General features: G+C 36.1%; 4 protein-coding genes and 4 pseudogenes across 10 annotated transcripts; 4 read left to right on the top strand and 4 right to left on the bottom strand.

Annotated features, from left to right (window-relative positions):
- Window positions 1–218: 218 nt before the first annotated feature.
- LOC104773611 (beta carbonic anhydrase 1, chloroplastic) lies at window positions 219–4,005 on the top strand. The gene is made up of 10 exons (XM_010498261.3): window positions 219–763; window positions 1,748–1,809; window positions 1,977–2,126; window positions 2,235–2,283; window positions 2,372–2,488; window positions 2,624–2,677; window positions 2,987–3,072; window positions 3,169–3,274; window positions 3,379–3,537; window positions 3,842–4,005. The coding sequence occupies exons 1-10, from the start codon at window positions 551–553 to the stop codon at window positions 3,878–3,880; spliced, it is 1,035 nt and encodes a 344-aa protein (XP_010496563.1). The 5' UTR covers window positions 219–550; the 3' UTR covers window positions 3,881–4,005.
- Window positions 4,006–4,629: 624 nt separating this feature from the next.
- LOC104773610 (transcription factor WER-like) lies at window positions 4,630–5,901 on the bottom strand. 2 transcript variants are annotated; one of them, XM_010498260.3, is made up of 3 exons: window positions 5,625–5,901; window positions 5,208–5,337; window positions 4,630–5,090 (listed from the first exon to the last, which is right to left on the bottom strand). In XM_010498260.3, the coding sequence occupies exons 1-3, from the start codon at window positions 5,761–5,763 to the stop codon at window positions 4,748–4,750; spliced, it is 612 nt and encodes a 203-aa protein (XP_010496562.1). In that variant the 5' UTR covers window positions 5,764–5,901; the 3' UTR covers window positions 4,630–4,747. The 2 variants fall into 2 exon arrangements, with proteins under 2 accessions (XP_010496562.1, XP_087359104.1); XM_087502978.1 differs by having other exon boundaries at window positions 5,208–5,329; window positions 5,625–5,880.
- A 4,076-nt stretch (window positions 5,902–9,977) lies between these two features.
- On the top strand, window positions 9,978–12,777 carry LOC104773607 (serine/threonine-protein kinase 54). Its single transcript, XM_087502525.1, has 5 exons — window positions 9,978–10,839; window positions 11,400–11,521; window positions 11,787–11,983; window positions 12,069–12,378; window positions 12,466–12,777. The coding sequence occupies exons 1-5, from the start codon at window positions 10,449–10,451 to the stop codon at window positions 12,670–12,672; spliced, it is 1,227 nt and encodes a 408-aa protein (XP_087358651.1). The 5' UTR covers window positions 9,978–10,448; the 3' UTR covers window positions 12,673–12,777.
- A 146-nt stretch (window positions 12,778–12,923) lies between these two features.
- Window positions 12,924–15,517, bottom strand: LOC104773606 (peptidyl-prolyl cis-trans isomerase CYP38, chloroplastic). Of its 2 annotated transcripts, none has more exons than XM_010498257.2 (7): window positions 15,088–15,517; window positions 14,547–14,843; window positions 14,219–14,418; window positions 13,826–14,061; window positions 13,598–13,740; window positions 13,432–13,503; window positions 12,924–13,359 (listed from the first exon to the last, which is right to left on the bottom strand). In XM_010498257.2, the coding sequence occupies exons 1-7, from the start codon at window positions 15,226–15,228 to the stop codon at window positions 13,132–13,134; spliced, it is 1,317 nt and encodes a 438-aa protein (XP_010496559.1). In that variant the 5' UTR covers window positions 15,229–15,517; the 3' UTR covers window positions 12,924–13,131. The 2 variants fall into 2 exon arrangements, with proteins under 2 accessions (XP_010496559.1, XP_087358650.1); XM_087502524.1 differs by having other exon boundaries at window positions 13,826–14,089; window positions 15,088–15,504.
- Window positions 15,518–15,769: 252 nt separating this feature from the next.
- Window positions 15,770–17,881, top strand: LOC104773605 (protein PLASTID MOVEMENT IMPAIRED 2-like; annotated as a pseudogene). Its single transcript, XR_015590442.1, has 3 exons — window positions 15,770–16,177; window positions 16,463–16,551; window positions 16,632–17,881. The product of XR_015590442.1 is annotated as a protein PLASTID MOVEMENT IMPAIRED 2-like (transcript).
- A 12,944-nt stretch (window positions 17,882–30,825) lies between these two features.
- Window positions 30,826–37,629, top strand: LOC104773604 (homeobox-leucine zipper protein HAT5-like; annotated as a pseudogene). Its single transcript, XR_015591312.1, has 4 exons — window positions 30,826–31,385; window positions 31,624–31,766; window positions 31,886–32,125; window positions 37,122–37,629. The product of XR_015591312.1 is annotated as a homeobox-leucine zipper protein HAT5-like (transcript).
- A 71-nt stretch (window positions 37,630–37,700) lies between these two features.
- On the bottom strand, window positions 37,701–47,040 carry LOC104773602 (methyl-CpG-binding domain-containing protein 9-like; annotated as a pseudogene). The gene is made up of 16 exons (XR_015590813.1): window positions 46,392–47,040; window positions 45,472–46,100; window positions 44,710–45,369; window positions 44,188–44,417; window positions 43,963–44,071; window positions 43,382–43,489; window positions 43,206–43,317; window positions 43,041–43,103; window positions 42,815–42,944; window positions 42,580–42,716; window positions 42,281–42,366; window positions 42,112–42,180; window positions 41,584–41,682; window positions 40,795–41,229; window positions 38,544–40,592; window positions 37,701–38,442 (listed from the first exon to the last, which is right to left on the bottom strand). The product of XR_015590813.1 is annotated as a methyl-CpG-binding domain-containing protein 9-like (transcript).
- Window positions 46,906–48,073, bottom strand: LOC104773612 (photosynthetic NDH subunit of lumenal location 3, chloroplastic pseudogene; annotated as a pseudogene). The gene is made up of 3 exons (XR_015590812.1): window positions 47,750–48,073; window positions 47,307–47,553; window positions 46,906–46,960 (listed from the first exon to the last, which is right to left on the bottom strand). The product of XR_015590812.1 is annotated as a photosynthetic NDH subunit of lumenal location 3, chloroplastic pseudogene (transcript).
- Window positions 48,074–50,951: the final 2,878 nt, after the last annotated feature.

Below are 50,951 nucleotides of genomic sequence, written 5' to 3'. Positions count from 1 at the left end.
CCCTAACTACATCGTTTGCATCTTCTGGATGATGCAAAATATTAGCAATGTCTGATCTCCGCAGGGCTTAGAGAAGTATGGCTCTTTCATATGCACCACAAACAATGGCCTAACATCTAAAGTGGGTGGTAGTTATTTAAGATGAAAGCCGCAGAGGGTAAGTGAAAGAGGCTGATCCTTGTTTTGATGATAAGGGACCTTATCCTCTAAACCTTTTTGAGACCTTTTATTTTCTAAAAATAAATATATAACTAAAAGCTGAAAGAACAAAGAGCACGTAGATTTTTCAAATCTTGTGCTAATATTCCTCATCCACAAGAAAAGATGAAACATTCATATTCACCGCACCTATCGCTTTCGTTATCCTCGTTTTCACAAAACCTTACCATAAGTCCATGAGAGACACCAGTCTTTTAAACGATCAACTCTTTAAATCAATGCTATAATACATTCACTTAAGCAGTAGCTTCCATAAAAGAGTCTAATATATAACTATAAATAAAATCTCACTATCAGTACTCTCCAGTCTCCGCTTCTCTTCACCAGCAAAATGTCGACCGCTCCTCTCTCCGGCTTCTTCCTCACTTCTCTCACTCCTTCTCAATCTTCTCTCCAAAAACTCTCTCTTCGTACTTCTTCCACCGTCGCTTGCCTCCCCTCCTCTTCTTCATCCCCCTCCTCCTCTTCTTCCCGTTCCGTTCCAACCCTTATCCGTAACGAGCCAGTTTTTGCCGCTCCTGCTCCTATCATCGCCCCATATTGGGTATACACATTTAACATTCATCTCTTTTTTCTTAACCTACGTTATTTCTTACATAAATGATAGATATATAGTTACTCTGTTGGTTACTTAGTTTAGTGATAATAGGGTTTATCTATATCTACATATACAGGAAACTAAATTTACCCTTCCTTTCGACGTAATTTTTTACTTTATAGTAAGTTCTTTTCGCATTATATAATTAGTAAGCTGGTAATTTACGGACGGTTCTTTTGTTATTATTTAAAAAGCTAAATGGTTCTTTGTTATTCGGTATTTCAAATCCTTACTATTACGAAAAACTTCCAAAAATCCTGGAAAAATGTCACGTGTATTTCACATCCTTTTTTTATTATCCTTACTATTAGTATCCGTGTTTTACTTTTGGTCGTTAGCGTGAGTGCGTGACACTGAAACAATTACCCAAATTAACAAATCTCAGATTAGCTTAGTGTTTCAGCTTCCAAATGCTTTTAACGATTCCGATCCAACTTCACATTTATTCCTCAAACTACTTGCTTCGACATTTAATGATGTCAAAAAAACAAAAAATGACATTGAAATATCAAAAAGTGTTATTGCCTCTCTACTCAAAAATCCGACATTTTTAAATTTGGGAGCTGGAACGTACGTAGGATCCACGTGACAAAAAGAAAATAATTTGCTAGTATCTTCGCCAAAACGATTTGTGAAAACTGAGACGTGTGTGTTATGCATAAACCATATAAGAGAGCGTGTGGAGCATAGTCATGATGAAGTCGCCATCTATATTTATTCATTCAACCTACCGATTTGGCTCCTAACCACATTACCGATCTTCCACCCCAAAAAAAATTAAAATCGTATAAAAGACGATAAAGATTGTACTTTCATCGTATAATAAAGTGTTGAACTGGTCTGGTTGATTGTATTTTCAACATTTAAAACACGAAAATATCATATACTACTGGATTGTCTTCTAATTTTATTTGGTCAACCAACATGCAGAGCGAAGAGATGGGAAGCGAATCATACGACGAGGCTATCGAAGCTCTCAAGAAGCTTCTCATGTAAGTAAATACACCTCTTTATTCACATATACTATTAGCATATAATCAGATTTAGTAGATTGAAAAAGACTAAACTCATTTTAATAAACTAATAACGGGGTGTTTCAGTACACCAGTTAACAATATATTTGTGATTAACAATGGTATATATATATATATATGGGCAGCGAGAAGGGAGAGCTAAAGACGGTTGCGGCGGCAAAGGTGGAGCAGGTCACGGCTGAGCTTCAGACAGGCACTTCGTCCGACAAGAAGGCTTCTGACCCCGTCGAAACCATTAAGCAGGGCTTCATCACTTTCAAGAAGGAGAAATACGAGTATATATATATATATATTTTCTGTTTTCTTTTACTTTCTTAATTATATCACCAATTTAATGACTGTAGATTTTAACTAGTTCATATTTTCAATGTTTTAATTTGCAGTGCCAACCCTGAATTGTGGGGTGAACTCTCCAAGGGTCAAAGTCCTAAGGTACGTAACTAAAAATCATGATTCATTTAGTTAACAAAGAAGTATATATACAGCATATTAAACAATTAAAATGTTCATGGTGGTGCAGTTCATGGTGTTTGCTTGTTCGGACTCACGTGTGTGTCCATCACACGTTCTCAACTTTCAGCCAGGAGAGGCCTTCGTGGTTCGTAACGTCGCCAACATGGTTCCTCCTTTTGACCAGGTTAATCCAACACTTACTTTTATCTTTACATAAACTATCTTCAAGACAGAATCCTTCTGTCTTAGACCATGCTACTTGACTTTTTGCCTGAGGAGTCCTAACGTTGACTTTTTCTATGGGGATTGAACTTTGCAGGTCAGACACACTGGAGTTGGATCAGCCGTTGAATACGCGGTCTTGCACCTGAAGGTGAAGGAACTCCTAATTCTTTTATAGTTAGTTCTTCATATGTAGTTTTAATGGGCCGGGCCATAAAGGCTGAAGATGGGCCCCATCGGGTTTTCCATCTTAGGGAAATATTGTAGTTATATATGATATATTATTGTATAACTAAAATAATATACATATGATACAAATAACACCTTAACAAACGACAAAAACCTGAATTTAATGAAAAAATGAGATATATACTGAATTTGAACATATAACATTGTTAATTTTTATGAATAATATTAATAAAGTTCATGTAATTGATTTTTCTTTTATTTGTGAATGTAGGTGGAGAACATTGTGGTAATAGGACACAGCGCATGTGGTGGAATCAAGGGGCTTATGTCTTTCCCCTTCGATGGAAACAACTCCACGTATAATATCTTCTTACCCATTTAACTAACTTTTGACATCAATTTTTTAAAGGAAAAAGTTATGAAATGAGATTATATATATGTTATTAACTGCAGTGACTTCATAGAGGACTGGGTCAAAATCGGTTTGCCAGCCAGGACTAAGGTTCTAGCAGAACATGGAGATGCAAGCTTTGAACACCAATGTGCCCAATGCGAAAGGGTACATACATATATGTTTTCATTCTATCGTCAATCCAGAATCCAATATATACATACGAGCTGAGAGATGAGATTTTAATATATATATTAATTAATCGAATGCAGGAATCTGTGAATGTTTCACTAGCAAACCTGTTGACATATCCGTTTGTGAGAGAAGGACTTGTGAATGGAACACTTGCTTTGAAGGGAGGCTACTTTGACTTCGTTAAGGGTGCTTTTGAGCTTTGGGGACTTGAATTTGGCATCTCCGAAACTAGCTCTGTATGAACCACCAATCCATCATCATCATCATCATCATCATGACCATCCATCATACATATATATATATATATATAACTACGCCATATGTAATTTGTAACGTGCCTCTTTGGTTGTGATGAGATATATATCTCTCTTCTCCTCTCTACCAACTTTCTTTATATCAATAAAAAAAAAAAAGGAAATCGAGATGATGATATATAGATCTTTCGCGGTTTAAGTTTATGAAAATTATTATGTTCTTTATTTATACCAAAACGGTTGTATTATTTATGGTTTGATTTTATTTTCTTATGTTGTTTGGTAGGTTAAAGATGTGGCTACCATTCTACATTGGAAGCTGTAGGAACTCTTTGAAGCCTTTTTCCTGTTTTCACATTTTCAATTCAGTCATACCAACTTGTTGTTTCTATGTAGATCATTTAAAACAAAAAAAAAACATTCGCGTTATATTTAATAATTAAAACAAAATGGTCTTTTGGTTTTGTTTAAGTAAGAGAGATCGAATTGAAATTTTAGGTGACAAGAATTCTCTTCTTTCTTTCCCAAATTTGAAGCCTATTATTGCATGCAGTTTGAAAATAAATCAATCACCGGGACGTACTAAACACTATCTGTAACAAATATGAAGAAATTGATTGACTCGTAAATAAGGAAGGTCATCCTTAAATTAAACGTCTCTTGGTGGACAAGACTTCTGATAGTTTTCCTAGTTCTAACGCTTATAGTTAGTTACCATCGTTTGCTGATTTACCTTTTTTGAGCTCTGTCTTTGAAGCCCTCACATGTCCTAGTAGTACTGGCTACTGCTTTTTATTTTTATTTTTGTGTATTTCATTAATATAAAAACATTTAGGAAAAGACCTCGAAAACCTTTTTTGTTTTGATACGTGAACCGTATCATGGAGTAAAAAATAAATAAATAAAAATTAATTAATTAAATTAAACTAAGGGGACAGTGTGAATGGTAATTAATTGTCACACGTTTTAATTATTACTTACAGAAAATATTATTATTATATTTGTACTGCGTTTATGACTCTGGCTTATTATTATTGCTTTGTCTCAGTAACTTCCGAGTGTACATGTCCTCTATTTTTGTTTTCTTCATTTCTTAATTATAACCACCACAAAAAATTACATAATGTAGAAAAGGGAAAATAATTTTGAAAAAGTAGATAAAATGCAGCCAATAAAACAAAAAAAAAAAACATTAATAACATTGTCCATCAATGAAATCCATCATGTAGGTGAGTGTGTTAGGCTCAAAAGCATCCTCATGATGACCCCAAAGCGACGAACTCGCTTGATGGACATGGCCAAGACCTTCGCTCATAAGCAATCTCTCATCCCCGAGAATGCTTTTATTATCAAATTTCACATTGAATAATCTTTCTTTGGATGCATCTGTCATATTCCCCAAATTGTTCATCTGATTGCTGATCGATTTGATTGTTTGATTTTCTATTCCAATTTTTTTACTTAGATGTGTATTCCAATAGTTCTTCACTTGATTGTCCGTTCGACCTGGAACTCTTTTAGCTATCAAAGACCACCTGTACATATATATATATACATCAAGTAGCTAGTAGAGTTATATACAACTAATCGAAAGTGTGCGATATCTTTTTTATTATTTTTATAACAGAACCTATAATTTATAGTATCTTTACCTATTACCAAGCAACTTGTGGAGTCTAATGATAAGATCTTCTTCTTGGTCTGTGAAATGGCCTCTCTTTACGTTTGGACTAAGATAGTTCATCCATCTCAATCGACAGCTCTTTCCACATCTCTTCAAACCTATTCCATTATTCAAATGCTTTTTTAAATAAACGTCTAGAGCCTATAAAAGTCTAAAGGCATCTCCATAAGTTATGATTTTTCCAACTATTCCCCCAATCACAAAGGAAGCTAATTAACAATATGAATCTATGTGATCATATATGTGACTTCTTAACTTAATTAAGCTCTTTTTGAAATGGGAAGACAAATGCTCAAAACTTCATTTTAGTTAAACCCCGTAGTTCCAATTTTACCATCAAGAAAAGTGGAGAGAGAGAGAGAGAGAGAGAGAGAGAGAGAGAGACCAGTCTTTTTGGCAATGCGGTTCCAATGACCTTTGCCCTGGGCTTTGACATAATCCATGAGGATCTTGTCCTCCTCAACTGTCCACACACCTTTCTTATTCTCATGGTTTCCTTCTTCACCACTTATCTTTTTTCTCATTCTACTCGTTTCTTTCGGTGAAGGGAGTGAGAGAGACAAAGAGGTTGCAACCAATTGGGGGGAGAAGAGAAATTATATGATAGACTATATATCGAGAATATATAGCTCTTATATATATTCAAGAGTAGACCTACGTACTCAGCTACATCTATGGAGTGCCGCCACGCCAAAGCTAGCTCTTATAATAACATTGTCATTGATATACTATATGTTTGCAAATTTAATTGAGCTGCTTTTTTTTAATAGTTTCACTAACAACAATTCAAAATTGAACTAATATTATAATTAAAGAAATCAGAGAGGGAGAAAGAACGGACGTCTTCTTCACATGCTTCACTTTTTTTTTTTAAGTTGGTTTTGATATTTCTTTTGACGTCTCTTTTTTCCTATAGATAAACATTTTTAAGGCAAAATATAACACAGATTCATATTTTCGTAAAAAAGAATCCTAAATTTTTATTTCTGGGAGTATTTAACATTTTTAGTTCTTTTAATGCAGCTGGAACGGATCTTCTTGGCAAAATAATATGGAACCGCATAAGATGGTCTAGAGGTACACAAATAGATCACGTGAGTATTAACAAGATTCGCCTTCGATTACTAATTTGGCATCGAAGTTTCATGTGTCAGACCAAATATTTATCATATCTCAACTGAAAAGGTAAGTGGCATGAAAATTAGTGACGTGATTACGATGAGATTAGATGTTTAACATACAGTATAGGGTTTGACTATCTTGGGATTATAAAGAAAATTATCGTTTGAAATTAAAATTATTTTTACAAAACTAAAGAATAGAACCTTCCCGGTCTTGTCATTATATCTATGAAATTTTGGGCCATTATTTAAAGAGATAAAGTAAGCATAGATATTTTGCACAATTAAATTTTTTGAAAATACACTAGATTGACCCAAATTTGGGTAAAAATAACTCAATTGACATACTATAGTATCTCATTACTAGATTGATACAAGATTTATGCAAAAAGACCAAAAACCCAAAAAAATAATAATTAAGTTTTTTTATTAGAAAAAAAGAAAATTTGAAATAAAAAAAGAATAAAACAAAAAAAGAAAAGAAAAATATAGTGTATAAAATAATAAGTTAAAATATGATTTTTAAATATTTTTATTTGAAAATATGTTTATAAAAATATTATGTATTAAAATATTATTTTTTGAAAAAAAAAATCGAAAACATGTTTTATAAAACTATAATGAAATAAAATATGATTAAAAATATTATTTAAAAAATATATCTGTGTTGATGTTTAAAATATAATTTTCTTCAAATCTCTAGAAAAAGAATATGATTAAAAATCTGATATATAAAATTATGATTTGTCAAAAAAAAACATGTATAAAATATGACTTAAAACATATATCTATGTTAATGTATAAGAATATGATATATAAATAGAAAATAGAGAAACAATTAATGATTTTAATGACGAATATGGCAACTAATCTAAACAAATTTGGTAACAAACATCAGATATTTGGAAGCTAAAAACAAAACTGTTATAACAAAAAACAAATTTGCCATAACATAAAATAAATATATTATGACTATAATTACATCTAATAAATCTGTTATCAAACAATATATTTTTTTAAGCCAAAAACAAAGCTGTCATAACATAAACAAATCTGCCATAACATATGGTTTTAATGTAGGTCTCTTTAGCAATTTTAAAAAACTTTAACAAAACTGTTATCAAACGACATATTTTTAGTTAAATTAAAAAATCTGTTGTAATATGAAATAAATCTGTTATATCTAGACGTCAAACTAGTAATTATTTTTCATAAAAACATCTGTCACAATACGACAGATTTTTAGCGAAAAAATAAATATGTAACAACTGTAAAAAAATAAATCTGCCATATATTATGAAAGTTTGTGGTGTTTTTCATCCAAAATAAATCTGTCGGACTTGCACAAAAAAATCTGTCGTGCAAAAACAAATATGTCGTAAATAAACAAATCTGTCACAACTAGTCCGACAGACTTTTGAAATTATTTTTATTTTTTTTTTAAATGCTGGAATTATTTTAAAGGGTAAATTTGATTTTTTATTTTTTCCTGACAAAGCAAAAAAGGGTATTTTAGGCATAAAAATAACTTAACTAACTCTCATATTTTATGAGTTAATTAAGTAATTAATCTCTTAATTTGGGTCAATCTAGTTTTTTCCCTTAAATTTTCGACAAGGAAAAGTTGTAATAATTCTCTGTCACCATTAAATACTTGTAATAACTCCATGTTTTTTTCCTACACAAAATCGGTATGTATGATCTTATTTATTTATTATGGACAAGTACTACGCGACTCCAAACCATATACTTATATATATATATACATATATATACTTTTTTATATAAATAATAAAATACAGTATAAGCGTATATTTTGGTGGTTAACGCTTAAGCATACGTATCCGTAAGGGCTTCTGTTGGTACATCTTTTGGAGTGTTCTCTGTGCTTTTCCTATACGATGATACATAAAATAAGTGGAGCGTAGTTAATTAGTTTCCACAAATTCACAACCACAATAAGGCCCAAACTCCTTACCCATGATATAATGGTTCCTTCGCGTGATTCCACAATATATAGACCCAATCAAAAGCCGAGATAACAAGAACAAAAAAGTAGTCCAAGCCAAGAGGTTCTGGAGCGCTCGTTGTTACGCTCATATATTTTCTGGTTAGTTTCTTGGGACTTAACCGCTGCGCATTTTTTTTCTTTTTTTTAACCGCTGAGCATCTTTGTTCGTACGACGAGCGAACGAGAGCAACAATCGGGATAAAGTTCGATAGTTGTATATGAACTTGCGTCGTGGAACAAGTCCCTACATTACTTAGAGCCATAATTGGGTTTCTGAAGTTAGAATAATTAGGTTTGCAAAAGGTTATAACTAATGACCCGTATGCTAAAAATGTGGGTACTGCTGACTGCACAGTGCATATACTATTTTTCTCGGTTTTGGCCTTTTGGGTCACATGAATTGAACTCGGTCAAAGATTTCACGTGCATGTCGATGCAGATCTGCAGCGACTTCTCCTTTTATCCGAAACAACAACTTTCAGGCTTAACTCAACTATGCCAATTTTTTTATTTTGTTTTTAATAAATACATGCCAATATTATTATACAAATATTTACTAAGATACGAACAAAACTTTTTCATTTTTTTTTAATTTTTTTTTTTAGCTTTTTAAAGTTTTGTTCGGTCGTTTTCTTATCCTGCCACTACTTTAATTACTTGTGACAGTCTAATCTTCTTGTTTTTTTTTTCTCCCTGACGAAAAAGAGAATTAACATCAATTTTCATATTCCTTTTTGATATTTTTTTATCCCATAATTTTATTAACAAAAAAATATTTATGTGTAATAAACTGAAAAGTTTTATATATACTTTTATTCAGTTGTTATATATGAACAACATATGTAAGACCAACTTTCTATTAAGCATACACTCTTTGACATAAAGAAACTTTTTTTGTTTGTTTGTTCAAACTATACGCCGACTGACAATGTTATTAACTAAATTTTCTTATTGTGACATTCATAATTGGCATGAAGATGATGTCAGTACACTTTGATTTCTGGTCCAATAATTACATTTTCCCACTCCAACGTATTGACCTTTGTTAACTAATAGTACTCCCGGATTAGAGTATATATACTCCGATCCAGAACTTCAAACACGATAGACAAACAAATATAATCTATGCCGAGATTGTAGATATGTAGTTACTTAGCTGATATATAAAAATGGTACCGATGTACTGAATTTGGGTCCAAAATAACCAATAATCGGATGAACATCTATACATATAAGCTAGGATAGCTACATAATTTAGTTTGAGGTTCTCACATATATGCATATATAGAAACTGACATTTAAAGAATATGTCCATATTTAATATTTAAATAACGAAGTAGTATATAATTAAGCCAAATAAACTAATTAGAATGAAGAAGAAAAAATATTGTTGAAAATGACATATTAAAACCCACAAAACGAAAAAGCTTAACGAAAAGGTAGCAAAATGACCAGGAATCCCATGATTTCTTGAACTATATTATATCCACTCATTGTTTTAATAAACAATTATATTTGATGCTACAATTTTTTTTATCAATTTTTTATGTTTTTCAAAATAATTTTAAGTATATATATTATTAACCTTGAACTATTGTCTTTTCCCATATGCAATTTTTCAATATTTGACAAAAGTAGATCACATAATTTTATTGGGTTTGGAACAAATAATTATCCAAAAGAGAGTTGTGAGAAGTGGAGCCGGCACACGTCGACCCCTAGCCCCTTAAGGGACACCCCATGTGGTCACGTGTAAACGTTTGTTTGTCATAATAGAAAGTTTAAGTTTGAAGTATTCGGGAGAGAAGTCTCATCACATAGAAGATAGAAGCGAGAGTTAGCCTCTTCTTTAGTTGTTTGTTGCAATAAACACAAACACAACTTCCCCATTTTCTGCTTTTTTTTTGTTCAACTCTTACACACTCCAATCACAATTCTCAAACCATACATAAAACAATAAAAGTAATCTCAAGCAAAGAAAAAAAAAAAGAAGATGGTGATGAAAACTCCAAATTAGTAAAGGGAAGAGAAAAACCATTTCGAATATATTGAAACGGTTTTGGTTTATCCAGAGGAAATGAAGGAGAAGGCGGAGAGTGGCGGGGGAGTAGGATACGTGAGAGCAGATCAGATAGATTTAAAGAGTCTGGACGAGCAGCTGCAGAGACACTTAAGCAGAGCATGGACGATGGAGAAGAGGAAGAGTTTGAGTGATGGCGAAGACAACGTAAATAATACCCGACATAACCAGAACAGCTTCGGACATCGACAGCTTGTGTTTCAGAGACCGCTTCTTGGTGGTGGATATAGCAACAACAACAACAACGACATAATTAGGTCGACAGAGGTTGGGAGGTCAAGAAGAGAGTGGGAGATTGATCCTTCTAAGCTTATCGTAAAAAGTGTGATTGCTCGAGGTACTTTTGGTACGGTTCACCGTGGAATCTACGATGGTCAAGATGTCGCCGGTACAAATCTCTCTTTCTCTCTCTCTCATCATTCATAACTTTTTTTTTCCTTTTTTTTTGTAGAAATTGTGTGTTTAGATATATATATACGTACGTAAAACGTACCCTTTTGGTCAAATAATTTAGGGAAGAATCGAAACTTACTTTCCGGAAAAAGAAGTAAAAAAACTTGAAATTTGTTGAAAACTATTTTTTAATCTAGGTGTCTTAATAGGTGATCAAGTAAACAAGCATGCATTAGCAGTGTAATGAGGAATTTATAATTCACTTAAGTTTTGCTAACCTGCGAAATGCCGGCTGATTTCTATTCCGTAATTTAGTGATTAAAGTTAAGAAACTAACAAAAACATGTTTTTGTTTTTTAATATATATTCAGTTCTTAGTGTAATATTAACAAGTAACAACACAAATTTGACCTTACATACGTCAAAATATTATTTTAAAAAGATATTTCATATAAGTAATTTTTTTTCCTTCAAATATTTGGATGTACGTATTCAGTTGAATCTTTTTCCTATGTAACTCATGATTCATGTGTGAAAAATATTGTTATAAAACAGTGAAACTACTAGACTGGGGAGAAGAGGGTCACAGGTCAGACGCAGAGATAGCTTCGCTTAGAGCTGCTTTCACTCAAGAAGTAGCTGTTTGGCATAAGCTTGACCACCCCAATGTTACCAAGGTACACTAAAATTCACTCTTATATATCGGTGAATTCTTGAACCGAAACCAATTTAAGCTTAACCGATTAACCGAAACATAATTGAGTTGTGAACTTGTGATATCCAAAAATACTCACATGTATGTATGGATATGTGTAGGTAGGTGTACGTTTATGTCTGTTTTTTAATACAGATGTTACCTCCTTTTTGAGCATTAAATAAAAGATATATGTCATGTGTTTCTGGTGTATTAATTTTGTCTGGTGGAAAAAAACAAAAAAAAAGTTCATAGGAGCGGCGATGGGGACATCGGAGATGAGCATACAGACGGAAAATGGACACATGGGAATGCCGAGTAACGTATGCTGCGTTGTGGTTGAGTATTGCCCCGGCGGCGCACTCAAGTCATTCCTCATCAAAACTCGCCGCCGCAAACTCGCCTTCAAAGTCGTTATCCAACTCTCCCTTGATCTTGCTCGCGGGTACATTATCGGTTCATCAATTTCTTACGGTATAACCCGGTTTATGTGTATCAATAACTCAATCTATATGTTAATGTTCAATTAGGTTGAGTTACTTGCACTCTCAGAAGATTGTGCATAGAGACGTGAAAACGGAGAACATGCTTTTGGACAAGTCACGCACCTTAAAGATTGCAGATTTCGGTGTGGCTCGCCTCGAGGCCTCCAACCCTAACGACATGACCGGTGAGACCGGAACCTTGGGCTACATGGCTCCCGAGGTGTTAAATGGGAGTCCCTACAACAGAAAGTGCGATGTGTATAGCTTCGGGATATGTCTATGGGAGATTTACTGCTGCGACATGCCTTATCCTGACCTCAGCTTCTCCGAAGTCACCTCCGCCGTCGTCCGCCAGGTTTTCCAAAATAACCTTTTTCCGTAGTTAATTATTTATGATTACGTTAAGGAGTATATGTAGACATTTATGTTTTTGAACAATTAGAATCTGAGACCGGAGATACCTAGATGTTGCCCAAGCTCGTTGGCGAACGTGATGAAGAGGTGTTGGGATGCGAATCCGGATAAGCGGCCAGAGATGGACGAAGTGGTGGCGATGTTGGAGGCTATCGATACTTCTAAAGGCGGAGGAATGATACCTCCTGACCAACAACAAGGCTGTTTCTGTTTCCGCAGACACCGAGGCCCATGAAGTATAAACTACGTTTCCATTATTATTAGTATCATCATCAACTCTTACTATTTTGGAAGTAGAGAGATTATTATTTATAAAATTTGATTGTGGGGTTATTAAAAATGTTTTATTTAGTTGGTGTTTGATTCATAGGATGAATATCGCGAATCTATTTCAAACGATCATCCTATACACACAAAACCTAATTCTTGCTCTTTGCTTGTTTTATAGTTTGTCAATATGTATATTGGTTTACAATGCATTAAACCTGATCATAAATTATAAAGCATTAATTCCACCAAAATATTAAAGGGACTACATCAATTCTTTTTTTGTTTTTTTTTTTAAAAAAAAACTGATATAAATTCAGACTTTTCTTCATAGGAAAAAGTTATGCACCTTTAAATTTCTCTCACAAAATTAAAATAAACAGAGTACATTATACATGAACCGAGAAAAGGGGAAAGAGAAGAGGAGTTAACCGGCGATTTTGTAACTGGGATTAGCGAGATTCTCTAAACCGGAGACAACTTGAATGGATTCAATAACATCACCGACTTTAAGATCAGCAAGAAAGTCTTCGTTATCAGTAACGTAACCAAAGACTGCGTAACGACCATCCAAGATGTTGGAATTGCTTGGTGTCAGCTCACTCTCTTTAAGCAGCCAGAACACTTGGCTTGATCCCGAGTCATTCTCAAACTCCTGTTCATATGTATGTATGTATAAGTACACCAACTTAATAAACTATGGAAAATAAGAATAAGAAGAACTCACTTCTCTTGCCATTGCCATTGTACCAAATGCGTTGAAAGGAAGCATAACCTGAGCCTTGTAGAGACCCAGTTCCTGTTCACCAACACCAATAACCAAACAAACAGCTTAAAATCGATGTTGATAACTATAATAAGTCTCTGACAAGGAGAGATTTTTGGAGGTTTACTTCAAGAGTTGAGCCGTAGAAAGGCGTTTTCTTTCCAGTCACCATAATCTCAAGAGGAACTGTCCGCGTTTTCTCTGTGCTTGGATCAATAAATCCTTCTGCAGGACCTTCTGGATCTCCGGTTTGTACCACAAACCCATCAGCTGAAACCAAAAGCACACTCATTAAGTTTCTATTCCACATATATATATGAAGAAGGCAAAAGTGAAAATGAGAGTAGTCTTTTACATCTCTGGATCTCCATGCCATCATAGAAATGGCGCTCTACCAAGTCCACAAAGTTGCCGGCGGTAACAGGGGCGTTATAACCATCAAGAACAATTCGGAAGACACATTCCTCGAGGTTGGGATTGTCCTTGATCTTGACCTTCATGTCCACACTGGCTCTTCCCTTGAGAAGAGGCATGTTCCGATACTCTTCGGGGACTTCATATGGGAAGCCATCAACCATATCCTCTTCTATTCTGCGAATGCCCCACACGAAGATCTCAGCTGCAGTCATCAATCACAAAATGAGCATAACCCATCTCACTTCCTTTTATAGAATCTGTTTCTTTGTATCCCTCATCCCTCATTTATACATACCCCTAATGTTACTTTGAAGTTTTAAAAAACACTCACCCGCCAACATATTTGAGAATCTCCTTCTGTTTTGGAGCAACCGCATCTCTTTTCCGATCTTCCACAATCTTGAGCATATCTTGCATACCAGCTTCCAACTTTTCGATCATCTCATTGCCATCATCCTTCTTCGATTCAGCAAAACCTGCCACTATCATAGTTTTGCCTTGCTGCAACGATCGACTTGCCTGCCTCACATTCTACAGTAGGCAAACACTAAAATGCTCAGATTCCTTACTAAAAAAAAACAGAACAAGAAACCTGCAATGCAACATCGTCGATCATTAAAAACACATAAGAACTACTTGTGTGTGCTCTAAACCCTTACCCGTTCAACAGAATCGAGAGCCTTAACACCAGCAATCTTGAGGCTATCAGTGATATCCTCAAGAGGCTTCTGAACTTCTCTGATGGCTTTGTTGTCAATGGGCAATGCATATCGTAACAAAGCTCCTGGATCTTTGATCGGAGGACCAGAGATCAACACTGAAACATCTGGAATCGCTGGATTCGCCGCCACAGCGTAAGCATCGGGAGGCGAAGAAATCGAAGGAACTGCAGCTATTAGACCGACTGATAAAGCTAACGAAAGAGCACACTCTTTCAATGATGAGAATGCTCCTCTCTGCATTCAAGAGAAACCCATTCAGTTTCAGATGTCGTGAGCCATAAGTTTTCGACAACAAACAATCTCGCAGCATTGATGGAGAGAATTGAAGAGTGATTGATTCCAAACAGAATATAAGTAAGTTCCATACAGTCAAATCGGCTATTACAAACTCCCTAATCACATTGTGCATTGGTGAGTGGAGTATGTCTAGGGTTTTTTTTTTTAATAAACAGAGAGAAGGGAATCAGAAAGACCTAACCTCCTGCTTGTTGTTGCCGGAAGAACAAGAGCGAACGTCGTCGAGGGTTTTTTTAGAGCAGGAGAAATCGAACCTTTTTCGGGGAAACCTGGAGGAATTGACGAAACTAAATGTGGGAACAGAAGCAAACGATGCCGCCATTGGAGAAGCACAAAATTGACAAGGAAGAGATATGCTAATATTTCAGTCAGAGAGAAATTGACATTGGATTAGGGAGTGCGCTTTTGTTCTGTCCGAAACGAACATAGAGAGAGAGAGAAAGTGTCAAAGTACTAGTATTTGTCTGTATCGGTGGATTTCTTTTCAATTGGATGATGAGGATTGAGGAAGAAGAAGAAAAGAGGATAAGAAGGGTTTTTGTGATTCTCTCCTCTCACACACAATCCTCCTCTGGATAAGATAATTTTACTCGTCTACAGCTTTCTTCCACATTCTTTTTATTATATTTTAATCTTTTCTGTCTAATATGGGCCGTTAATGAACCTTGTTTGCCTGATCTGTTCAATTATATGGGCCTGTGTTGACATTACAATTTTTTTTAACATATCGTACCATATATATAAAATTACATTTTCCTCTTTTCTTTTTCTTGTGCAGCCACGTCAGCATTACTTCTTTAATAATTTGGATTTTTCGGATTGTACTTAAAGTTTTCCAAGTTTTCAGGCCCACACTTTTTTTTGTATCCTATGGATTAAAAACCTATTAATGTCTCTTCTTTGTGCTGTCAAGGACGCTGCACCTCCCATGTGGATACGCTTCTCCTCTCAACAATAAAATTGCTTCGACAACGGAACGTGAACGGCCTTTAGGTCACAGAGAGAGAGAGAGTTGAATCCTTCATCGATCAGTATGGAGAAGGATAAGAAATAGAAGAAATGGAGTGGTTTTGGCCGGAGAAGAACAACGGTGGAGTTATTTTGGAGACGGAGGATGTGGCGGCCAAACATTTATCTAGAGAAGGGACAATGAGTCATTATAGTTTCAGCAAAGGTCTTCTTCCGCCGCTCGGAGTCGGAGCCGCCGGTCGTTCTAACCGTCATATTAAGCTCTGTTGCCTCATCGTCTCTCCCTTCGATCCTCGCTACAGGTACTTACGCTAATTCTGTATCTTCCTTTACTTTTGTGTAATTTGAGATTTTGTGGACTGGATGATTCCTTGATGCATGTGGAACTGATTTTTAAGCTTCTCTTCTTATGAGATTTATGGAGAATTTAGAAATTGCAAATCTCAATTTGAAATTTTGATGAACCTAAACTGTTCGATGAATTGCTTCGTGTTGGTGAAGAGACATTATAATTCCATGATTTTTCATAGTTTTGTTTAGGTATGATAGTATCACTGTGACTGATGATGAGTTGCACAATGTTGCAGAGCGTGGGATCCTCCGTTTCTGGCCTGCTCGAAACGTGAAAAAAGCTGGACAACTCATGGGGGTTGATTTCCTTCTGATTGACGAAAAGGTGCCCTCAATCTCCATTCTCCCCTTCATTCATTCTGAATTATTTACTTACCCTTTTGTTTTTATTTCTCTCTTTTGCAGTCTACTTTGATGCAAGGCTCCATTTACGTCACCCACCTTCCCAAATTCGAACACGCTCTGCGTGATGGGGCTTTGTATAAAAACAAAAGAGGTTGTTTCTTCCGTCTTCAGTGGAGAGGAAGGTTCAGAGGAATGATAGTACACGATCAAGCCAAACAAGAAACAACACGGTTTGAGAAGACGATACAAAAGGATGATGTAATGATTGAGAGACTCAATTCGAAGCTTCTTATTGCGAATGATCAGTTAGAAGCAGTATCTGCAGCTGAAGAAAGAATCAGCTCTCTTGCTGACAATTTAACTACTTCACTTGAGAAGCTAAAGAATGATAAAGAAGCTACAAAGAAAGAGGGGCTTGAGCTAAAAGAAGAAGCAACGGTCATCAAGAGTGAAGTACAGAACACAAAAATAGGAATTGGTGAAAAGGAGAGAGTTGCTTTCAAAGTTAGATGAGCTTGAGAAAGCTAAGCACGCAGAGGCTTTAGCTCTCGAGAAGCTCGAGTCTATAGCAGAGAAGACAATGGAAACTCGGGAAATGGAATCTCAGAGAAGTTCAACCATCACAATCTCAAGATTTGAGTACGAGTATTTGAGTGGACAAGCTTGTCACTCGAAAGAAACTGCAGAGAAAAAAGTGGAAGCTGCAATGGCGTGGGTTGAAGCACTCAAGGCTAGCACTAACGCGATTTTGTTAAGGACGGAATCTTTAAAGAGAGTGAGTGGGAAAACAATAGTGGAAGAAGAAAGGGCATCGTTCAGGATGCATAGGTCGCTATCGATAAAGAGACTGGTCCAAAATGAGATTCAAAAGTTCAAGCAGAAGTCAGAAGACTATGGCGTGATCAGGTCTCCTAAACCTATAAGAAAATCGCTTCAAAGTCACAAAGAGAACTCAGGAGACAAAGGCTTGATCAACTCTCCTAGACCGGTAAGAAAATCGGCAAGGCTGAGCGGGAAGTTCACACCGGTTCCGGGAGGGAAGTCGAGAAGATACTCATCAGGGAACAGAGCGACTCCAACGTTCTTTGTAATCAAGAAGAAGAAGAAAGTTCCAAGCTTGGTTAAATTATATAGCAGGAAAAGGCGTAAGTCCTCTTTAAAACAATGAGAAATTTAGTTATCTTGCTGCCGTCACTGAGTTTTGTTTTGCTTGCATTTTAAAGTTTCACATTGTTTGTAATTATAATGTATAGCTTGTAACCGGTTTATTGTTTTGAATTTTATTGTATTTATGTATATTGGTTTGTTCATAGGCTTCTCCGCATGAATCACTTTAAAAGAAAAAAAAAAAAGAGGATTTTCGTCGCTATGTGGGGTTTAACAAAGAAAAAGGATGAGAGGTGGTGATACAGTCATTATAAAAGTTTATCGTAAGTACTTCATTTCCAATCTTTATAATATTGTCTATCGTATCTTCGTCAAACATGTGAAAGTTCAAGGTAAATGATTTTTTGTTGATCCTATTATCCTAATATTAATATATTCAAGAAAAAAATGCAGAGTAAAATTCCATGGATGCCTTGCGTAGTTGGATCAATTATTGTATTTGTTGTGTCGTTCCATGCGGAAATGCTCTGGCAAACCCATTCAAAAATATAGTCATATATAGATATTGTTTAATATTAGTTTTCATTCATTTGCATCAATGTTGCAGTGCACTATTTATATGTGATCAAGGGATGGGGAAAAACATAGGCAGCGAGCAAGCATGTGATTTTTTTTACCAGATGGGTCTGACTTCTGAGAATATATACACACAAACTAATATTGTGCACTGCAGAATCGAGAGGACAAGCAGATGGTGGTGAGTGAGAAATCATCACTCATCAGAATAAAACAAAATAAAAGGAATTAAGCTATCTTCCCTCCCTCTCTTTACCAATGTCTTTTAACTGTCCTTTACGGCTGGAAAAATAAAGTTGGGCCAATAAAATAGGAAACGGAGATTGATGTAAAAAAAAGGAGATAAGTAAATAACAATAGATTTTGAGTAAACTATATCAAAGCTAGAAGTGTATTCATGCTAAAGATTTCACGACCACAGATGGGAGTTGTGGTCAAAAAGGAATTTCGATATGGTGTAGCTATAATGATCAAAGCTACAAATTTTACACACAAAAATATATAAAAGTGAGTATTGATATGCATTCCCTCAATGCAATCAATAGCGACATATGCTCACTTTTTTAATAAATAACTCATTCTAACCTTTGTTGCATACATATATTTATTATCAATTTTGTAAAACAAATTCTATATGATAGGTAATGTATGGTGATCAACAGTAGAGAATGGATAATGAAAAGAGTCGATCCCAATCGCCAAGAGATGATAAGGAGTGTTGGTAACACATTTCGAAGAGATTGACAATACAAAAGAACGTTCACAGAGATGTAAGAAGATAGTAAGTGAGTTTACGCTGAAAGATATGTAATTCAAAGATATTGTCTGAAAGCTCAGAGAGATTTAACATTTTATTATGCATATTATAATCATGATCTAACAAGTGTAACAATTATAATTCAAAGATATTGGCTAGCAAAATTTTTGTAACAATAGTAACGTAAAATTTTATAAAAAAAACTTGATATGGTGTAAAAAATAAATAAATGAAATAGAGAGAACTACAGAAGTGGGAAAAATGAAACTAATATACTTTATAAAAATAAAATTAATTTATAATACTGGTATTACAATTCATTACAAGTTAAACTTAAACATACTACAAATAACTTACAGAAGTATATATTTTTAAAAGTATTTAGACAAACCCCAGGGAAAATTAATATTTACAAATTCTAAAATATTAGTTGCAAAAAAGAAAAAATTATACACAAATACATGGTACCACATACTTTAGGTTATTTTTGTCAAAATGTTAATAGACACGGTCACATGATTGTAAAAGAAAAATAATGAAAAATAATTAATTTTAGAAATAGAAAATGTTAGAATTATATCGGGCATAGTCGGGCAGACCACAAATTTGGTATAACCTTTTCGTATAACAGAAAAAAAAAACACAAATCAAAGTAAATAAAAGTATAAAACTAAAACCTAATCTAATTAGAATGAATCATAATAGTATAATATTAATAATAATAGAATATTAATAAACCAGAACTAACGACTAAAGCAAGAAAATAAACAATAACTATACAAAACTTAACTTCTAATTCTATATTTTATGAATACAAAAAAAAGATCATCATGATTTAAATATATTTTAAATTTCTAAAATACACAACATAATACAAACTTGAAAAAAAATACCCAAAAGAAACAACAAAGAACAAAGAACAATATACGAACAACATAACCACATGGAAAGAGGTAAAAACATACAAAATAACAAACTAACAAAATAACCAAAATAAAAACAACCTCATCAAATTTCCGCGCGTAGCGCGGCTCAAATGCTAGTACTGTATAAACTAACTTAACAAAAGGGAACTAAAGCAAATACATGAGATAACATGTCAAAGAAAAAAACAAAGAGATACGTGAAAACATATTTTCTCTTTGTAAAGAAAAATGTTGATTAATATCATTTTCTTTAATTGTTTGGGAATGGAAGTTCTAGGATTCTAAACTTTTGTTTGACCTTTAATTTACTAGCTAGAGGAAGCTGTGTCGACTGTCGAGAGTCTTGCTTACAGGCTTGCTTGCAGCATCATCTTACGTTCAATGTTAGTCACATCTTTAAGTGAAGTCAACCCGAACGTAACAATAGTTTTTTTTTTTTTTTCGTACTTAGGGAACAAATTATATATATGTATCTCGTACTTTATTCTTGCTATATAAGTATATAACCAAATCACTCTTTAAAATGCGATATCTTTAATAAGTCGATTACTTGAAAGATGTATGTTACTGTTATTGTTAATATGATCTACTTTAGTTTCCTAATATAAATAAATTCATATCATTATGGTTGTCTATCAAATAGAAAGCAACGCTTCACGAGTGATTCTATCTATCACTCTAAATGGAAATTGCTAGAATAGAATTCAATTTTCTTTTAAATGATCAACTAATATTATACGCTCTAGACTATTAAAGGGTTACGTGACGAATGTACATACACGTAACATGTACTGTTTGTACAATTCTATATATATAATGTGTGTAGTATACGTGTGTGGTTTGAGATGAAGAAGAAGAAGTTGAATATCACTGTTCGCATACAGTGAGAATTGAAAACCCATACCATAATGAATGGACCTTCTCAAACGAAAAGACTGAATATACTTTTTTATATAAATTTAATAATTATATACATACCATATCCTTTTTATCTTTCTGAAAATGACATCGTGGTCGTGGCCCTCACCAAAAAAAAAAAGAAAAGGCTAATATGAATATCATGACAGATAGTAACGATTCCAGTTAAAGTTTTCCTCTATTTAATATAGAAATAGAAGAAGGGAAATAAAAAAAAAGAAAGAAAGAAAGAAATGATAGTGGAGAAAACTATTAAAAATATGAATGGTGCTCACACACCTTTATAGATTGATCTTCTTTTCTTTTCGCAGAACCACACACATGGCGACACAATCCACTACCAACACACACACAATGTCCTAACTAAAAGTCATTGTTCCTCTCAGGTGTTCTGCTTCTTTTCTTTTCTTTTCTTTCTTCTTAAACACACCATTTTCTTTCAATTGAAATTTTGATATACGCGTCAATTTTATGCCGAAATGAATATAAACATATATAAACCATACATTAAAGAACCATATCCCTGTGAATTTTTTCGTAACCCTTTTTTTCTTAAACGATAATCCGTGGCAATCTGTCGAACTTGGTGTTTTTTGTTTCTCTAATTAATATTGTGTTCGTTTAATACTTTAATTTCATGAACTATTCGTGCAATCACCTTTTTGTGTAAAGCAAATAATAGAGGGATAAAGAAAAAAAGTCCCCTGTTTTTGGAAAAAACATAAAGAAAAACCTCAGAAGACACTATCCAATGAAAAAGATGCCACCATATTTCCATGGCCTCTTAGCTTAGTTGTGAAGAAAATAACAAAAGAAAAATCTTGATTCTTATTTGCATAGCTATTTTAATAATTACTTAAGATGAATCTATTTTTACTTTAATTTGAGATTTTTTCTCAAAAAAACAATTTCAGATTTGTTTGTTTTGCTTTGTTTAATTATTGCTAAATTGAGAAAACTTATTGATAGACGAAAAGCTAATCAAATATACATTCCCTATTGAGCTAAGTGTACCTTTCAAAGATTCTTTTCTAAAAACATTTTGAGATCATAGAATATAGGGAGTCAAATTACCTAGTTGTGTCTAATTAAGTTGTTTTACAATTTATATTCATCATATACTCTATAATAATTAACTAAACATATATAGAAGTTTTAATTCTAAAGTGGCTTCAATATCATGAATCACTATAATGATTATGATCTTGCTTATTTTAGCATATTATTCTCTCTTTTTTTTGTTTAGTGAGATTGTTATCGTTTGGGGAGAAGTGATTTAAAAAAAAAAAATCCATTCCTTCATAGCAATTCCTCTACCTTTCAATTTTCTTTAGAGTACTTTTTTATTTCTTCTTTTTAAGAAAATTTTTAAGGGTTTTTAATTTCTTTCCTCTCTTTTATTCTTATTTGGGTGGTGAAAAATCCCCTTATAATAAAACGGAAATATACAACATTGTTTTGTAAATTATATAATTTTAATAAATTGGTTACAAATATATTATACATTAATTGATAGATTAATTGGTTACAAATAGGTTATACCGAAAATCTTAAAGAGAATATTCTAAAGAATCATATCATCTAACTTACCATATTAATTTCCTTTATTAAATTATTAATCAAATAAAATCTTTTGATATCTAACTTAACATATTGATTTGTTAACTATCATTATACTTCACCTTTCATTTTTATATATGAGTCTATTATGTGAAACAAATAAATTATTATATTATTTATTATAATTAAAAAATAGTTTTATTTCCGGATATACCATAAGTTGAATTTTTAAAAACAAATATAAATTGTTCAATCTATAAAATATTCAAGCTTTAGTAATATTATTCTTTAAATATAATATCTATTGAATTAAAAAATTTACTGAGTAATTGGTCAAAATTTGAATATTTAAATTCAAATTTACAAAATTATGTCTTATAATGACATTCAAGTCATGATGTAGAATATACATTGTTGAAATAACTTTACATATATAATTTAATACAACATATTAAAATTTTATTTTAAAATATAAAATATACAAAATTTAGTATAAAATAAAATTTAACGAGTGTTATAACACATATAATTATCTATAATTATTAACAATATAAAACTTACAAAATATATGTCTTTTTTTAAGCTATCATATTTAGCATATGATTTTATTGTATAATGTTTTATTCAAATTTTTTTTTTAAAATAACCATATAAATTATATTTTATATAAAAATTACAATATAAATAAAATAAATTTCAATGGATGTTACTATTCGTTTATTGGAAAGGTCGTCCATCGGTAGCCAACTGGCTAACACATGAAATGGAAGGAGACAATAACGTACGTAAATTTAGCATATTTTCTCATCTATTATAGTATATAATATTATAGAGAAACATAATTCTTCTATCAAACACATACCATGGATCATATAGTGTGTAACGGGCGGCCAATTATATTGGAATGTTTTTTCTTGATCAATGTAACATCTACCAACCAATTATTAGTTTTCTGCGATGGGTGTCTATCAATACCATGGTGGTGTCGATCGATACCAACATTCTCTGGTTCGACCAATTCGATTTAATTATCGAATTAGACCGGTTTAGTTTAGGGAAAAACCATTGAACCAAGATTTTAAAGGGAGAAAACGACCTAGGTCGTGTTTTGTTTGTCTCACGCCGTTTTTGAGAGGAACAAAAGGGGGAAAAGTTGTGTTCTTGGGGTTTTGTGAGTTTTGTGAGATTTCAAGGCTTTGTGGGTGAGATCTTGCTGTAGGAGTGACGTTTCAAGGTTAGGAACGTGTGGGAAGCTTGTTGGGAGTGTGGCTTCGTTCGTTGTTAGTCAGAAACTTCTTGCAAAAAGGTGAGTGCATGACCATGGCTAATCTAAGCTTTTGATGTCCTTGTTCTTGCTTGTTTGTTGTTGTTTTGTGTGTTTTTCTTGCTGGGATTGGTTGCTACAGGTTCCTATGGACGTATTTGGCTTGGGTTATGAGTATTGGGCGATTTGGAGGAGTTAGGGAGCGAGATTCGACTCTCGGCTTCGAGCAGATCGCGATTGCAGAGAGAGTGTCGATCGACACTGTGGGGTAATGTCGGTCGACACCAAGGCCAGTGTCGGTCGACACTCGGCTGGTGTCGGTCGACACCTCCCTTCCAATGAGACGATGTTTGATTTCCTGGTTTGTATGTCTTGTTTGTTGATTGTTTGGAACATTGATATCATTGTTGCTTGTGTGTATAGCCCAGTAGATGGGAGGATTGCCTCACTGAGTGTTTATCAAATACTCATACATCTCAATATGTGTTTGTGGTGCAGGTAAAGGCAAAGTGTGATCGTGGAATCAAGGCGATGAAGAGGAGGATGTTCTAGGGACTTGATTGTATGTTGTCTGGTGTTGCTAGGTTGCTAGAGTTGGGTCTTTAGAAACATTTTTAGGTTGTCGGTTTCATGTTTCATGATGTTTGGTTATTGAATTGTTGTTATGGTTTAATATTGGATATTTATTTATTGGATATTATTGGATATTGGTATTTTGTTATTCCGTTGTTGGTTGTGATTGTGGTTAGGTAGCTAGTGGGTATGAGACCACTAACTATAGATTATTATTTATTATTATTATATTTGTTATTTATTTATTATTATTTTTTTTAAAAACGGGTCAGGTCGTTTCAGTTTGGTATCAGAGCCCTTACGGTTCTAGGTTTGGGTTCACTAGGTTTCTGTTGTGATGTTTGGGATTGCATGTCTTGATTGATTATGTGAGTTAGTCAATTGTTTGTGGCATGGAGTCCTAGAACATCCTCTTCGATCCTACTGTGTGATTCCACGGTGAGTTTATGTTTCTGTGTTATAGAATAAATTGTTTGCTTAGTCTTCTGTTCATGGTAGTGCAGATGGCTAAAGGTGGTGCTGTTGTTGGTCATGGTCGTGGACATGGACGTGGTCGTGGACGCGGACGTGGTCGTAGTGGGGGCAGAGTCCCAGTAGTTAGTGAGACCGAGGACCAGAGTGTGACAGCAGAGGGTGTTGGCGAGTAGCAGGGTGTCCAGGGGGATTCCGTGAGTGTGGCCGGAGGGGACAGTGTTGATGCTCCAGTAGCCGGTGATGTTAGGGCCCCAGGTGCGGGTGTCCCAGTTGTTGGAGTCCCGGGTGTCGACCTTGCGGGGTTGCTGGCACAGTTGTTAGAGTGGTTGCCGCCAGTGGCATCGGCTCAGGCTCAGATAGTGCCACCAGTGGTGGTGGAGGAGCGGCAGCCAGTGGCTGCGGATGTGGGGGTCCATTCTCGTTATATAAGCATGCTGACAGAGATGGGTCGTATTCGTACCGAGCGGTTTTCGGGAGGTACAGATCTTACCGCTGCGGAGGCGTGGAGGACGAGAGTGGAACGTAACTTCCATACTCTGAGATGTCTTGAGAAGTTTTGGGTAGACATTGGGCTCCACCATTTGACTGGTGATGCTCAGTTGTTGTGGATTTCTGTGGCAGCCAGGAGAGTGCAGAGGGAGATGTCTTGGGCTGACTTCGTCTTGGAGTTCAACCGCAAGTATTTCCCTAGAGAGGCACTGGATAGGTTGGAGGTGCAGTTCCTTCAGCTAGCTCAGGGAACTCGGTCAGTGCAGGAGCTTGACTTGAAGTTCAGTCAACTTCTAAGGTATGGGGGTCGGGATATGGAGTCTGAGGAGGCTCAGATCAGGAGGTTTCTGAGGGCCCTACGTGACGATTTGAGGGTTCACTGTAGAGGGCAGAGTTATGCTATGCGTGCAGGGCTGGTTGAGACTGCAGCAGGGATTGAGGAGGACATCCGGGCACAGTCAGTGGCGATTAGTCCAGCAGTTCAGCCTAGTAGGGCTCAGCAGCAGGGTGGTTCTAGCAGGGGACCAAGAGGAGGTGGGAGGCTACACAGAGGCCGAGTGGTGCAAGTTGCTTCAGTTGTGGGAGCAAGGATCACAGGATTGCTAGTTGTCCGAAGAGGAGTGCTCCGACGGCAGGGGTTCGTGTGTGCTATCATTGCAGGGAGCCGGGGCATATCAGACCCATGTGTCCCAAGTTGCAGCCGGTGGCAGTGGCGGCGTTGCAACAGGTGCAGCCTAGAGGGCAGTAGGTGGCACAGATTGAGTAGGCACCACGGGTTTACACGACTGTAGACACTGGTGGGACGAGTGCCGGGGCGATCACATGTATAATTTCGTGTACTTTAACTTCGTGAATTCTTAGTAAGTTCAGATTTTATTTTTCCCTGTGATAAAGTGTTAGGTTCTTAACACATGAGGTTTGTGGTGGACCTTGTTGGTGGGCGGATTTAAGTCCCATGTTATGTTTGATTCTGGAGCTTCACATAGCTTCATTACTCCGGAGTGTGCATAGAGCGCGGGAATCAGAGGGGATCGCGGGGAATGTACATGAGTTGTCAGAGTTGCGGGAGGCAAGTTCCTGAGGGTTATTGGACGAGTCAGAGGAATTGATATTCAGATCGCGGGGGAGTCATGGCCAGCGGATTTGCTTATCAGTCCAGTGGAGTTGTATGATGTTATTCTCGGGATGGATTGGTTGCATCGGCATATGGTGCATCTGGATTGTCATTGGGGTAGAGTGGAGTGTGAGCACTCAGGAGGGAAGTTGGTTTATTAGGGGATTAGACCAACTTCGGGGAGTCTCATGATCTCGGCCATTCAGGCTGGGAAGATGATCGAGAAGGGCCGTGAGGCTTATTTGGTTACCATATCTATGCCAGAGTTAGTAGGGAAGTCTACGGTTAGCGGTATTCCAGTTGTAGAGGAGTTTGAGGATGTGTTCCAGTCATTGCAGGGGTTACCACCATCTCGGTCTGATCCTTTTACGATTGAACTCGAACCAGGGACGATGCCGTTATTCAAGGATCCTTACAGAATGGCTCCAACAGAGATGGCAGAGCTGAAGAAGCAGCTAGAGGATTTGTTGAGTAAGAGATTCATCCGTCCTAGTGTATCACCGTGGGGAGCACCAGTGCTGTTTGTCAAGAAGAAGGATGGGAGTTTCCGGTTGTGTATTGATTACCGGGGGTTAAACCGGGTCAATGTGAAGAACAAGTACCCTCTTCCCATGATTGATGAGTTGTTGGATCAGTTGAGAGGTGCTACTTGGTTATCCAAGGTAGATCTAGCGTCGGGTTATCATCAGATACCGATAGATGAGGCAGACGTGAGGAAGACTGCATTCAGGACGAGGTATGGGCATTATGAGTTTGTGGTGATGCCTTTCGGGTTGACTAACGCACCAGCAGCGTTTATGAGATTGATGAACAGTGTGTTTCAGGAGTTTCTGGATGTATCTGTCATCATTTTCATCGACAATATCCTGGTTTATTCTAAGAGAACTGAGGTGCATGCAGTGCATTTGAGGGCAGTTATGGAGAAGCTGCGGGAGCAGAAGTTGTTTGCTAAGTTGAGCAAGTGCAGTTTCTGGCAGCGCGAGATGGGCTTTCTGGGTCATATTGTGTCTGCAGACGGGGTTTCTGTAGATCCGGAGAAGATTCAGGCTATCAGGGATTGGCCTAGACCGCATAATGCCACAGAGATCAGGAGTTTTCTGGGTTTGACAGGTTACTACAGGAGATTTGTGCAGGTGTGCGAGCAGAGCACGTCCTATAACTAAGTTAACAGGGAAGGATGTTCCTTTTGTTTGGTCATAGGAGTGTGAGGAGAGCTTTGCAAGCCCGAAGGAGATGTTGACTACTGCGCCAGTGTTAGCTTAGCCTGAGCAGGGAGAACCCTATGTGGTTTATACAAATGCATCTAGAGTAGGTTTGGGGTGTGTTCTGATGCAGCATCGGAAGGTGATTACCTACGCTTTGCGGCAGTTGCGGCAGCATGAAGGCAACTATCCTACTCATGACTTGGAGATGGGTGTTGTAGTTTTTGCCCTAAAGATGTGGAGATCTTATCTTTATGGTGCAAAGGTACATGTATTTACAGATCATAAGAGCCTGAAGTATATATTAACTCAAGGGTTAGGCCTCTGGGTAAAGGAAAGTCCAAAAGTCGAGAGCAAATAATGCCTGGAGCGTGAGTCAATCACCTAGAGGTGACCTTTCGTAGTTCGGTCGGAGGAGTGCAGGCCGTGGAGACGGTTGCACGGGAGTCCTTGGCTGATGGTTATTCGAGATTCGAGGACGAATCTATATTGGTGGGGGAGAATTGTAACATCCGCGAACCAATTATTGGTTTTCTGGGATGGGTGTCGATCGACACCATGGTGGTGTAGATCGACACCAACATTCTCTAGTTCGACCAGTTTGATTTAATTATCGATTTGGACCGGTTTGGTCTAGAGAAAAACCATTGAACCGAGATTTTAAAGGGATAAAACGACCTAGGTCGTGTTTTGTTTTGTCTCACGCCATTTTTGAGAGGAACAAAAGGGAGTTTTGTGAGATTTCAAGGCTTTGTGGGTGAGATCTTGCTGTGGGAGTGAGGATTCAAGGCTAGGAACGTGTAGGAAGCTTGCTGGGAGTGTGGATTCGTTCGTTGTTGGTCAGAAACTTCCTGCAAAGAGGTGAGTGCATGACCATTGCTAATCTAAGCCTTTGATGTCCTTGTTCTTGCTTGTTTGTTGTTGTTTTGTATGTTTTTCTTGCTGGGATTGGTTGCTACAGGTTCCTATGGACGTATTTGGCTTGGGTTATGAGTATTGGGCGATTTGGAGGAGTTTGGGAGCGAGATTCGACTCTCGGCTTCGAGCGGATCGCGATTGCAGAGGGAGTGTCGATCGACATCACTTGGTGTCGGTCGACACCAGTGAATTGGGCATCGATCGACACTATGGGGTAGTGTCGGTCGACACCAAGGCCAGTGTCGGTCGACACTCGGCTGGTGTCGGTCGACACCTCCCTTCCAGCGAGACGATGTTTGATTTCCTGGTTTGTATTTCTTGTTTGTTGATTGTTTGGAACATTGATATCATTGTTGCTTGTGTGTATAGCCCAGTAGATGGGAGGATTGCCTCACTGAGTGTTTATCAAATACTCATGCATCTCAATATGTGTTTGTGGTGCAGGTAAAAGCAAAGTGTGATCGTGGAATCAAGGCGATGAAGAGGAGGATATTCTATGGACTTGATTGTATGTTGTCTGGTGTTGCTAGGTTGCTAGAGTTGGGTCTTTAGAAACATTATTAGGTTGCCGGTTTCATGTTTCATGTTTCATGATGTTTGGTTATTGAATTGTTGTTATAGTTTAATATTGATTATTTATTTATTGAATATTATTGAATATTAATATTTTTGTTATTCCGTTGTTGGTTATAATTGTGGTTAGGTAGCTAGTGGATATGAGACCACTAACTATAGATTATTATTTATTATTATTATATTTATTATTTATTTATTATTAAAAAAAGCGGGTCGGTCGTTTCAATCAACAAAATTTATGCATCCATAATTATTAATATGTATGCAATGCAAGAGCTGAGCATACATTGATAAAGTCATATAAACATGCATACACAAATGATATATGTATAATACAGTATATGAAGAGTATTTGCATTTTGGGTAGCAGAAGAGTCATGAAATATTGAAAACGAAGGAGGAATATATATACCTTTAAGGGTAAATAAATTTAAATATGTTATATATATGTAAATATTCAATTCTACTTATATTACTGGAAACAAGATCATGAAATACTAGAGTAACTAGTAACGATTAACTCTAGAGAAAATATTTCAATCAGAATTCATATAAAAAAAAAAGGGACAGGACGAAGCTACGTGGGGACTTGTGTAACATGATAAGTTAAATTAACTAATGTGCTTATAGTAGTATATAAAAAAAAACAGCACTCTATAGGGGCCTGAATTAGTGCGGCGATTATAAGCAGTTCCATGCACCTAGTCTGTTTTTTCCCTCCGTAGTCCGTAAGGTGTGACATAAAATTGATATTCACCAAATTTTTAAAAAAACTGATATTTTTTTTTTAATTTGGAAAAACATGCAGTTAGGTAAAGTGACAGTAAACGAAGATAATATGTTTAACCTTATATGTGAAAGTAAGTATATGTAGAAGTAATTTCTTGTAATAGTTAACAAAGTGATTAATAATAGTATAATGTTGTTTGTGCAAGACGTCAAGGTGCAGCAGCATATATTAGTAAGAGATAAAGAAAACAAATACTAAAAGAGATAGGAATGACGTGAATTTGATTTTAACAGAATTTTTAAATGAGATGATGAGAATGTGACATTGCTGTGCACAAGGTGAAGACACAGGGTGACGAGGACCGTTGGATAAAATAGGATCAAGCGTAGATCCCGACACTGACCCGACCGTCGAGCATGAACCCTAACTCCTAACACACTCTCTGCTTTGGCCGAACCACCACCCCCCATCTGATTTTTATTTTATTTTATATAACTATTTTCTTTTTAAAAATACTAAATAACAAAACAAAAAAAAATAATATAATTTAAATCTAACGGTGGAGATCTGTTGCCGAGTCCACTCGCTAAAAAAAGTGGACCCTACAGAGCTCAGAAAAGTCCATTTCCGATTGTAAATATTATAAAAAAAAGCCAATCACATTCGAATTACCACAATTGTCCCCCCCCTTCCTTTTTTTTTATGTCAGGTATCAATACACAGAGAGAAAAAAAAAGGATCATTCTAACTATAAAATTATCGGATTATGTTGGAAAAAATTTTGATCTTAAAAGGATGTAATATAGAAGAAGAATATGGAAATTTTTGATCAAAAAGGTCAGTTCACAATCATATCTAAGAACATGTTAAATATATATTAGCTAAAACAGGTACATTAAGTTGATACTTAAGTATTAACGTTTGAATTTGATACCCTAACAAAAAAAAAAAACATTACTCGTGTTCGTACCGTTTGATACCCAAAAAGAAAAAAGGAAAGGGTATTAAGGTAATTTAACAAAGAAGGCCTAGTGGTGGTGTGTATAAAAGAGCGCGCTTGTTGAAGCTAATGAGTTTAGCTGAAATTGCATTGCAAAAGCCTTCAAAATCAAAAGGGCACTTTGTTGTTCTATTCTCTCTTTCTCTTTCTCTCTCACTTCTATCACAAGTCTTTGGGTGTCTCACACTCTTTAAAAAACTACTAATCTTCGAAATTTGGAAATCGAGAAAGGTTCTTTGTTTGGATCGTACTGGCTGTGATTCTTGGATCCGATCCCTCTGGCAGAGCGGAGGGGAATTGTTGTAGTTCATGATGGGATTTTGCATATGCCCGTTGGAGTCACCCGCGAGATTACTATGGAGCACAAGCTTCTTCCGCCATAAAATCATGATCTTTTAATCCAATTCTCTTTGGTTTCCAATACAAACCTTGTTCGATCCATCTTCTTTAATTAATCATCTCTCGCTGTGGTCCTCGATCTGCTTCCTCTTCTTTGTTTCTTTCTCTCAGAAGTTGTTGTTTTTTTTTTCTTCTCTGTTTAAAAAATCAATATGGAATCCAATTCGTTTTATTTCGATCCATCAGCCTCACAACATGGCAACATGTTCTTCCTAGGGAATCTCAATCCAGGTTATTTTTTCTGATCACGCAAATTATAATATTATTGTTTAAATTTGACCTTATTAGGTTAGGTGTGTGAATTTCCCCTGTTTTTACTGTTTCTAGATAAATGCTCTAGCTAGGAACACACACATTAGAACAATTATGAATATTGTTGTGTAGTTAATATATATATATATATATATATATATATAGTGTGATGACAGTTTTGGTTTATATATGAATGTTATTATGTTGGATTGGGAAGGAGGAGCAAGATCGATGATGATGATGAACATGGAGGAAACATCAAAGCGAAGGCCCTTCTTTAGCTCCCCTGAGGATCTCTACGATGAGGAATATTACGACGACCAGTTGCCCGAAAAGAAGCGTCGCCTCACTTCCGAACAAGTACAAATTCCTTATTCATCCAATAATATTAGAAGAAGAAGAAGAAGATAAAGTCTGAAACATGAACGATTTAGCTAGCTAGGGTTAATTATATATACACAATGATGCATGTGTTTCAGGTGCATCTGTTGGAGTAAAGCTTCGAGACAGAGAACAAGCTGGAGCCAGAACGCAAGACTCAGCTTGCCAAGAAGCTTGGTCTACAGCCGAGGCAAGTGGCCGTGTGGTTTCAAAACCGCTGGGCTCGTTGGAAAACAAAACAGCTCGAGAGAGACTACGATCTTCTCAAGTCCACTTACGACCAACTCCTCTCTAACTACGACTCCATCGTCAAGGACAACGATAAGCTCAGATCCGAGGTTATTACATCCAACAATTTCTCATCATCTCAAGAATTTTAAATTTGGATGAATGATTTACCTTCTTGGGTCCAAATTAAAGGAAGAGAAAGCATAAGTGAGAAAAGAAGAATATGCTTTTAGTTTTGTTTTTAAAAGACAAGCTGATAGGAGAATATATATAAGGTTTTTTCTAACTTTTACTCACATTGCGATATTTGACATTCTCTTTTAGCGACATGTGTCATCTTTTATTTCCATTTTATTATTCTAAAACAAATTTATATTATTTCTAATTCCAAATAATCATATTTCTCTTCTAAATATTGGTACAATTGACATATATTTTTAAATCCATTTTTATATCTTAAGTTCTTTTCTTAAACAAAATTAGATTATTTTCTAATAAAATTAAAATCTCATATTATATACATGATACAAAATATAATATTCTATAACATTTACTAATAAATAACTGATATTTGATACATCTACTTTACACATTTTTCTTACATTTTATTAAATTTGTCTTTCGTCCTTTAAAGTGAAAAAACACAAACTATTTTATAATAAAAGAAAATATCACAATAAAAACCATATCTTGGATGATAAAATGAAATAGTTTAAATACATGATTATGATTAAGCTCTTATGTAATTTTATAAACCTTAATTTTTACACGTTTTAGAATCATATAATATTTTGTTTCATTAATTGAGTAGGCAATAAAGTTAGTCAGTTCCACACTTCCACTAAAATCCTATTAAATTATGATAAATTACACAACAAGAGCTTTTCCTTCTATATCGATACACATATCAACATAAAATCGATCTTGTCAAGAGCATTTCAAAATTGTTGTCATGTTCAAATCACATATATAAGAAGATTTTCATATATGTTGACTTTCTTGATTTTCTATCTATTTATTTCATTAGAAAATTGTAAGTGCCGTATTTAAAATAGTATTAATTAAATCATTAAGTTTGATTATTTCTTATATGGAAAATCTATTAAAATTTTATATTTAATATCATGTAGTGGGTTACAAATTGCTTTTACCATGCATTAAAGAGAGTTATAATTTCAATAACAATGCATTGAAATGTATTTAGTCTAATGAAAATATTTCTGTTTGCATATATTTATGTTACAAAAGTTATGACACCATAATTCCCAAATTTGTAACTGTTAATAAAATATTTTGAACCTAAGAGTAACATCTATCTAACATTCGAATAGCATACATATATATAGCCATAGGTAGACATTTACTTAAATACTTAGACTCAAATTTACTCTCAAATTCTACACCTGTTGTAACATATATCATCAACGCTGCAAGAGGAAAAAAGATTGCCATGTTTCTTGATTATGATGGTACCCTTCTTCAATCCTTGATGATTGAAACGACCTCACTCGGATTCCCAATCCTCACACAGGATCCACTGGAACCGAAACCCCATAATTCCGACGAGACAACCGGCGTAGAAATTGCTCCTTACAAAAACTCTCACAAACATACCAAACCCCACCTCATCTAGAAACTTGGCACTTGACATGTTATCTATCTAACACATGTCTTCTTTTGTTATTTAGACCTAATTAATTAAATTTATTTGTAATTTGGAGCTAAGTAATTAGAGGCCCATAAAACAAACAAAAAAACTCTTAACATTTCCTTTTTCCCTTCTTCGATAAGAACCAGTTGTAAACTCCTTCTGATCTAAAGCCACCATTTATCAATTTCTGATTTCATCCTAGGAAAAAACTAATTATAGTTTATTTTGAAAATTTAAAATTATAAATATAGGTTCCAGTCTTATGTATGATTCAGGGCAAAAACGGATTATAGGTTATGTATAAAATTTAGTTCTGGGTTTCAATCTTTTTTTTTTTTCACCTAACGTTAAAATAGAAAATAACTCCAAGATTGGTTGCCCAAACCGGAGGATAAGAGTTTACAAAAGAAGTCCCATAAGATAAAGATCTCGAAGAACGAGCCAGACAATCTGCCCGTATGTTTGACGTCTGTGGGATCCGCGATAGCTAGAAGGATGGGAAGGATGATCGGAGAACGTTGAAATCGTCCAAGAGGTTGGAGAAAGCGGGCCATTCATCAGGAGACTGCACCATCACCACTAATTCCGCGCTATCTGTCTCGAAGTTCTGACAGTCAACCCCCGCCGACAATAAAGAGTCCATCGCCCAAATCAAAGCCTGAATCTCCGAATGTAGAGGGGGAAGGACTGCGACGTTGACTACGTGCTCCCAGAAATTGCGTGATATCCTCACTATTACAAAACCACCAGCCTAAACCTGCAAGAGGATCTGACACCTTCCAAGAACCATCAACCTAACAACGGGGAAGAGGATCCCGAGACTCCGTAGGCAGAGGATCTAGGGCAATCGAATAGAAGGACTTAGCCTCTTCCCATAACAATTTATCATTGTCCGCCTGATTAATAACCTCACTTGGTTCTGCCTCACAGCCCTAAAAACTTTTTTATTCCTATCTTTCCAAATTGACCAGACAATCCATGGTAGACGAAGACGTATACTCGGAGCGCCCGCCTGTGAAGACACCCGCCAAAATATATAATCTAGATTCGTGTATATGGAACCAGAAGGAAAATCCGCGGAAGTAAAGTCAACGGAAGATAAATCCCAGATCCGACGAGAATGAGAACACTCAAATAGTGCGTGATTGATAGTCTCCACCTCCGAATCACATCGTTTACATAGGGTATCACACCGAACACCCCGATGAGCAAGTCGTTCCATCACTAGAAGGGAACCAGAGGCAATCTGCCAGAAAAAATGTTGAACCTTCGAGGGAACCTCCAGTTTCCAAGCCTGTGCCCTAAGGGCCGTACAAGACGGCCCAAATTCAAGTCTGTGCCAGAAAAAATGTTCTGGGTTTCAATCTTATAAATGATTCATGGGCAAGAAAGGATTCTAGATTATGTGAGATATTTATGTGTTCTAAAATTCTCTTATAAATTCATAAATATTTGGATTTTCATATCTGCTTAGTTTATAGCCTTTAATCTTATATAATCTTATGGTGGGATGTTTTCCGTAAGTAATTTGAGAAATACTTACTCATTTATTCCCCATTAGATTTTACCAATTTGTTTTCCATAAAAGTAGAATTCATTCCGTTTTCCATGAAAATAGAATTTAATCTCTAATTACTATCCTTTTAAAACAATTTTCAGTTATTATTATTTAATTTCAGTCATTAGGTTCCTATAAAGAATTATATTATTCTTATATATCTTTCCAAATTTCAGTAGGTATTCTTGAATAATTTTAAAATTATTTTTGCAGGTTATCATGTTTGTTATTCACATTAATACTACATAGAAAAAAATTATGCGAGAATGTTTGACAAATTTATTTATTCATAAGAGTGTTTATGTATGTCTTTCCTACACTCCATGAGCTAGTCCAACAATTATGGATGTCATATAATTATGTATGTCCTTTCTTATAGTTTAGAATTTCAATTTTTTCTTCTTTTTGGACATTCATGTGGTAAAGCAGGATAAAACTTCTTCTTATTGGACGATGCATATGAGTTTCTTTATTGTAAATTTAATTTCTTAGTAGTCTTCATCTTTATGCAAAAAAAAAACGTATTTAAAACTATTATAAAAAAGAAAATTGTATGTTTACTATCATATGCTTACAAAATCATGTTGTTAAACCTGTGATGTCTTTTTATATCATAGTATGATATGAGTTGCATTTTTCTATACTATATATGATTAATTTGACTTCTATAGTTTTGAGTAGTATATGTTAATTGTATATTAGTATCATATATTTTTAAGAATCTTAGTATCAAATAGCTACAAAATCAACCATCTTAGAAATAAAAGAACAAACAATTCCTATAACATTTTTCCACTTTCACATATAATAGTTTACTTTCTAAGAAATTTTATTATTATTGCATTTGACATTATAATATCCTACGGTTTGTCTTCTAAGTAGATACGACTAATATGATTATTCATTTTATTCAGTTGCATCTATGATGATGATGAAATAAAACCATTGCATATTTATACTCATCCAAAAATTCGTGTAATTTTTAAACCATCATAGAGTTTCTAATAATTAAAATAAATGAAAAAAGAATAATATTATTTTAATTGGAAAAGGGAAAATCGGTTCTCAAGGTTTAACATATAATTTAGTATCTTGAAACTTTCACAAACTATATTAGTATATATAATTTTATTATTGATAATACATATATGATATGAAATATAGCTACTTAATAAAATTAAATATAATTAATAAGCAATTTAAGATGTTTTAAAATATTAATAATTTTTTATTTATTATTTAAGGTCAAATGCAAAGAAAAATAACAAAATAAGTATTCAAATAAAATTATATTACAAATATTAAGTTACATTAAAAATAAAAATATTATATTGACGAGTAAATCACCAATGGACGCACAATATTAGAAAGATGTTCTCAAATTTCTTTACATTTAAAAATAATATTATATGATGAGAAACTTAATCAGTCTTTCACCAATGCACATGCTCTAATATGTATTAAAAATCTAAAAGGAGCAAAAACTACACACTCTACTTTGCAATCAAAATTTTGTTCATGTGTTGAAATAGTCTAATACTATATATAAAAGGAAAACTCAAGTAACACCAAACAAATCATTCCAAAAAAAACAAAAATGATCAGTATATTTTAAAAATCACAATAATAATCATTGGTGAGTAAACAAATAAAAACTAATAATTTCCAAATTACTAAAATTGAACAACATTGTATTGTAAGCAAAATCCGTGTGTAGCACGGAATGACTTCTAGTATTAATATATATTAACATTAATATAAGTATATTATTATTAGTAAAAAGAAAGAAAGAAAGTTGGGAAGAATACAAAATAATCAAAGAAGAACTACATATAATTAAAAGGGAGGTTGCTTGTGTTGACCGTTGTGATTGAAAAAGTTAAGAATCTTTCCACAGGTTACTTCACTGACCGAAAAGCTTCTGGGCAAAGAAGAAGCTAATAATGAACTACCTCCGGGTCGTCAAGTCCCCCAACCCAACCAACTTGATCCGGTATACCTAAACCCAGCGGCAATCAAAACCGATGACCGGTTAAGTTCAGGGAGTGTTGGGAGTGCGGTACTTGACGAAGACGCACCTCAACTACTAGACAGCTGTGACTCTTACTTCCCCAGCCTCGTACCCATCTACTCCCAACAAGACAACAACGCCTGTGATAATGACCGGGCCTGTTTCTCCGACGTCTTTGTGGCCACCACTTCACCGTCGCACCATCACGGCGAATCATTGGGATTCTGGGCTTGGCCTTAATCTGCTATTTATGTGTGTTTATTATCATTAAGTACAATTACAGTCATGTCTGTTTCCATGTTTGCTGACGAAAACCCCCGCATAATTGTGGAATCATTCAGCAATTTCACGGTATTTGATAAGTTATATTATTCATAAAAGTCACTTCAGTTTAGTACTACTACTACCAATATATAAAATCAGTTAACTTCTTCTTCAGAAAAAAAGGTTGAACTTCTTCAGAAATCCCTCACAACACAACGATCCATTAAAGAGATAGAGAGGTTTATAAAGAATTGAAGTGTTTCCGTTCTAACATCAGTTAATGCCTAAAAAGCGACTTTTGATACTAATTAATTCCACATTAGTCAGTCTTCTTCTACATATATGTATACACATACTCTCTCAAGCTCATTCACCTGTTGAATCGCCATCTACCGCCGTTCCATTCCATGAACCGGACTTAGGCCTCTCCTATCATGATGAACCACCAAAAACATCCGCAACTTACAGGTCCACTTCCAGATATATAGATAGAAGAAACATTGCCTATATCTACAACATACAGATTGGCTCCACTTTGACTCAACCGGAAAAAAAACAAAATCCACATTTCCGGTTCATATTCTCACGAGGCTGTGCCCGCTGAGCTTTTCCGGTGGGTTCAAATAAGTTACTATGACACCTCGGGTTCTTTCCTCTTCTTACCCGATCGCCTGTTTGCTCTGCTGCTTCTTTCTTGTGAATCTGAAATCGGTTGCGACTTCTGGTCTGTTAAGCTGATGATCGGATTTGTTTCATCCATCGGATCTGATGGAGTTATGAGTTTATCGTACATAATAGCTGCATCAAGGGAGAAGATACGGACGGATAACGCCGAGAGAGTCGATATTTTAGCAGCCGCTGAAAGGGAAGACCAGTACCACCATGCATTTTTCAAGTACCCTGTCTTAACCATGTCTTCTAGCACAATTGTTGCCTGAACCAACTGAAATAAATATGAAACGCATAGAAATTAGAAAATCCAGATAGATCTGTGTATCTATAGATAGAGAGGAGGAAAGATACTAATTAAGGATTAGACCAAACCTCATAAATGCTTTGCGCGGATTTAACAAATATACGCCAAGCTCTTCTACGCTCTGGATGCGATTTCGACGGTCTTAAAGCTTCATCAGGTAGTGCCACATCCATATCAAGCAAGTTGGTTTTTAGGAACCTGAAAACCGGCAACGCCTTGCCAGTTATTCGTTTCAACGAAGCCTGTGGAACCACACAGCAGCTTTTCAACCCACTACCAGAGTATTTCTTAATCTTTAGCTCTGAGAAGCCAAAACCCAGTCCGCTTGGTTTACTCGGTGGACCGCCAAGGTCGTGTGTGAAAGATCTATCGAATGACATGTTAGATTCAGAATTTAAGCCTTCAACATTGGTTTCAGAACCAGCAAAAATGACCTGATCCCCTGAATCATCACCATCTAGCTTACTGGAATTGGCAGAGATAAGCACTGAGTCGTAAAGATGAGTATTAGACGATGGAAGAAATGTTGGGATGCCATTTGAGCCGATCAGACCGATATCACTAACCAAATCTCTGTTGGAATCCTTAGTCACAAACTTGGAACAGATCTCCTCAAAATGGTATGGGGATATAGATTCTTCTTCTTGATATCTTATCAACCCAGAATCAAGTTCAGAAACATTGGATATTTCAGCGACATCTTTGCCGGCGCTAGACTTAACATTAAGATAATCGGATTTCAGACTTTCTTTTGCTTTCGAAAAATCAGTGATTTCCTTCGCTTCTTCAGTTGCTAATGAGTAAGGAATACACCTACTCTCAGAGTGGTCCTCAAATTCATCATCACTTGCGAATGTTTTGTGGCATATGAGGCAGTGAATCATGGATGGCAAAATTGCTTCCAAGCATTCGCATCGACACAATTTTTCTTGCTCCGCAACCTTTGTTTTCTTCCCCCGCTTTTTAAACGTTTCCATCTCTAGTTTGATGCATGAACCATATCTCTTCTCCATTGACATGGCAGCCTTGGTCACAAGTCCCCTAGCCAAAACAGGAAAAGACAAATTCTGAGCTTTTTTCTTTTCCTTTTGAAGGTCCCCAAATCGTAACCTTTTCCAGCACAAAATAGACTCTCTCAGGTCTTTTTCTTTCGGGTCATCATCATGAAGCCATTGGACGAGCTCGCTTATCTCAGCTTCGGTTTTCATAATATGTCCAGGGTGAAAGCGTTAGTCTTCCATGGTCAATGGCATGGAGAAACGGAGAGGGGGCTCTTGAACCCGTCAAATCGGCTTGTACAGGTTTTTGCAAAGATATGCTTCCATCAACCAGTATACGCGGATTTTTATCTGGGAAGCAGCAACCCCAATATAAACGACCGCTAGAATCGTTTCCCAGAAAGTCTCTTCGTATAGATTGCTTTAGAAGCTGTGACTCTACACTTCTGATTGATAGCTCCAGATTCTGAATATCATTACTAGTGGCAAACAAATCCTGTTGACAAGCCTGCAACTCTTGAGAAGCCTGAGAAGATACATCATGAGCTGTCTGCAATTCCACTGCATTGGAATTTAGAGAATGTGTTTCATGAATTCTTCCAACGGACTTGTGCAAGGTATCTTTTTCACAAGAGATAATATCCGTTACATGAGGAGAGGTATCTGCTACAGGCAACTCATGCCTCACAGGGGATGTAATTTTTTCTGGGGAGGAAATCTTGCTCCCACCGGAATTAACATGCAGATCTCCAGGTTGAGAATCGGTCTCAAGTGGAGCTTTACCTTGACTTTTGTTAAGAAATGCAGTAGAGGAAGTCTCATCATCATGGGTAACTCCGTCTCCAACAACGCCCTCCTGTGGTTGTTGATCACATCCCATATGGTCTGCAAAGTGCTTGAATTATGTAGTTCGCTTGCTTCCTTCAAAATACTAGGTTCAACCTTTGCGAGTTTAGCCATCAAGAATTCTTGCCGCATTTTTGCGTTTTACCATTCTGAGGAAAGAGAGCGCAATTTCTGCTGCATTTCAATTATCGCTTCGGCACATTGCTCGAGGTGTTGATGGACAAGGGATGAGCTGAGCAGTTCATCGCATAGAACCTTAAGCAGCATGATTCTCTGCATCAGAATAGGTATAAATTCAACCACAATACAAGTGAAAATAGCACCAAAAGATTGTAAGAATCCATAGATGGCAATGCATAAGCTAAATATCACATATGAAATTATAGTCATATAGTCTTCATCTCCAAAAGAGAATGAAAAATAGACAGATTTCAAATGAATGAGCAAGAAATGAGAGACAAGTTTCAAAACTGACCTCCTCAGCACTGAACTCCCAGTAGTCCTTTTCTTTCATCACATCTGCCAGGTGAGCAGTCATTTCCATAGAGGCTCGGGTGAGTTCCCCCTGATACTTTCTACCTTTTCGCCGCCTGACTAGTTTGTAAGATTCCAAAGCCTCTTGAGCCATGCGCTTGGCAATGACACAAGATGGACAATACCAATTTCCTTCAGGAATTCTGATAAGAGGTGGATTTAAACAATATGTGTGATACTCAGCATCGCATGTATCACACAAGAGAACACTGTCATCATCTTTGTCAACGCCGCATACTTTACATACCCCCTCATCCCACGGGGCCTTGGGAAGTTTATTTACTGAAACAACTATTTCCTTAATTTCCTTCTTCATCTCTGCATTTAAGCATTCCAATTTCATGTAGTCCACAAGTTTCTGAACAAGTGGTAGAACCTATACCAGAAAACCAATAAAGGCTTGAAACTTGAGAAAATAATTGCACCCCGATACTGCAGTTATACTCATAGAAAAAGGAGACCGTGCATGCAATTTCTGAAAGGCGAACAAAACGAAAATTATACACGCACACAAAAGGAAGAACCCTTCTAAAGCATATAGCATTAGTGGACATCTTCAGATGCCTCTTTGATCATAAAGGCCTATAACTTGCACAAATAATAAATCTCAAAACATTTATTCCACAAAGATGCCAAAATATAAATGCCTGTCTCCACGTCTAGATGCTACTAAGTAATGAATATAACTTATTGTGTAGAGCATAGCAGAGAAATGAGGGAGAAGACAAACCTCAGCCTCGTATAATGACTTGAACTTTTTAGACAAAGTTGCAACCAGTTCCACATAATCGGGCTGATCCGCATACATAACACGTATACTACTCCACAGCTGCAAATTAGAAAGCTACAGTTAGCATGTCATTCATGAGAAAAATCAAGTTGCATGACCCGCGTCCAGGGATATACCATCAAAATGAAAAATTTAAATTAAGTCATATACTGTCAGACTCAATTGCTGGCTAAAAAATTATCCAATGAACCAGCAAAAGTTCTGGGGTTCAACGGAAAGTTTAACCTGATACTGCTATGACATAAAGAGAAGGCAAAAATATTCTAAATATAACCTGGCTCTTGGGATACTTTTACATTTATGCATCTAAACTAGCAGTGTGAAATTAACAACACAAACATACGATACCTAAACTGAATATAGCACTTATACTATAAGCATTCAGAAACTAATTCCTAGATCGCACAAGAAGCATCATGCCATCAATTGCACCCAAAAAGAAAACAGATTTTAGAGGGAAAATCCCACCTCAAGAACATCCTCAAGAAAAGCTTCAGTTGATCCGTTGTATGCACCAGCAGCCAATCTCAAATCTCTCTACTCTGACAACGGTGGCGAGTTCATTGTATTGCGTTCTTTTCTCACGGCTCATGGCATCACCCATCTAACGACGCCTCCACATACGCCTGAACACAACGGAGTTTCTGAACGGAAACACCGTCACGTCGTCGAAACGGGTCTCACCCTGCTTAGCAAGTCCTCGATGCCCACGGTGTATTGGACCTATGCATTTGCCACCGCCGTGTATCTCATCAACAGAATGCCGACACCGGTGCTTGGAAATGACTCCCCGTATGTCAAACTCTTTGGCCAAGCTCCCAACTACCAGAAGCTACGAGTTTTTGGCTGCCTATGTTTCCCGTGGCTACGCCCGTATGCTACCCACAAACTCTTCGCACGCTCTGCTCCATGTGTCTTTCTTGGATATTCACTCACTCAGAGTGCATATCTCTGCTTGGACAGAGCCTCTGGTCGTATCTACACTTCCCGACATGTCCAATTCGATGAATCTCTGTTTCCTTTTGCCACCTCTCCTCTCACCCAACCTCCATCCTCCGTACCTGAACAAACGCCTGATACACGTCCCACCACCATTCCCGTTGTGACTACGCCACTCTCTACAGCTTCGCCTGCATCCTCCTTGGGGCTCCCCTCGTGCTCAGATTCTCACCGCTCACCGTCACAAGTGCCTACGGCTCCGTCACTGCCTTCCAGATCGTCTCCTGCAACGCCTTCTTCACCACCACCAACCGGTAATACGAACCCAGGTCCGTTACCCACAACTACCAATTCAGGCCCATCTTCACCAAATTCCGGCCCATCTCACCACCACTCAAGCCCGACAACACATCCACAGCTCTCATCTCCCTCCTCTGTTTCCCCGACACCGTCCTTACCCTCTCCTATGCCTACACCGACACCGTCACCTCCTCCTGCACAAGCTCCGGCTCCCAACCCACCTCCACAACATAATCACCATCCCATGCAAACAAGGGCCAAAAACAACATTACCAAGCCAACAACAAAACTCTCACTTACCGTCACCACAACCAAACTCCGACCAGTCATTCCAAAAACAGTGGCAGAGGCGTTGCGGGATCCGATGATCAATGCCCACATCCGCAATGGCATTTCAGAGCTCGTTCCTCCACGCCCTACACAAAACGTCATTGGCTGTAAGTGGATATTTACTCTCAAATTCAAACAACAATATGGTCATGATTTCACGGAGACGTACAGTCCGATGATCAAGTCTACTATGGTTCGCTCTGTTCTTCATGTTGCGGTGACAAAGGGATGGTGTATACGACAAATCGATGTCAATAACGCTTTCTTGCAAGGCTCCCTGACGGATGAGGTGTATGTTACACAGCCTCCGGGATTTGTTGACAACGATCGACCTCACTATGTGTGTCGATTACATAAGGCGATTTATGGTCTCAAACAAGCACCCAGTGCTTGGTATCAGGAACTTCGCGGTTATCTTCTCACCCTTGGCTTTGTTAACTCATTGGCTGATACATCACTCTTTACATACAAACGGCGTGGCGAAATTATCTATGTTCTTGTGTATGTCGATGATATGCTAATCACTGGTAACAACAGCACAAGTGTCTCGGGTTTCATCAATCACTTGGTGACTCGCTTTTCTCTCAAAGACCTTGGTGAGATGTCATACTTCTTAGGCCTTGAAGCTACACGGATTTCAAAGGGACTCCATCTAATGCAAAAACGGTACATTATTGATCTGTTGGTCAAGACTAATATGTTGAACTCTCGACCTGTCTCCACTCCCATGTCACCAACTCCGTCGCTTACCGTCAACTCCGGTTCACCACATCCTAACCCAACTGAATACATGGCCGTTCTTGGAAGCCTCCAATATCTCTCTTTCACACGACCGGACATTGCATATGCAGTGAATCGCCTGTCTCAATTTATGCACTCTCCCACTGATCTCCATTGGCAAGATGCAAAGCGCATACTTCGTTACTTGGCGGGTACGACTTCTCATGGTATCTTTATTCGCGCCTCCATGCTTACTCTGACGCTGATTGGTCTCGAAATCTTGACCATTGTATCTCCACCAATGCGTATATCTTATATCTTGGCGGCAATCCAATCTCTTGGTCATCCAAGAAGCAACGCAGTGTGTCACGATCCTCCACCGAAGCAGAGTATCGAGCCGTTGCAAACACGGCATCTGAGTTAAGTTGGGTCTGCTCTCTCCTTACTGAACTTGGCATCTCTCTTCCTGCACCTCCGGTGATATACTGCGACAATGTAGGTGCTACGTATCTCTCCGCAAACCCCGTCTTCCACTCTAGAATGAAACACATTGCCATCGACTTCCACTTTGCACGAGAGTATGTTCAGTCTGGTGCTCTCCGCGTTACTCATGTCTCCACACACGACCAACTTGCTGATGCACTGACAAAACCTCTTCCTCGTCCTCAATTTGTTAACTGTTTGTACAAGATTGGAGTAGCCCCATCTCCTCTATCTTGAGGGGGCATGTAAGTAATGTATAAGTTTAGGACTCAATTGTAATTATAGGATACCCTAATCTCTCTTGTACTCCCTATATATATTGTAAAGACTTTGTATAATAAACATTAAGCATTCTTCCATATACATGGTACCCGTCTGCTTCATGACATTGGAACATGCATCAACAAGTTTTTGGCACACCTTGTTCCATGCAACAGACAATGAATCTTCTTCCACAACAATGTCGCCAATGTCAACCCCATGGTCCTGTTTACTAGATAATATACTATCAAAGTCTACTTGAGAAGAACCACCCTCTGAGCGCAAGCAACTGAATGTCTTGGAAATATTATTCTCTCGTAAACAAGACAATATATCATCTCCAAGAGGTGGGGGGTGATCCGAAAGAAGGATCTCAATATTAGCGTCATCATCATGCTCTTGGGTACTGTCTTTACGATCACTTCGTTTTTCAATGTTCTGTTCCACCATTTCATCAATCTTTGGGCAGGAGAAGACAGTTGATCCAAGTGGAATAAATGAATTAGAGCATGGTGACCGTGTAACCTTGAAAACAGGACCAGAACTGCCATCAGATCCTTCACATGTAAATAGCGACCCCGTGATTTTATCATGCCAGCAGGACTTATATCCTATTGGATAGATCATGTTGACATTGTGGTAAGACTGTCTTATGTCAATACGTCCAAGTGACAGCACAAAGAAATCTTCAAACTGCATTGGAAGTCCATTATGAAAATCAAATACACAAACATGAGGACAAAAAGTACAAAATATTGGAAAAAAGAAACCCATCAAGAGAGATTTCAAGCTTACATTTATATTAGCTTCCTCACAACCGCATCCATTATTTCCAGCGCTAAGGGAATCACCAGCCTGAAAATGAGTACCAGATTTAATGGCAAAAGGGGGCATCGTTTGACCGTTGAATGGAACACGCCTGAGCTGAGCACTCACTGAACTACCCTTTTGCTCAGGGGAACCATTTTTTGGCCATCTTGATGTCTTTCTCCTCTTGGGCATATGCAATCTTTCTTGAAGAAGAGAACTTTCATTCCTGATTTCAGTATCCATACAGCTGAAGCTACCATTAACTGCTAAGCCCAGATAACAAGCAACATCTTGTATTGGACTAAATGTTTTTCCGTTCGGAGCACAATACACTGCACATAGCTGATAACTATCTAGAGGCTGTTTAAATTCGACACGCCAACCATCTTCCAATACTCCATGCCTTTCAGATATGAAATGCCTGAGATTTTGCAGAAACAACTCACTTGGATCCAAGGATGGAAATCTAACGGGCAAACTACTGTTGTTCAGGCTTAATGGGAATCCAAAACCTAGATTGGGATTACGAGCCATTAACCCTGAAGATTCGAGACTAGCATATCCTGTACCAGGACTTGAAAAGCTTGAATGCATGATTGGACAACATATGCTTTCTGAAGAGGAAGAAACAAATCATCAGTGATATTACAATTCGGCTACTTAATTTCTCAGACATACTCGTGTTATAGTAAGGCCAGACAAAGTCCTATCAAATAAAACCTAAATTCAATTACACCAAAATCCTAATCCAGCGAGTTTTTCAGTAGTTTCTAGATCTCCAAATAACACCTTTGGTCCCTATTCATGTAAAGAAACCCTAGTCAAGTCTTGCATCCGTGTCCTCGATCTCAACCAAAATTAAATTTCCTATAAACCCTAACGCATACAGAAGAAGGGTAACGTACCTAGAATCTGACGTATCCTCGCTGCCATAACCCTCGCCATCACTGGGAGGCGAGGCGTTCATATCGAAAATGAGCTTAGACTTGACACCAAAGGGCCAGAGTTTGCTCCTCTCGCCGCCAGAAACACAGTCGCAGCACATCCAATCGGAAGAGGGAGCGGCCTCAACTCCGTCGTGAACACAAGAGAGATGAAACCCTCGCTCACAAGCATCGCAAACAACAACGAGCTCCAAAGACTCAGGTCTTCCACAGGCGGCGCAGGAAGCATCCCGATCCGGTTCAGGAACATCCGTAGGCGCTCCAGGCGCAGGGTCGGGATTATCGTGAATCGACCTAACAACTTCGACGGTTTCGTAGTCGGCGTCGTCATCCGGAGCGCCGGTGCAAACACCGCCGAGAGTAGCGGCGGAAGGGATTTCGTTGAGATCGATGCCGAGAAAGGAGCGGTTATCTTACTTGGAAGCGGCTGTCCTAGTGTCTCCGAGTAGCTCGTTTGTAGAATCAGAGAGTCCCATTATTCGATTAGGTTGATGGAATCGAGCATTGTTTGCATTGAAGAGGAAGAAGAACTAAAGAAGGAAGAAGAAGAAGAAGAAGAAGAAGAAGAAGAGATTTGTATCTTGCGAGAAAGTGAGCAAAAAGAGGTTTTTCTTAATTAATTCTCTCTTTTTTTTTTCCTTCCCCCACTTTTCCCGAAGTTCTGTTTGGGGAGAGAAACAAAAAAACGTGAATTATCTGACCCCTTTTTTTTTTTTGGGTGCCTTTTATATATACTACTAAACATATTTTCGAAGATCACGTAACGCACCCAAAAAAAAAAAGATGTTAAATGCTAAATTATAAAATAAGATAAATTTTTACTCTTATGTTTATAAAGTAATAGTCTATGTTTAAAAAAAAAAAAAGTAAATTTGCCTGGATATATAACGCGATAAAGATATCAAGTATTTTTAAATATCGAAATCGTAGTTTAAAAAGGTGGATTTAAGCCTCAAGTATTTTTTGACAGAGTTTAAAGTATCTGGTCTGATCAAATCCTCCATTGCTAACAGATCAAAAGCATTCTTTTTAACTCTATACATTCTTCCTTTCGTCCCTATATCAGCTACATACACTCCTTTCTTTATGAACGTTCTCGTTCCCGTCTGCTCATTCACGACATCTGTACAATTCGAATTGAGGAAGTACATAACCGGAAAATGCGTGAGTAGAATTCCGGTATAATTCAATTTTGTATTCTACCAAACAAAATTCTCATATTGGTTAGTTGTATCTTGTATGGCTCAAGATGTCCAAACTTTTCAACAAGAACCGAGACAAACATATATAATCAAGAGTTGGAATCAAAGGGTGCATACTGTTGTAAATAGGAGGAATTGGAAGAGGGCCATCGATCCAAAGCCCGTTGTCTTGTGCCAAAGAAACATTCCGGTTAGGCCTATTGAGACAGCAAACCCCATTGTCATATGCCTTGTGATCTATACTGAATCCGGTTCTTGAAATTCTACGGTTCTCTTGCAAACAAACCCGCTGGATTTGTTAATTTTACGACTCTCATGTAGGTTTTGAATCGAAAGCAAACTGTTGGTGAGGCTGTTAAGATCAAGGAAGTGAGCCATTGTAGACTTTGTAGTTATTGAGGAAGCTTAAGGTAGTATGTGCAGCTTTCTGTTCTTGTGTTTGATTTCGGTTTATTTTATCTTTACTAGTATTTTTGCAGCAGTTTTTGCTCAAAAATACTTTTTGGAAAGTTTTTATATTTAATGCATTGACTTTAATATTAGTTACCAAAAATTTTAAAATTAATTATAAAAGATTTAAAAAATAAGGAAATCTTTCTAGCTAATTCAAACATAAATATATGATTTCCTTTCATTTTAATTTGAATTTATATTTAAATTATCTTGAATTATTTTATAATATATTTAGTTAATAAAAATTGTGATTTTTTCATGCATATGATGTAATTCAAATTTTAAGAAAAGGACATATATTACTAAATAAATGAATAACAAAATATGGATACAATATCTCACATCGCCTAAAAGTTTGGGCATTAGTTCAGAATCATACTATAAAAGAGACCAAAATGATTAATAATACAAATGAGTAGAAAGCATTCAAACTTTAAAAACTTTTATTTGGTTTATTCTGATTCTTTATTTTAAAGAATTTTAAACAGTTAAATATTATAAATATTTAAAACTTTTAAAAAGTTAAATATTATAAATATTTATATTTTATAAAAAGTATATATATTATAAATATTTATATATTTTTTTGAAAGTTAAACTTTATAAAATGTTAAAAAAATTAATAATATTTAAACGTTTATGAAGTTTCAAATATGAGAAATACTCAATCGTTTTAAGAATTCCAAGTATTATAAATATTTAAAATTTATAAAAAACGCCAATCTTATAAAATGTAAATGGTTACAACCTTTATAAATAACATATCAACTCAATCTAATATTTATAATAAAAACAATAAATATTACAAATTAAGATTATATAAGTGAGTTAAAATATCTCGGGACGGAGTTATATAGCAGGATGAGTTTTGTTGATATCTATATAAATTTAAAATATCATTAATTTGGTGTTAAACGGGTAAAACATCATTTCATTATTTTGTTAATACTATCCATATTCGAGAATAAACATATCTAATTAAATTGATTAATAAATATTATGTAAAAAATAAATTATATTGCAATATTATATGGTTTAAACTTTAAACTATAAAATTATTAAGTATTATATAATTATAACATATTTAACCAACAAATACAACTTATAATTTACATGTTTTAGTTATAAATAATTTGTTATGCGGTCTACCGCGGATCCTAATCTAGTTATCCATCACAAATATTTTATCTTGACGAAGAGGTGTTTTCGTAATTCAACTATTTTAACAACCTGCTGTTTCAACGATCCCATCACAAATACTCGTGCCGTTTCAATTTTTACTACTCAACCAAAGACCGTCAAACTTGAATTTTACTTTGGTTGTTAACAACCTTTGTTTAGTAGATTCACACCAAAAATTGTAATTTTTACACAAATTTATACTAAAATCTGTTTTTTAAGATAAAATTTATTTATTTTTCTATAAAATTGAGCATTTTTTATAAAGACTTATTCAAATAAAACTTCAAAAAAGACATTAATTATTAAAGAAAAAGAAAAAAAATCGGGACGCCAATCCTTTGCTTGGGTAGCTTCCCCTATGGGCCGGCACTGCTCAGAAGCATGCGTCAATACCATAACCGCCAGGTCTATCGTCGTCTCAACATGTCAAAGGGTGGTTACTTCAGCATATCCTGAATTATATCGATGAGAAAGTTCAGGCACAAATAGATTATCTGATTGGTATGCTAGTGGAGCGTTTCTATTGTTTTATGTCCATTGGAGGAACTGCAGACTTTGGGGCGGCTTCTTCCGCATGGACTATCGATGTTGCCTTCACATCCCATGTAATTGGAGGTTTTTAGTACGTTTCGTGCTTCCCATTATTTCAGCAATTTATGTCCTTCGACAAAAGATTTCGAAACTGCCACTTTTAAAAGAAGATGAGCACGAAGACGACAAAAATGTTGGATGATGGTCATAAAAGTAAACTACAATATTGGTTTTTGTCTAGAAAAAAACACGAATTTTCCATTCATCATCTTAGGATTAGTTGATAAAAAATAATATACAGGCTCCAAACTTAATGTTGTATTTAATTTATGTATATCAAAAATAGAAACTAGAAAGTGATAAAATTAATTTTGCATCACACAATATGCATTATAGAAAAGATGAATTATCTTTTAGACAAAAAAAAATGACTTATCTTCTTTCTGTTTTTTAAAATAATATTGAATATTTTTTATTAACCGAAATAAAGATGATGTATACAGTTTTATGGAATTCTTCAAACAGTAATCAATAATTTTGCTAAATTAATATAGATGCCGAAGAAATGTGACCATATATATAGGCCTAGTTATTAACCATGAATCTTAAAGAGCAAGTAAATCGGTGAAAACTGGATCGGATTCATGCCAGAAAATACATACTCTTATCGGTTTGAATAAACCAGTACTTAATAAAACAGTAAGTGGATTTTAATCGGTTTATTATTATTATTTCAATCGGTTCACCTTATTATTTTCTATCGGTTCATATAACAAGTACAAAAAGGGTTTAGTAGTGAAAAGCCCCATTTCGATGACCATCATCACAAAGATTTTATCTGGACGAAAGGGTGTTTTCGTAATTCAACTATGTTAACAATGTGCTGTTTCAAGGATCCCATCAAGTATAGAACTCGTGCCGTTTCAATTGACAAAATTAGTGATGTTAAAACGGGTAGTCCGGACCCATTTAGACCCTATCCATTTAAACCCTGCCTGTTTAACTAATTGCCCACTTAAACCTTTTAAATTTAAAGCCCGTTTATCTAAACCCGTTTAAATATATATGGACCCGTCGGCCCATTTAAGTTATATTTGTTTTTTTTATCAAAACCCAAAAACATAAATTTTTGTCGAACAAATCAGTTTAAAAA

Source organism: Camelina sativa, chromosome 19 (assembly GCF_030686135.1).
Source record: "Camelina sativa cultivar CO46 ecotype springtype chromosome 19, ASM3068613v1".
NCBI classification, from domain to species: Eukaryota; Viridiplantae; Streptophyta; class Magnoliopsida; order Brassicales; family Brassicaceae; genus Camelina; species Camelina sativa.
The sequence above is the reverse complement of the archived record's forward strand: the minus strand, read 5'-3'. Positions and strand labels throughout refer to the sequence as shown.

Bases quoted from the DNA above. Each gene is read 5' to 3' on its own strand.
- LOC104773606 (XM_010498257.2), bottom strand. From the start codon at position 15,228: ATGGCGGCATCGTTTGCTTCTGTTCCCACATTTAGTTTCGTCAATTCC. The intron at 13,741-13,825 runs GTAAAAGACTAC...TTTTGGTTTCAG, and splicing joins TGGCATGGAGATCCAGAGAT to CTGATGGGTTTGTGGTACAA. The intron at 13,360-13,431 runs GTGAGTTCTTCT...ACATATGAACAG, and splicing joins CAATGGCAATGGCAAGAGAA to GAGTTTGAGAATGACTCGGG.
- LOC104773611 (XM_010498261.3), top strand. From the start codon at position 551: ATGTCGACCGCTCCTCTCTCCGGCTTCTTCCTCACTTCTCTCACTCCT. The intron at 764-1,747 runs GTATACACATTT...ACCAACATGCAG, and splicing joins CTATCATCGCCCCATATTGG to AGCGAAGAGATGGGAAGCGA. The intron at 2,127-2,234 runs GTATATATATAT...TTTAATTTGCAG, and splicing joins TTCAAGAAGGAGAAATACGA to TGCCAACCCTGAATTGTGGG.
- LOC104773607 (XM_087502525.1), top strand. From the start codon at position 10,449: ATGAAGGAGAAGGCGGAGAGTGGCGGGGGAGTAGGATACGTGAGAGCA. The intron at 11,984-12,068 runs GTACATTATCGG...ATGTTCAATTAG, and splicing joins TCCCTTGATCTTGCTCGCGG to GTTGAGTTACTTGCACTCTC. The intron at 12,379-12,465 runs GTTTTCCAAAAT...TTGAACAATTAG, and splicing joins CCTCCGCCGTCGTCCGCCAG to AATCTGAGACCGGAGATACC.
- LOC104773610 (XM_010498260.3), bottom strand. From the start codon at position 5,763: ATGAGAAAAAAGATAAGTGGTGAAGAAGGAAACCATGAGAATAAGAAA. The intron at 5,338-5,624 runs GTCTCTCTCTCT...ATAATGGAATAG, and splicing joins CCGCATTGCCAAAAAGACTG to GTTTGAAGAGATGTGGAAAG. The intron at 5,091-5,207 runs GTAAAGATACTA...ATATATGTACAG, and splicing joins CACAAGTTGCTTGGTAATAG to GTGGTCTTTGATAGCTAAAA.